At 52.9% G+C, this 65922-nt stretch overlaps 8 protein-coding genes across 12 annotated transcripts; 3 read left to right on the forward strand and 5 right to left on the reverse strand.

The window, feature by feature from the left end:
* Positions 1-5202: 5202 nt before the first annotated feature.
* On the forward strand, positions 5203-7679 carry TMEM91 (transmembrane protein 91). Its single transcript, XM_056796232.1, has 4 exons — positions 5203-5570; positions 6002-6221; positions 7025-7174; positions 7263-7679. Exons 1-4 carry the CDS (start codon positions 5218-5220, stop codon positions 7419-7421), a joined length of 882 nt encoding a protein of 293 aa, XP_056652210.1. The 5' UTR covers positions 5203-5217; the 3' UTR covers positions 7422-7679.
* Positions 7680-8376: 697 nt separating this feature from the next.
* EXOSC5 (exosome component 5) lies at positions 8377-17289 on the reverse strand. The gene is made up of 6 exons (XM_001372141.4): positions 17136-17289; positions 13671-13784; positions 10213-10334; positions 9354-9494; positions 9077-9166; positions 8377-8577 (listed from the first exon to the last, which is right to left on the reverse strand). The coding sequence occupies exons 1-6, from the start codon at positions 17287-17289 to the stop codon at positions 8485-8487; spliced, it is 714 nt and encodes a 237-aa protein (XP_001372178.1). The 3' UTR covers positions 8377-8484.
* A 568-nt stretch (positions 17290-17857) lies between these two features.
* On the forward strand, positions 17858-27927 carry BCKDHA (branched chain keto acid dehydrogenase E1 subunit alpha). 2 transcript variants are annotated; one of them, XM_001372181.4, is made up of 9 exons: positions 17858-17992; positions 22295-22474; positions 22560-22646; positions 23320-23428; positions 24956-25117; positions 25317-25523; positions 26127-26268; positions 26415-26586; positions 27443-27927. In XM_001372181.4, the coding sequence occupies exons 1-9, from the start codon at positions 17903-17905 to the stop codon at positions 27611-27613; spliced, it is 1320 nt and encodes a 439-aa protein (XP_001372218.1). In that variant the 5' UTR covers positions 17858-17902; the 3' UTR covers positions 27614-27927. The 2 variants fall into 2 exon arrangements, with proteins under 2 accessions (XP_001372218.1, XP_056652209.1); XM_056796231.1 differs by lacking the exon at positions 17858-17992 and adding an exon at positions 18264-18282.
* A 259-nt stretch (positions 27928-28186) lies between these two features.
* B3GNT8 (UDP-GlcNAc:betaGal beta-1,3-N-acetylglucosaminyltransferase 8) lies at positions 28187-29976 on the reverse strand. Its single transcript, XM_001372208.4, has one exon. The coding sequence runs from the start codon at positions 29542-29544 to the stop codon at positions 28351-28353; it is 1194 nt and encodes a 397-aa protein (XP_001372245.1). The 5' UTR covers positions 29545-29976; the 3' UTR covers positions 28187-28350.
* Positions 29977-30269: 293 nt separating this feature from the next.
* On the reverse strand, positions 30270-34548 carry DMAC2 (distal membrane arm assembly component 2). Of its 2 annotated transcripts, none has more exons than XM_056796234.1 (6): positions 34416-34548; positions 32544-32770; positions 31849-31929; positions 31421-31557; positions 31169-31331; positions 30270-31058 (listed from the first exon to the last, which is right to left on the reverse strand). In XM_056796234.1, exons 1-6 carry the CDS (start codon positions 34428-34430, stop codon positions 30890-30892), a joined length of 792 nt encoding a protein of 263 aa, XP_056652212.1. In that variant the 5' UTR covers positions 34431-34548; the 3' UTR covers positions 30270-30889. The 2 variants fall into 2 exon arrangements, with proteins under 2 accessions (XP_056652212.1, XP_056652211.1); XM_056796233.1 differs by lacking the exon at positions 34416-34548 and adding an exon at positions 34204-34343.
* Positions 34549-34716: 168 nt separating this feature from the next.
* On the forward strand, positions 34717-36738 carry ERICH4 (glutamate rich 4). Its single transcript, XM_007491949.3, has 2 exons — positions 34717-34869; positions 36297-36738. The coding sequence occupies exons 1-2, from the start codon at positions 34717-34719 to the stop codon at positions 36462-36464; spliced, it is 321 nt and encodes a 106-aa protein (XP_007492011.1). The 3' UTR covers positions 36465-36738.
* PRSS16 (serine protease 16) lies at positions 36551-42855 on the reverse strand. Of its 2 annotated transcripts, XM_001372277.4 has the most exons (12): positions 42610-42853; positions 42364-42512; positions 41303-41402; positions 41016-41145; positions 40507-40630; positions 40263-40340; positions 40114-40161; positions 39187-39465; positions 38960-39101; positions 38315-38494; positions 38076-38221; positions 36551-37682 (listed from the first exon to the last, which is right to left on the reverse strand). In XM_001372277.4, the coding sequence occupies exons 1-12, from the start codon at positions 42671-42673 to the stop codon at positions 37611-37613; spliced, it is 1512 nt and encodes a 503-aa protein (XP_001372314.3). In that variant the 5' UTR covers positions 42674-42853; the 3' UTR covers positions 36551-37610. The 2 variants fall into 2 exon arrangements, with proteins under 2 accessions (XP_001372314.3, XP_056652208.1); XM_056796230.1 differs by having other exon boundaries at positions 38076-38494; positions 42610-42855.
* A 4554-nt stretch (positions 42856-47409) lies between these two features.
* Positions 47410-55318, reverse strand: CRX (cone-rod homeobox). Of its 2 annotated transcripts, none has more exons than XM_001372308.3 (3): positions 55207-55318; positions 48387-48538; positions 47410-48142 (listed from the first exon to the last, which is right to left on the reverse strand). In XM_001372308.3, the coding sequence occupies exons 1-3, from the start codon at positions 55316-55318 to the stop codon at positions 47459-47461; spliced, it is 948 nt and encodes a 315-aa protein (XP_001372345.1). In that variant the 3' UTR covers positions 47410-47458. The 2 variants fall into 2 exon arrangements, with proteins under 2 accessions (XP_001372345.1, XP_007492012.1); XM_007491950.2 differs by having other exon boundaries at positions 48387-48550; positions 55225-55315.
* Between the last annotated feature and the right edge of the window lie 10604 nt (positions 55319-65922).

Genomic DNA, 65922 nt, shown 5'->3' on the forward strand with positions numbered 1-65922 from the left:
CCTGCCTCAGACCCAGAAGTCCAATCTAGTCAATGTAGCCATCCTCCTGCCTCAGACCCAGAAATCCAATCCATCTTAGAATTTAAGTGCCTACTATGAACCACTTGGAATACTAAATGCTTGTTGACTTATCCAGTGTCAACACTGGAGTTACAAAGACAGAAATAAAGCAATCCCTGACCTCAAGACAGAGAGCCCACATTTGGCTGGGAACACACTAGAGATACCAGAGAAAACAATAAATAAACAGGAAAATCAGTTAGTGTGCATTCACTACAAGTGTCTGCTGTGTGGTAGGCATTATGCAAGGCACTGGCATCCAGAAGACAAAAATGAAATATGGGAAAGCAGGCTCATAGATGTCTAACTGGTCACTTCCTTCAAGAATGTTACATTCTGCTGGGAGAGGACACAAATAAGATGGATGGATAAATATATATGGATAGATGTAGGATAAATCTAGCTATAGATACAGGGAGTGGTGATATAGATAGACAGATGGATGGATGGTTGGACAGATAGAAAGACAGACATGACAAATCTGTCTGAAGCAGCTTGTTTCAGTCTATAGTTGTTATCTTCCCCCTACAATGCTGGGAGGTCTTCTAATGTCACACCATGAAAGGACATTTTGAAAGATCTCAATGCTTTACTTAGATACCAAGAGGCCCCAGAGTCCAGCAAAGAAAGAAGAAAATGGTACCTGTCAAAGAAAAAATTAACAATGGGGAAGACAGTTAAAAAGACATAGAGTAAGTCATTCAAAAAGATGTCAGTGGGGCAGCCCAGTGGCTCAAGAGCCAAGCCTGGAGATAGGCGGTCCTGGGTTCAAATTTGACCTCAGATACTTCCCAGCTGTGTAACCCTGGCCAAGTGACCTGAACCCTATTGCCTACCCCTTACCACTCTTCTGCCTTAGAATCAATACTCAGTATTGCTTCTAAGATGGAAGACCAGGGGTTTAAGAGAGAGACAGAAAAAGAGACAGAGACAGAGAGGTCAGGTTGCCATGCTGCTGAGAAGATAATTCCTCCACTTTGCCACCCATGTGGGGCTGAACTGTCCCTCAGGTGATTTTCTTCTCCCTTTCTCTCCCACAAAGACCCGTTGCCCTGACCTGAAGAGAGCGGGGTATGGAGATTTCAGACCTGCTGCTCTAGAATTCTCATTCCGCCCCTTTCCCTTTTCAATTTAGACACACAAAATCCTTTATCTCTAGGGGAATGGGATCATTTCTTGAAGTTTATGCCGCTGTGATGCAGAGATTAAGATCCTATGTAAATAGGGACTCGGGGCATTTCATGACGTGGGCATCACTATGGAAACTTCCTAGCCTTTGTCTAGACAGCCGCCCAGAGAATGACGCTGAAAGGGGACCAAGCCAGGCTCTTTTGTCCATGTATGTGCCCAATGACTGAAAAGAATCCAGGGAAATCGAGGAGGGGGGGACAGCCGGGGCTTGAGCCTGCTCAGTTAGCAGTGGGTGAATTTCCACTGCTCCTTGCAGCCCACGCATGCACAATGACGCCAGCTCTTAGCTCAGGACTTCCAGCGCCACCTGGTGGCTCGCTCCGATAGAACACCTTGAGAAACAGAGCTGCCTCTCTGTTGGGGCACTAGGTGGCGCGGTGCTGGACCTGCAGTCAGGGAATACCTGTGATCAAAAAGGACCTCAGATACTGACTAGCTGTGGGACCCTGGGCAATTCACTTCAGTCTGTTTGCCTCAGTTTCCTCCTCTGTAAAATAAGCTGAAGAGGGAAGCAGCGAACTGCTCCGGCATCTCCGCCAAGAAAACCCCAGAGCGCTATCCACGGTGCTCCCTGGATCCCCCCCAATTCTTCTCATCTTCTCTAGATGCTCACATTCTCTCCTCCTCCTTGTGTCTTCCCTTCCACCAAACTCCTAGGAAAAGGAGCCTATTTCTGCCACTTCCAACTGAATAGTCCATCTGACCCTTCAGGACCCCATTTGGGATCTTCTTGGCAGAGATCCTGGACTGGTTGGCCATTTCCTTCTCCAGCTCATTTGACAGTTGAGGAAACTGAGGCAGATGGAGAAGAGAGACTACCCAGAATCACACAGCTAGTAAAAGCCTGAGGCTAGATTTGAACTCAGGTCTTCCTGACCGCTGCTCTGTCCACTTTTGCCACCTTGATGCCCTAGTCAAATCAAACTCAATGTGTCCAAAGCAGAATTCATTGCTTGCACTATTGTCCCTTCCATCATGTCTCCATTTTGCCTCTCCTCTCCACCCCTATCTCATTCCCTGCTAAATCCTTTCCACCCTGCCTCCTCCATGCCTTTCCAAGCCATCCTGAGGCGAGCCAGCTTCCACTTCTTCTCTAGCTTGTACTATTGCACCATTGTTTACCCATCCTTCATAGAGCTCACTCTGTTCAAGAATCTTCTGGAGCTCCTTGTGGTCCCTCCACTGGGGTACACTGGAGCCAGCTGGAAGAGGTTCTCAAAAACCGATGGTGACATTTTCAGGGTGAATGTTGCTGTCTCAGAAAACTGCCTGGGCTTTAAATCTGGGACTGGTGTGTTGTCCAGATGGAGGACTTGTGGAGGGAGGAAATGCTGATAATGCTGTGTGCTTCTGCCAGAAAGTTGGGTGGTAAATATTTACCAGAGGGCAGCTAGATAGCACAGTCCCTAAAGCTCTGGACCTGGATTCAAGAAGTCCTGGGTTCAAATCTGACATCAGACACTTTCTAACTGTGTGACCCTGTGCAAGTCACTGAACTCCCATTGCCCAGCCCTTAGCATTCTTCTGCCTTAGAAAGGATGCTTAGTACTGATTTTTAAGACAGAACATAAGGATGTTTTTAAAAGATTTCTTGAAGAAGGTGGGACTTGGCCAAGGTGAGGGAAGCCAGGAGATGGAGATGAGGAAGGAGAGCATTCTGGGCATGGATTACAGTCAGAGAAAAAGTCCAGAATTCAGGTATAAGGTGTTAAGGCCTGCACCAAGAAGGTGGCAAGTTAGAGGAGAGGCCAGAGGCATACATGATAGAGGCTGCAGGAAAATGGAATTGAATTTGGGGGAGGGGAGAGAGAGAGAGATGGAGGGAGGGAAAGAGGGAGAGGGGGAGAAAGGAGGGGGAGAGAAAAAGAGAGAGAGATGGAAGGAGGGAGGGAGGGAGAAAGAGAGAGAGAGAGAGGGGGGGGGAGGGAGGAAAAGAGAGAGAGAGAGGGAGGAAGAGAGAGAAAGAGAGGGAGAGAGAAAGAGAGAGAGAGAGAGAGAGAGAGGGAGGGAGGAAAAGAGAGAGACAGAGAGAGAGGGAGGGAGAGAAAGAGGGACAGAGAGACAGAGAGACAGAGAGAGGGAGGAAAAGAGACAGAGAGAGACAGAGAGAGGATGATAATACCCAGGTTATAAGCCTTGGTCCCTCGGAGGATGTGCCCTTGTGACAGGGATAGAAAACTTGGGAAGAATGGAGACTCAGGAGGGAGAGACCAGAGACTGCCTGTGCCAGGCAAGTCAAAGCCCCACCTCGTCGGCCATCTCCCCTCAGGTCCTGGTAGATGTGGCCCAAGACCCTGATCCAAGAGCCTTTGGAATAGCCAGGCTTCTGGCCCAGTGGCTGCTGCCATCACCCTGGGAAGCAGCCCTGTGGAGATGCTGCCTGGCCATTGTCCCTGCAGGGGCTGCAGCCAGGGCTAGTGAAGACCCAGAGGGAAAATCGCCCTCTGTCTTAGAATCAATATTAAGTATCACTTCCAAGGCAGAAGAGCAGTAAGGGCTGGGCAGTGGGGGTTAAGTGACTGGCCCAGGGAAGTGTCTGAGGCTAGATTTGAACCCAGGACCTCCCATCTCTAGGCCTGGCTCTCCATCCACTGAGCCACCCGCAGCCTTACTTTTCTGTTTGAATCCCGGGAGACCAGCACAGGGCTTGGCACGCTGCTAAGGGCTTCATAAACGCTGATTTGCTCCGTCCCAAAGCCAGCATTTGCAGAGGTGGCCCTGGCAGCCTTGGGTCACCTCCTGGAGGGCACTGGTGGGGCCTCTCCCTGCCTGCGGCCAGCTCTCCTCCCTTAAAGCCTGCCCTGCCCCCAAGCAGTCCAGGCACATCTCCAGCGTCTCCCTCCTAGCAGGCACTGAATTCCTGGAAGGAATAAAGGAAGCGACAGCCTGCCTCTGCCTCGGAAGGTGCCCAGAGCTTCCAGGCTTCCTTCCCCAGGCCAGCAGCGGGCCAGCCCTCCTGCCCCCGGGGGCCGGCCCAGGCTCTCCCCAGAGACAGAGCAGGAGTGTGAGAGCCGCTGGGGATCTGCCGGGGTGGGCGGACGTGTGGGGAGAGACACTGAGCACCCTTCCCTGTGCGGAGAAAACCTCCTGGAGCCTCTGGGAAACACCAACAAGTGTTTGGGGAAGGACAGGGCGCCTTGTGTGGCCTGTTACAGGGTCTTCTCTCGGGGCGGCCCTTGGCAGAGCGGCTGGAGGACGGAGCCAGGCTCAAAGACTTGGGTTCAAATCCCGATTCTGTGGGCCCCAGACTGTCTGCTGGAGATGGGGGTCTGGGGAGGAAGCTCCCACAGTGGGAGTTCCCTCCTTCAATCCCAGGTCTCTGAAGCTCTCCCGGGTGCTCTGGCTGGACTGTGCCTGCAAGCCCCAGGCACCGGCCCTTCTGTCTGAGACTTGGGGAAGTGTGGCTCCAAGGCAGAAGAGTCTGAGGGCTGGGCTGTGGGGGGAAGTGACTGGCCCAGGGTCACCCCGCTGGGAAGTGGCCGAGGCCACACTGGAACCAGGACCTCGGGCTCCAGGCCTGGCTCTCTATCCATGGGTGCTCAGGGGGACCCAGAAAGCACCGGGAGGCCACCTCCGGAGCTCTGGCCACTGGCACCCCAGGGGCCGGGACCCCTCCCCACCGCCGCCCATCTCCCGCCGGTGACCTCGCAGCGGCTTCCCCGGGGAGAGCTCGGGGTCCGAGGCAAGGCCTAGGGGTGACCTTGGGAGCCTGCTCCCTGAAGGGGGCGGGGAGCACTGGAGGGACTCCAGCATCCTCCGGGACGGGGATGGTCTGAGGTAACCCGGGGCCTCGGGACAGAACCAAGGTCGACGCATGCCCCCGGCAACCATCCCCGCCCGCCCCCCCCCCCCCCGGACCCCTCCGGGCTGGGGGCCGGTGGGACGGGAGGGCGGCCTGGAAGGGCAGATCCGGGGGTCCGGAGAGGGGCCTGGAGGCCAGGGAAGGCGGGGGGCGTCCTGGAGGAAATGGGGGTGCGCAATGGGGAGGGGTGTGCCCGGGAGCCGGGGGAGGTGGGGCATACGCCGGGCCGGCCTCCCCTCCCTCCCCTCCCCACATCTGCCTTCTCCAGGTCCAGGGGAGGGAGCGGGGGAGTGGAGGGAGGAGGGGGAGTGCGGTCCTGGGCGCCTGGGGCTCGGGGCGGGGGCGGCGGGAGCAGCTGCGCAGAGCGAGGAGGCGCCCGAGCCCGAGCGGAACGCGCGATCGCTCCGCGCAGCTCCGCAGGACCAGCCTCGCTCGACCCGGTCCCTCCCAGCCTCTCACCCGCAGCCCCGGGCACCCTGACCCCGCAGCCTCAGGCCACCGGCCCCGGAGGGCCCCGGTGAGTGGGGGGAGGGGGCTGCGGAAGATCGGCTCCGCCGCGGGCGGGGGGAGCCTTCTGCCCCGGGGGACCGGCAGCCCCCAGCTTCCAAGGTCTGGGGGACGGGGATGCGGGATGAACGGAGAATGTCAGCGAAGGGCGGGCTGCCCGGGCACGGGCATGGGCACGGGCGGCCCCTGGGGCACGTCCTCTGCGGGCTGGGGAGGGAGGGGGGATCTCTCCTGGAACGCTAGAACCCAGTGGGGGGGGGGGGCTGGACCCGCTCCCTTTCCGAGCCGCGATGGCTCCATCTGTAAGGTGGGGGGAGGGGCGCTAGCCAGCTTCTCGGAGCATCCTCCGAGTCCCGCAGGACGTCGGCTGGTCCAGGGTCTGGGCTCCGGGGGCCGGACGTGCCTGCTCCTAACTGCCGTCTTCTTGCTCCCCTCCTCCAGCGGGTCTAGCCAGACCATGGACAATCCCCAGGAACTGCACCAGCCCTTACTCGGGCCACCACCCAAGGGGTCCCCCGTCAAGGAGTCCCCCGGCTCCCGGCCCCCGAGCAAAACTCCCGGGAAAAAGCAGAAGCGAGCCAAGAGCGAGAAGGCCATAGAGATGCTGCCTCTGCCCACCATCAGCCTGGGCCTGTTTGATACAAAGAGCCCTGAGCTGGAGGTAGGAGCTGGGGTCAGCAGAGGGCACCCAGGGGTGCCATTCCTCCAGGCAGGCTGACCTCGAGGGAGCAGCCCATCCTGTTTCCCCTGCTCTCTGCCCCGTGAAGCCTCAGTGCCCAGGCTTCCAGCTAGTGAGCTCCCCGTCCCGGGAGGGCTCCTCGGCCACTTGTTGGGGACGTAGAGGGCACTCTGGCCAGACCCTCCGCTTCTCCTTTGTGTGCCATGACCGTCATGCCCAGGCCTCGCGAGCCCATCTCCTCCCTGGCTGCGGCTCTTTCTGGTCCCCATCCATCCGTGTCTGCTCCCTGCCCATCTCTCCCCCCGCCCGTGCCCGTGTGCCCATCTCTGCTCTGCAGTCTCCTGGCTTTGTCCCTGCTTCCGCCTCTTTTTGGCTCCCTCCTCCCCGTCTCTCCGCTTGTCTCCAGCTGTTCCTTCAGGCCTTGGCTGCGCGCTCTCTCCCGGCCTGGGAATCTGTCCGCATCTCTGCCGCCTGGCCCGATGCCCTCTTCTCTTCTCGCCCCTTTTCTCTCTCCCTGGTGAGGAGGCCAGTGCTGGGGGGAGGGGGGCAGCTGGCCCCTTCAGGCTCCTCAGCCCAGAACTCTTCTCTGGTGCCCCCCACATGGCCGCCATTAGAGCAGGAGCTCCAGGAGGCCCTCTGCAGCCTCTGGGCTCAGCCCCCAGCAGGTGGCCAATAAGTGCTTCATGCCTTTCTCCCCGTCTGTCCCACCGGCCTGGGTCCTCTGACCAGGGCTGGGGGCCACTCGGGGGTCCCCACGGCCCCGGCCCTGTCTCCTTCCTCCACAGGACTATTGGGCCAATGAAAGTGAGCTGGAAGCAATGGGGCTCGGCCACTTCACCCCCCTGCTCTCCCGGGATTACGTGGGCCTCGCCGTCTTCTCTATCCTCTGCTGCTTCTGGCCTTTGGGCATCGCAGCCTTCTCTCTTGCCCAGAAGGTCAGCAAGGGCCGGGGCACAGGGGGAGGGAAGCAGGGAGGAGGGTCCTGGGCCCGGGGCTCACAGCTCTCCCCTCTTGTCCCCTCAGACTAACAAGGCCTGGGCGGCCGGCGACGTCCAGGCAGCCGGGGAGTCTGCACGCCGGGCTTTCCTGCTGTCTGTCCTCGCCATTGGTCTGGGGGTCTGCATCTACACAGCAGCCCTGGTCACCCTGGCCACCTACCTGACCTCTGGGGAGACCCTCTAGAGGCTCGGACTGGCTCGTTCCCCCTTGGGCCCGCCGGGGTCTTGAGTCGTGACAGCAGCCAAGACCACAAGGAGTAACCCCTCCCTGCCTCCCTTCTGCCCCCACCTCCCTTTCCCTCCCCCTTCTCTGCCCCCCACTCCCTTTCCCCTGCCCCCTTCTCTGCCCCCCAGTTCTACCTCCCCGTCTCCCCACCCCCTCTCCATCCCACCCCCCAGAGCCCAGGAAGAAACACGGGATTAAACCTGGGATTCATGTGAAGTCAAAGTGTTGTGTGTGTGTGTTGGGGGCCTGGGAAGGGCCTGGTAGGGACCACCTTCGGCCCCCTGATTTTCGCCTCTCCAGGAAGCTGGGCAGGGCCCAGGCTCTCACCCCCATTCCTCCGGATCCACCCTGCAGCCCTCTGCCTGCCACCTCCCACCTCCACCCCCTTGTTGCCCCTCGTGCCCAGAGACGCTGAAGGCTCTATGCTGGCACCATTCTGGTTCCCATCAAGCATGTGCCGGGCACCAGGAACAAAAGACAAAAGCGGTGCAGTCCCTGCCCTCGGGAATCCACCTTCCTCCTCCAGGCCCTTGGCCTGGTGCCCGGCAGTGACCTCAGTTCTCCTTCTAGGAAAGGGCAGGTTCCCTGAGCACAAGAACTGTTCCTTCTGTTCTGTCTTTAGTGTCTGGATTTGAGACGGCACCACAGGGTGCAAAGCCCTGGGTTCCAATCTAGCCTGACACTAGGTGACCCTGGGTGAGTCACTTTACCAGTTCCCTTCCATGGAAGGGAGGAACTGGAGGCAAAAACCCTAAGTACCTCTCGGGGTGATGGGGAGCCCTCAGCCACCCCAGGAGGGGGTGCCCTCAGGTCTGGGCAAGGCCTGCCCTGAGGTAGGTGCAGGGGTGGTGGGGTGAGAGGAAGGGGCTGTGCCCTCCCCCCAAGAGCGGCACAGACCAGGCTCAGGCACTCGTGAGGTAAACAAGGATGTGCTATTTACATTTTCGGAGATCACAGTGTGGGGCTCAGGGGGCCCTCAGAGGCCCCTTCCTCTGGGGGGGAGGGGGGGGCTGGCTCCTATTCAGCTCTTGGAATAGCGTCGCTGCAAAGAGTCTCTGTAGAACCGAAAGATGTGAAGAGAGGCATGCTGGGCCGCGGCAAGGCACTGCTGGAACTGGGGGAGGGACACAAGGTCAGCGGCTCCTGGGGCTCCTCCCGTCCCGTCCCGTTCCGTTCCCCCCCCCTCCGGGGCCCTCAGAGAAGCTGCCAGGGGAAGGGGCCCGCCAAGAGGAGGGCTGTCCAGGGACTGGAGGCCCGAGGCTGCCAAACCAGGAACCCCCTGAGCTCAGGGTTGAGTCGAGAAGCCATGGAGGCAGAATTCAAACCCAGCAGAGCCTGCTGCTTCTCTCCTGGGCCCCACTCGCTCTGTGGAGGCCTGGCTCCCTCCCCAAATCCCTGCCCAACTCGGGGGCTGTTGGGCCAGCTCTGGAGCGGCGAGAGATCCCTGGAAGGGACCTGGCTCTGGGGAGAACTGTGGAGCCCCGAGGCCCGAGCCTCCAGGACCTGGGCTCAAAGCAAAGCCATAAGGAGGCTCGCTGGCCAGGCCCGAATGACGGAAAGCCCGGGGCCAGAGAGTGGGGGCAAAGGGAGGGCACGGAGGCCGGGAGCCTTACCTCAGCCACAGAGTAGAGTCCCTTGGTGGTGGACATGAGCAGCTTCTGTTCAGTGCTGTCCAGGGCGAAGGTAAGGATGGCCCGAGCCTCCTGGAAGAGGGAAGGGCCTGTCTGTCCATCCGCCCCTCCCCCACAGTCAGCACCCCCCCCCTCCTGTCTGCCCCACGGCTGCTGTACAGCCTCAGGGCCGGCCAGCCCCAGAGATGGCAAGCTGAGGTGCCAAGGAGTGCTGGGAGGCTGGGCCTCTGGCGGGCGCTTCCCCTTGGGCCCTGCTCACCTTCTCCTGCTTGGCGGTGGGGTCTAGGACGAGGCCACCATCCAGGTCCAGGGCACAGGTGACGCCGCAGAACAGTGCCCGCAGGGGCACCCCGGCATCCACCAGGGCCAGGCAGGCTGCATTTAGGCAGCAGGCCAGCAGCTGGGCAAAGGTCCGGGTCAAGGAGGCAGGCTATGGAGGAAGAGAGGCCCAGGCCCAACGCCCACCCGAGGCTTTCTGCCCAGGCTGCGAATCCTAGACCAGTGGTTGGGGAAAGCCTTTAGGGTCTGCTAGGCGCTCCTTGAGCACTTCAGAGGTCGGGAAAACTGGGGCCTTAGGAAGAGACTGGGCTAAGGCCATTCATCAATTCAGCTCGAGTTGGGCAGGCTGTGGGCCCCGGGCTTTAGGGGTGAAAAGGGCCTGAGGGGCCATCACCTCCTGAAAGGAGGCCCCACAACCATCATCTGACTGGGGACCCCAACCCCCATTGGCCTCCTCTACTCGGAGGCAGCTCCCACACTTGGGCTGACTCTTCTCCGTCTGGGGCCGCCCTGAATGAGCTGAATCCCTCTAGACGGGACGCAGCTCCCGTCCTCTCTTCTCCAGGCTCAACATTCCCTCAAGCCCTCCTCAGACGGCCTGGACTCTGGGCCTGCCTTGAGGGACCTCCGGACTAGCCTCCCCTGGACGTCGGGATCAGAACGGAACATCCCCGCCTTACTCCTGGAATCTGTGGCTCTTGGGGTGACGGTCAAGAGTGGCCCTATTAGCTTTGGGAATCCCTCCACCCCACTGACCACTGGAGCCCCAAACCAGGGGCCAATCAGGAGGGGAAGGGGAGGAGGACAGAGAACAGGGAGGTCGTCGGGGCCAAGGATACCGAGCCAGCATCACTGACGATCTGCAGGACGACGGTGATGGAGGTCCGGGGGTGCAGGGTCCCCAGCACCACAGCCTCGCACGTGGTCCGGATCAGCCGCTCCCTGCTCTTCTCTGCTACGCCTGGAGGGAGGAAGAAATGACGGCGGCCGTGACACGACCTCTGGCTCACCCCCTCGTTCTACAGCAGACTGTAGAGGCTGAGGGCCCAAAGAGGAAGCTCTGGGCCTGCCCAGCACCCCACAGCCAGGAAAGCCCCGAGTCATGTGGTCTTCTTTCTACTGCGTCCCATGGGGCCTGGGGCCAGATCCACTGGAGCCCAGAGAGCTCCCAAGCTGGCCTCACCTACCACCTACAAATCCCTGGCAGGGTCCAGGGGGCAGGAGTGGGACCAAAAACTCCCCCCACTTAGATAAAGTAGTTGGGGGATACCCAGGGCTCTTCTGGAAGGGCCCCAAGCTCTGGGAAAAGAGGAACCAGGGCAGCATCAGTGGGGAGGGTGGCAGGAGAAGCAAAAGATATAAACACACACATGTGCACACCCACGGAAAGAGATGGCGCGCCCAGCAGATGCCCTTGACAACCAGTTTCCTGAGAAGATGGAGCTCGTCTGCCATGAGTTTCTCTTCTTCATCAGACTTCTGTCTTCACACGGCCTCCTTCCAGCCTCCTGGGAAGGCTCTCTCCTCTGTCTCCCATCTACCTGTCCACTGGCTCCTGCGCCACTGCCTGAGGTCACCCTCCCACCTGAGCTTAAAAAGAGCCTTGCTCTGACCTAGGCAGCCTCCAAGTGGCCTGCTCACTCCTTCTCCCAACTGCTAAGCCTGCCCTTTCCACTCACTGCACCCCCTTACACAGCCAGCACTCATCCTCTCCACTCTGGGTCCCCGGGCTCAATCAATGCTCACGTCTAAGCAGACAACTTCCGAACCTGTCCATCCGCCCCTAACATTCCCTTGAGTCTGACTTCTTCTCCACCCCACCTGAGGTTTTCTTGCTAAAAAGACTGGAGTGGTTTGCCATTTCCTTCTCCAGTGGAGTAAAGAAAATGAAGGTTATATGACTTGCCCAGGGTCACACAGCTTCCAAGTCCCCGAGGCTGGATTGGAACTCAGGCTTCCTGACTCCAGGCCCAGGGCTCTGGGATACTATGGAGTCACCCAACAGGCCCTTTTTGTCTTTTTGTTTAATCAACCAATCAGTTGTGTCTGACTGTGACTCTATTTGGGATCTTCTTGGCAGTGATCTTGGAGTGGTTGGCTATTTCCTTCTCCAATTCATTTTATAGATGAGGAAATTGAGGCAACCAGGGTTAAGTGACTTTCCCAGGGTCATACAGCTAGGAACTGTCTGAGGTTCAATTTGAAATCAGGTCTTTCTGTCTTCATATCTATCCACTGCACCCAAAGCTCCTTATCTGTCTGAATAATGACACCAACTTATATAATGCTTTTAAGGTCAGAAAAACCTGTTCTCCAGTTGCAAGTATTACCCCATTTTACAGATGATGAAACTGAGTTTTGGAGGGACTGAATGATTTGCCTGAAGTCTTACTACTAGTAAATGCCAAAGCTAGGATGGATCCCCAAGGAAGGGTCCTCTAGTACTCTGCCCCACCCTACCCAATCAGCTTCTGAAACAAGGCACGGATTTGACTAGGTCATCCCTCTCCTTAAAAGCCTTAGTATGGCTACTATGGAAATATGTTCTGCATGAAGGCATGAGGATACTCAATATCACACTGTTTGCCTTCTCGGGGAACAGGGAGGGAGGATACAATTTGGAACTCGACATCTTTAGTTTGGGGTAAGATTTTATTTTTTTCTCAAATACAGATGGAAGTGATTTTTTAAGTTTTCTCACATTTGGGGGACTCAACGTTTTAAAAAATGAATGTTAAACATTTTTGACATGTAATTGGGAAATGTTTAATACATTAATAGGGAACCACTGAAGGCCTTTTATAGACATAATGTTATATGTAATATTTTTATCATATATAAAATTTTCATATCTATGTGTTTTTAAATGTTTAATATTTTATTTTCCCAATTACATATGATTACAATTTTCAACACACATTTTCCAAAATTCTAAGATCCAGATTCAACCCCACCATCACCACCACCATTCCCTGAGAAGACAAATAATTTGATCTCAGTTATCCATGGGAAGTCATGCAAAAGGCAAGCAATTTGATCTGGGTTAAACATGTATTACCATGTAAAACATACTTTCATATTGGCGGTGTGTGTGTATCTGTAAGTCTTCGTTTCATACTGTGTATGTATTAAAATCTTTCAAGGTTCCCTACTGTTTAAAAGAAAAATGATCCTGATCCTAGCATAAGGCCCACAGGCTTCAATTCCCATCTACTTCTCCACACTCTTTTTTTTCCTTTTTATTATCTTTTGATAATTATTCTCACTTCCAGAACAGGTACAGCCCCCCTCCCCCTCTCCCTCCCAGCCAGGAAACCATCGCCTAGAAATTCTTCTAAAAAGGAAAAAATGCTGTCCAGGAAATGCAGCCAATATTGCAACCCAACCTGACAGCATCTCCAGTGCTCCCCACCTGTGCTGATGGCTAACCAAAGGGAACTTCCTTTGCCTTCTTCCTTCCCCTCACTGGCTTTCCACCTTTTGTTCTGGAAACAGTAATCAAATAAACACTCCCAGTGCTGGAAAGGATGTCAATGAATTGTCCTAAGATTCCAGTCCTTGGAGCCCTGAGCCTGGAGCCAGGAAGGACGGAGTTTCATTCTCACCTCAGACACTTACTGGCTGGGTGATGTCAAGTCACTACATTCTGCCAGCCTCAGTTTCCTCATCTGCAAAATGAGGATAAGAAGAGCGCCTTTCTCCCAGAGTTGTGGTGAGGCCCAAATGAGACATTTATAAAGGGTTTTAGGAACCTTAGGAGGTTGGAGAAATGTTCACTATTATTACCAACTTTGTGACTTCCTACATCAAAACACACTTCCCTGGCCCAACATCCCCAGATGTGAGGAAACATACACGCGGCTTACTGAATAAAAGCCTTTTCTTTCTTTTTTTCATTCATTCATCTTTACAAACACAGGAAGGTAGGTTTTTTGTATCCTTCTCCAGGCCATTGTAATCCTGCAATGTTTCTGGAGCATTAATTTCTCCTTATGATTTAATATCTTTCTATTCTTTCCCAGCACCCTGTTGTCTGCCCTGAGATGCACATGTCACTTGAGAAACAATCACATTCCAGTGGATGCGTCCAGCATCCCCCAATCAACAGCCATGGACTTTGTGCCCCGTTCTTGGCTGCCCCACAAAGGAACCTCCCAGCAGCCTTGAATGATACAATACCAGCCATTTCCTGAACCCATCAGGCAGCTTCCCCCAGCCCATGACAGAAAGAGAAGGATGAAGAGAGATTCAAAGGATCAGTGGGCCCTGGCTTCATCCCCTCCCGCTCCCTGCTTACCAGGTAGCCCTATCTTGGGCTTCAGAATCACCTCCAGTGTGGCCTTGTTGAAGATCTCCTTGCTGACTTTGACTTCTGCTGGTCCATAGACCCCCACAAGGACTGATGTGTCACCTACAGAGATGGGGGCAGAGGAAGAAGCATGTCACTGCTGACCAGCATCTGCTATCCCCAGAGAAACAGGGACCCTTCAGGCCTAGCCTCAAGTCTTAACTCCACATCTGAACCACTACCAGATTCCACTTCTAAAAAAAGTTCAGATTAATAACTAAGGCTGCTAGGTGGCACCATAGTGCACAGAATGCTGGGCCTGGAGTCAGGAAGACTTGAGTTCAAATGGAGCCTCAGACACCTACTAGCTGTGTGACCTTGAGCAAGTCACTTCACCCTGTTTACTTCATTTTCCTTATCGTTAAAATGAGCTGGAGAAGGAAATGGCAAACCACTCCAGTATTGCTGCCAAGAAAACCCCAAAGAAGGGGGCAGCTGGATAGCTCAGTGGACTGAGAACCAGGCTAGAGATGGGAGGTCCTAGGTTCAAATCTGGCCTCAGATACTTCCTAGCTGTGTGACCCTGGGCAAGTCACTTGACCCCCCATTGCCTAGCCCTTACCACTCTTCTGCCTTGGAGCCAAAGACAGAAGGTAAGGGTTTAAAAAAGAAAGAAAGAAAAAAAAAGAAAAACCCAAAGAGGATCATGAAGAGTTGGACATGACTGAAACAAATAAACAAAAAAAGAACCAACATTTCTATACCACTTTTCAAAAAATGTGAAGCCTTTACATAATTCTCCTCATTTAATCCTTAATACAACCCTCTTTGTATAAGTACTGTTATTATCTCCATTTAATGGATGAAGAAATTAAGGTCAAAAGAAGTTAAGTCACCCAGTTAGTATCTAAGACAGAATCTGAACTCAGAACTATTTATCCCAAGATCCACTGCTCCCTCCCTAAAAATTATTTTGAGCTAGGAAAAAATACAGAGTTCATTTGGAAGAACAAAAGAGCAAGAATATCAAAGGATTTAATAAATTATTACTAAGTTTTTATTAATTAAATTAAATGATTAAAACAAGGTTTAGCAATACTTAAACTGTAATTTTATAAAGTGGTACAATCTAATATGGGCTAGGAAACTGAGAGGCAGATCAGTGGAAAAGAACAGACATACAACAAACAGTAGTAAAAGACTGATTATAGGGGACATCTAGGTGACTCAGTAGATACAGAGTCAGGTTTAAGAGATAGGTTCAAATCTGACCTCAGACACTTCCCAGCTGTGTGACCCTGGGCAAGTCACTTAACCCCCAATGCTTAGCCCTTACCACTCTTCTGCCTTGGAAACTATACACAGTATTGATTCTAAGACTAAAGGTAACCGTTTGTGGCCTTATATTTGACAAAAGTATAGATTCAAGGTTTTGGGATAAGGAACTATTTAGTAAAAATTGCTGGGTCAACTGGACTGTAGTTGGGCAGAAACTAGGTACCAATATCTTATACCATTCGCTAAGATATGATTAAAATAGATATATGGCCTAGACATAAAGGGAGATATAAGTAAATGAGAACAGAGAATGTATTATCTATAACATTTATTGATAGGTGAGAATTTATGAATAAACAAGGGACAGAAGGCACTGTGGAATATAAAATGGATAATTTTTATTATACTGAATTAAAAAAGATTTTGTACAAATAAATCTAATATAGCTAAGATTAGAAAGAAAGCAGAAAATGAAGGGAAAAACCTTATAGACAGTTTCTTTCTTCTTTTTTTTTCCTTAAAACCCTTACCTTCCAAGGCAGAAGAGTGGTAAGGGCAATGGGGGTCAAGTGACTTGCCCAGGGTCACACAGCTGGGAAGTGTCTGAGGTCAAATTTGAACCTAGGACCTCCCATCTCTAGGTCTGGTTCTCAATCCACTGAGCTACCCAGCTGCTCCCTAGACAGTTTCTTTGATAAAGATCTCACATCTAAAATATTTATAATAAGAATAATTCCCCCAATTGATGAAGAATCAAAAGATATGAATAGTTTTTGGATAAAGAAAGGCATATAAAAAAATGCTCTAATTCACTACTGATTAGAGAAATTCAAATCAAAATGACTCCAAGATATATCATACCTATCAGATTAGTTAAAATGATGAAAGGGCAAAAATGACAAATATTGGAGAGAATGTAGAAAAATAGGGACACTAATAGACTTATTGATTTGTGAACTAATAGAACCATTTTGAAGAGCAATCTGGAATTATGCCCAGAGAATTATAACACTGTGTATACCTTTTTGACAACTATTAGGTTTGTTTCCAAACGTGATCAGGGAAAAAGGAAAAGAACTTATATGTTCTAAAATATTCATAGTAGTTCTCTTTGTGGTGGCAAAGAACTGGAAATTGAGGAGATACCCATCAATTGGGTGGTTTATTATTGTTATGAAATACTACTGGAAGGTAAGACATGATGAGCAGATTAATTTTTTTTAACTTGAAAAGACCAACACGAAACAATGAAGAAATTAGTAGAACCAAGAGAACATTCTATACAAAGAATTGCTTGTGAATGTCCCCTTCCAGAGAAGAAAGACAAATACTAACATGAAAAACATAGTTTATATTTAATTTTTTTTAAGGTGATATCTTCTATAGTATGGGTAGTATAAGGAGATAGGGAGATACCCAGGCATGTAACCAACAAACAAATTTTTTTAAAAAGAGAGAAAAGAAATCCATGGCTCCCTATTCCTCCATGGTTTCTTCACCTAAACCCACTGGGGAAGCCCTCCTGGAGAGGGGATGAAAGCTGGAGGAGGGCAGAAGGAAGGTGGAGACAGGAGCTGCCTTAGGCCTTTTGGGAGTCTTGTAACTCGCCAGATAAATCAGTCCAGATTTTTGCAGTTCGGTATTTGCCTGCGGAAGGGGTTATTTGCCAGGAGCACAGTGATCTGCTTCTCCGTGGAAATCTCTAGAGGTAGGGCTGGAGTTTTACCCGGAAGGGGATTCTTATGCACTAAGAGAAGAGTCACCGAAAAGGCAAGTTCGAGTGAGGGAAGAGTCTTCAGAAGGGGAGCTCCCACCTGTTTTTGCATTTTTACCCAGAAGAGGGTATTCACCAGCACTGGGCTGCATACCAGTATTAAGGGGTGATTTTTATTTTGCCACAAGCCAAAACCAGGCCTTATATAGAAGCATTTTATTCCCAGAGTCCTAATCCTCTTAAAGTAAGTCTCCCACGCAGGATACAAATTTACCCACCAGTCAAATATGGCATATTTGACTAAGGGCATATTTGTCCCTCCTCGGTGCAGAAGGTGCATTTACCTCCAGAAGCAGAGTGGGGGTAGCCAACCACAGGAGGGTCGATTTATTGGGCTGGCCCTAGCCCTCAGAACGGGGACCGGTATTTACTCGGAAGCGGGTATTTACTCGGAAGCAAAGATTGATTGGGTGGTACCTCACCTTGCAGGAAGGAGGCGGAGCCATCGGGCCGGGACAGCAAGTTCTGTTCGCAGGCGAAATGCCGGAGGCTGCAGCCGGAGCCCCGTGGACTTAGATCCGCATCGGTCCCCGACCCGGCCCCAGTGCTTGTCCCGAGTTCCATCTCCATCTCCATCCACGTGAAGTCTCGGTCAGAACTACTTCCGGGCGTGTACAGGGCGCATGCCTGAATGTTTTGGTGCGCACGCGCAAGTCTTTTATTTGTTTGGACACGTGGTTTTGGTGGTCTTCAACCTACTCCAACTCCAGTGAACGAAAGCAGACCAGCCTGAGCAGCGAGAGAGCGCGCATGCACTATGATCGGGGTGCGAGGGCGCCAAGTTTGTCACTCTCCCTCAGCCCCGCCCCCCGCCCTCAGCCAGAGTAAACCATTTGGTCACCGAAGGGAGAAGGCGGGATCAGAATGGCCCAAGATCCAATCCCAGCCCTGTCGAGGTTAGGGGGCGGGGCTATTCAGAGGACTCACCCCCCACCCCCTCTCCTGGGGTTGTCCCAGCCTCTGCCTGAAGACGCTGCGGCTTCGGAGGCCTCGGAGCCATAGATAAGGGCAGAGGGGGAGTGGCGGGGCGGGGGTTGTCTTCCCCGGAGGCCCTCCCCGACGGCTCGAGAGGCTGTACTGTCCCACGTAGGGTTGTGGGCGTGTACTGCTTTTCAGGCGGTGGACTCGCCGCCCCGGAGAGAATCCAGACGGCAGCCGCCGAGCGAGACAGTTAACGGCTTCAGTCAAGATGGCGGTGGCGGTAGCGGTAGCGCGAGCCTTTATCCTGCGAGAGGGGCTGTCCTTGGCCCGGCGCGGGGCACGCGGATTGGCGGGATCCGTGAGTGTGCCCGCCCCTAGGACCGCGAGACCCCAAGCCTCGGGTTCCCCGGGGGCAGGGGGTGAGAGGAAGCAAGGGAGGTTCTGAGACCCCCTAGGGTTAGGGCACAAAAGAAAGAAGACCCCCGGTTAGAGAGGGAAAGAACTGAGACCTGCTGGGGTGAAAATGCAAGAGAAGGGGGACTTTGAAAAGGAAGGGGGCAGGGAACGAGCCAGGACTCCTGCTTCCTTCCGGGTGCAACAGAGGGGAGACCCCCAAGGAAGTAGGAAGCTGAGACCCCGCTCCCTGTGGTGAGAGTGCAAGAAAGGGGAGATTCCGCTTTAGAGAAGGAGCTGAGACCCCTGGGGTGAAGGAGTGAGGGGAGAGTAGGAGGGGGACACCTTTCAGAGCCCCTGGCTCATTGGGATCCTCCCACATTTTCACTTGGGTGACCTTGGACGAGATATTTGTTCTCTCTGGGTCTCAGTGTCTCCCTGTTGTTGCTAAGCTCCTTCTTGGGTGGGCCGAAGAGGCTGGCTACTTTGGGGGGAGAGAGGGGGGAGCCCTGGTTTGGGAACCAGCGAATCAAGGCCCCCACTTTTCAGCCCGCTTTCCTGGGGCAGCCTTTGATGGTCTCCTGGACTGGCCAAAGTGGCTGGCTTAACTGCCTTTAATATCCCCAGCCCCTTGGCCTATTAAAACAGTGGTCCTGGGCCTCCACCTGCTACTGCCCCTTGGCATGCTGGGATTTGTTATTTGTCCTGAGACCTGAAAACAGCCACTTCCCTGCCTTCTGCCCATTGGCTGGGCAAGGGGGTGGGAGGGAGGCTGGGCCCTGGTTGGCCAAGGAAAGGTCATTTATAGGTGGCTTCAGTCCTCTTTCTCAACCCTCTCGTGCCCAGGAAGTTTTCTGGTCCTTCCAGTTCTTTGGTGATTAGGATCTTATGGATGATTCTTGGCTCCTTCCCTGGAAAGGAGCAGTTAAGCCTGGTGGCCCTTCCCTTTCCTGCTCCCTGAAGTCATGCAAGGAACTGACTGAGGACTGAGTTCCAGTCCTGCTGCCTGCCCTTGCTGTTTGAGTTGTCTCAAGTGCCTCTGGCTGTTAAGCAGAGATAATCCCTCCCCTGGCAGTTTTTGAGATAGAAAGTTAAATAGAAATGGAGCTGCACCCCTAGTCCTTGGGAAGTGTCTTTATGCTGAGTGGGTGCAGGCACCTCAGGGGGTAGTGGAATGGGGCCTGACTATCTCCACTGAGCTTGGGCAGCCTCTGGAAGTTAGATGCTGGCATCCTTATGGCCTTGTGCCCTGGTCTTCCAAGGACACTGAAGCCCTCAATCACCTGGGACTTAGAAATCTCAAACAGTGACTGTCACAAAATGCAGCCCTTATGCTAGAAGAAAGAATCCATCTGTGGAACTATCATTTTTAGAACCCTTCTTATGGAAGGACTTTCCTCCTTAAGATCCTTTATCCTTGAGCCATTTGTTTCTCTGACAGGGATACTGAGGCCCTCTGCAAAATGTTCTACCCTAGTGTCGTCTGTTAAGTCTCTGAATTACCCCCTTCCCTTTCAAGGGTTGCTGCACAACTTGCGTTTTTAAGGTCCACAAATCAGTAAAGTAAACTTTTTAAACTTAAGACAATTCTTTGTCACCCTTAAAGCAATGTAAGAATGCAAACGACTAGGATTAATCCTCTCCTCAGCCTTTGGGATAGGCATTGGAGAGAACTGGGGGGACCTCAGACCTCAGCTGGGGAAGGGACTGGGCTAGGCAAATTTAGGGAGGTGAGTCACACTCACTGAAACTAGGGAGAAAAGACACCTCCATTATACCTCAAGAAACCTCCCCTTGATGGCCAATTCTTATCTGATATCTCTCTGTCTATGTCTCCTTTCCTCCCTCTCCTTCCCCTTCCTTTCTCTGTTTCTCTCTCACATACATTTTTTTGAGCAGAACTATTATCCATGGGAAACGGGTGGCTGTGGCAAGGAGGTAATTTGGGGACTTTCCTAGGCTGGTGGACCCTGTGAGTCAAACTGCCTGGCTAGCACGAACCCTACCCTAAATCACCCTGACTTTGGCCAAGTCCCTTTATCTTACTGGGCCCCCATCTGGGCAAGAAGAGAGGAGATGAGTGGTATAATCCATTTTGGCCCTCCTATGAAATCCTATTTGTTCCCCATACACCCCTGGGCATGGCCCCCAACCTCAATGTCTTTAAAGATAATCATCAGCACCACCAGCATCAGGGCCACTTGGCTGTTCTCAGGTCACCCAATATCTGTACTTTTTCCAAAGTTTTCCATTGGCCTGACCAGTTGTTTAGTGCTAATTATTTCTCCTGGAGGTGGCTGAGACCTTTCTTCTCATCTTCTGAATACCTTTTGTTACCACCAGAATATCAAGTCTTTGATCTCCACTTGATTATAGGCAAGTCACTTAGATCTCGGAGCCTGTTTTCTCGTCTTTAAAATGGGGTTAATAAAACTTTTAGCACTCTTTTTTCACAAAACGTTGTAAAGATGAGTTTGGACAATATATCTAGTGCTTTACAGACTTTAAAGCTGTTCTGTGGATATGCCAAGAACCATCCCCTAGCCTTGGAAATATATAAGGATGTACTGACTGGTAGGTGGAAATGTTCTCTGCAGAACACCTGTTTGAGGCAAAGAAAGGCCAGACCATGCTCTCTGGTCCCAAGTTGGCATTGTTGCTCATAGCAGAACACAGCCACCATCCCAAATAGCTGGGCTGAGTTTGATGCAGGCAAGGGCCTGAGAAAGATCTTGGGCTATGTGTTAAGAGGCACAGGGAAGGGCACTCGGCAACCATAAGATGTCTGGTGTGTGCAGAGCTGGCTGGCCAAAGGATGGATGCTGGGGCTGACAAAGAATAGGGTTGGTTGGCAGCCTGCTGCCTATAGTTATGGCTCCTATGGACTCATTGAAGTGGGGTGGGCTTGCTCTCCCCCCTTCCCATTTTGAAAATTATTAAGTACTTACCATGTGCCAGGCACCACTCTAAGCACTGTATATACAAATATGAAGGGGGGAAAGTCTCAAAGAGCTTACAATCTAATGGGAGATTAAGGGTGCAAAGGGACCCTGGCATTGGGGGCATGACAGAGAAGGCCAGAGGAGAGCAGCCCAGTGGACAATGAAATAAGCAGTTAAGTGCCTGCTTTATATTTGGCACTGGCCAAAGCACTTTGCAAATTTCCCATTTGGCTCTCCCTATGCCAGCTCTGGTAAAGAAGTACTCTCCCTTTTTACAGTTAAGGAAACTGAGACAGAAAGCATTCAAGTGATTTGCCTAGGATCACACAGCTAGTAAATGTCTGAGGCTGGATTTTAATTCAGGCTTTCCTGACTTTGAGTTCAGGGTTCTAGCCACTGAGTCACTCTTAAGGACCTTATGGGACTCCATCCCTTTAACTTCATATTTAAGGAAACGGATCTGTAGAAAGTTTTGAGGATTGAGCAAAGTCACACTACTAATAAATGAGGCAGCTGGTGATAGTGGTTAACATACCTGGACTTGGAGTCAGGAAGGTCTTGAGTTTAAATTCTGCCTTGGACATTTACTAGCTTTGTAACCCTGGGCAAGTCATTTGGCTTCTGCCTGCCTCAGTTCCTTTACTCATTAAATAGGGACTATAACAGCTTCTCCCTCCCTCCCAAGGTTGTTAAACTACAGGAGTTTGCCCTTACTTGGCAGAGCCAGAACTGAAGTGGGCTTCTCTCTAAATCTAGTTCTTCCTACCAGGTCTCAGCCATGTACAAACACGCATGTTGTGTAAAGTGATCTGTAAATGCAGACAGCTTTCTAATGCTTGTCTCTTCTTGTAGTGGGTTGTGTGAGCCCAGACTCCCAAAGAAGCTTCTTGAGGGCAGGCTTCTTCCCAGTGTTGCCACACCTGGGGCTCAGTCAAGGATCACAAAACTGGTTCTGCCACAGATACACTTTGGCACTGCCAGGGCTGACAGTGAATTCCCTAGGACGGCATTCCAAATATGTCTGGGCAATAAACTCCGGTGGGTTTCACACCTTTTAGGACTAAGATGGGATTCAGGCTACATGGACTATGCCTGCAGCCTGGGGGGTGAGCCCTGGTAGGGACCTCAGAGAGGGATAGCCACCTTATTGTGGAGAAAGATGCCCCTTCTGCAGCATCCATGACGGCTCACTCAACTTCCCCTCAAAATCTCCCAGGAAGGAGAGCTTACAACTGCAGAAGACAGGGTAATTTTTCCTGATTTTTGAGGGAGATGTTAGTAGAGGCCCCCACCCCCTGACAAATTTGTCCTCCCCTCTGCCTCAGGCCCGACGGTGGCAGCATGAAGAGTTCTCATCCCTGGATGAAAAACCCCAGTTCCCTGGTGCCTCTGCCGAGTTTGTGGATAAGCTAGACTTCATCAAACCCAATGTCATTTCTGGCATCCCCATCTACCGGGTAATGGATCGTCAGGGTCAGATCATCAATGCCAGTGAGGACCCCCAGGTGAGACCTTTGGGGTCTTGTCTCATGGCCCCTTAGCCTTCACTGGAGTTGTCTGGCTCACTCCTTCCCCTCTTTCTGCCCTCAGCTATCTCAGGAGCAGGTGCTGAAGCTGTACAGGAGTATGACCCTTCTCAACACCATGGACCGAATCCTCTATGAGTCCCAGAGGCAGGTGGGTCTGGTCCAGGCCTGGGAAGACAGAGGGAAGAAGCTTGGGAGGCTGCCCAGCTAAAGTAATCTAGTCCTGCCTCACCCCCCCAGAACCATTGCAGGGCAAAGGAGCCATGGGAACCCTAAGAGGCCAGGAGCAAGGGGGAAAAATTCTAGGAGGGAAGACTGACTGATTCCTGTAGCCTCAAGATGCAGATGTTCAGAGGAAGCAGACAGCTGTGAGACTGCTTTAGCTCCTGTTACCGGGCTTAGGAAAAGAGGAGATGAAGAAAGAAAGAAAGAAAAAGAAAGAGAGAGAGAGAGAGAGAGAGAAAGGAAGGAAGGAAGGAAGGAAGGTAGGTAGGTAGGTAGGTGTTATTTTTATCAGTGATTAGGCTTCTCAGCACTGAGTGTGCCAAGAACCAGGGGGCTTCATGGGCTACTGTTGTGGAGGCTGAGGGATGAATGTGCCCTGTGAGCTGCCCCCTACAGGACTGAGTGCCCAGAGAATGGAAGCTCCTTGCGGACAGGCTCTGAGTCATTTTGTTGCAGCCCAGAATTTTAGAGGGTCCAGAAGGGAGGACCAGAGGGACTAAGAGCAGGATCTTGAGGGCTCTCTGCCAATCCCTGAAGGTAGCAATAGCTGAGCCTGCTACTTGGGGGCCCTCACCTCTTTCTTCTCCACCTCAATGCAGGGCCGGATCTCCTTCTATATGACCAACTATGGAGAGGAGGGCACCCACGTGGGCAGTGCAGCTGCCTTGGATGACACAGACTTGGTGTTTGGACAGTACCGGGAGGCAGGTATGTATGTCTTCTGCCCACGTGACCTGGGGCCTGAAGGGGCATCGAGGGGGAAGTCAGAAGAAGGAAGTCTACAAGTCCATCATGATCCTTCCTCTGCTCGAGGAGCTGCCCATCTAGCCAGAACCAGCAGGGCAGATAGCCACAGGAAGTGGGTGTGGACCATAGCAGGAGGGATTTAGGGGAGGATTACGTGAGCCAGGGAACTTCTAGAGTGAAACACTTCCCCTGACTGAAGTGCAGCCCCGACTGGTCACCATCCTTCTAGTCTGAGAGGGATGCCTGGGTGAGGGGAGAAAGTATCCATGCAGCTCCCTCCAACTCTGAGGTCTTCGGACCCTAGCAGCTCTGCTTGCCTTTCTGTGTCACAGACTTCTTGGCAAGAGTCTGATGTGACCCAGCTTCCTCGGTCACTGGGGCCATCTCTCTCCCCCACTGCACTCAGGAAAGCAAACTCACTCTGAGCTTGCCTCTGATCAGCCTTAAGTAGTAAAGAAAGTCCAATGATCCGCCCCCTTCTAGGGCCTGAGCCCTTCTCCATCTGGCTCCTGTTGCTTGAATCCTCAAGGGAATAGCCCTCCTGGTATGGTATGGCTGCTGCCATGGCTGGAGCCAGGAGTCATGGAGGAGAGCCAACATTGGGTCCGAGTGTTAGCTTTGACCCCAACCGCTGGGTGACCTTGAACAAATCCCTTCTCTGGGCCTCTCCCCACCTGTAAATGGGGTTGGTCTCTCCCCCCTCCTGGGCTCGGTTTATCTCAGTTCTACAAACATTAAACCAGGCCTTGTACTAGGCCCTGGGAATGCCGAGTTGATGCTGAAAAGGTGCCCTCTCTTAAGCCTTCTTTCCACTGCCCTGACGAATGACCCAGGGGCAGGGCAGGGCTTCCCTTGTTGTAAGCTGGCACCTTCTTTGCCTAGAGCGTTGGGTCAGAGCCAGACCTTCCTGGGTTCAAGGTTGGCTCTCTATTCACTCTGCCAGACTAAAGAACAAGAGGAAGGATGGACGTCACATCACTAAGGATTCCCAAGACTGATGAAGAGGGCGCCATTCTAGGCGTGGGGATGGCCCAGCAAGTCCAGGACTCCCATCTGGACAGCCAGTATTCTAATGTCAGGCTCAGTGTTCAAGGAGCCTTGCCAGTGTTAGTAGGCCAGCAGCACAGAGGGCTTTCTGTCCATCTCTCCTGGGCAGTGCCGTACAAGTAGTCCGGTACACCCAAGGCCAGGCAGAGCCGTGCTGCAATGAAGTCCCTAAACCACCTTCCACCAAGAGGAAGCAGAAAGGATCTATTAGGCATCGGCACAGGCCATTGAGCACCAAGCGTGTGCGTGTGGTTCCATAGCCAGCATGCTGGAAATGTAGCAGGGGGAGGACTGATTGGAGGCTAGAGGGAGGGCTGTGTGGACCCCAGTCTGTCCAGAGGGAGGGAGTCTAGAAAAAGACCACTTGAGAGGAATAGTATTGGCCCCAAACCCGCCTCGCCTCCCGGACGTGGTCAGATGTGTGCCCTCTTTCTCTGCCAGGGGTGTTGATGTACCGAGGCTACCCCCTGGACCTGTTCATGTCTCAGTGTTACGGCAACTCCAGCGACCCGGGCAAGGGGCGCCAGATGCCCGTCCACTATGGCTGCAAGGAGAGAAATTTTGTTACCATCTCCTCCCCCCTGGCCACACAGATCCCTCAGGGTGAGTGCCACCGCGCTGGCGGGTGGGGGCTGCGGGCAGCCACGTGTGCCTTCATTGCTAGCAAGCATGGTGGACTGTACCCAGAGAAAGAGGAGTGTGTCCCAGGGCAGACACCCTGGGTCCCCGGGACCTCCCAGCTTGTTGGCCAGCGACTGTCCCAGGTCACCCACCCTCACCCTCTGCATCTTCTCTCCCACAGCGGTTGGAGCGGCCTATGCAGCTAAGAGGGCCAATGCCAACCAGGCCGTGATCTGCTACTTCGGAGAAGGAGCTGCCAGTGAAGGTGATGCCCACGCCGGCTTCAACTTTGCTGCCACCTTAGAATGCCCCATCATCTTCTTCTGTCGCAACAACGGCTACGCCATCTCCACTCCCACCTCAGAGCAGTATCGGGGTGATGGCATCGGTATGGCATGGCTTGGGGCTCCCTCCTTCCTCTCCATTTCTCCCTGTCCTGAATTGCTTCTCCCACAGTGGGACGTGGCAGAGAAGTGCAGAGTGCCAGTTAGGCCAAGTTTTAGCCTGTCTTGGCCCGAGGAGGCTGAGGCGAGCTTCAGATGCCCCTTATGCTCTGACAGTCGTCTCCTCCCTTGTAGATTCCTGGGGCAGTGGGAGGGCTCAGTGGAAAGAGCACCAGGCCTGGAGTCAGGGGAATCTGGGGTCCAATGTGGCCTCAGACACTTCCCAGCGGGGTGACCCTGGACAAGTCACTTCACCCCATTTACCCAGTCCTTGTTGTTCTTCTATCTTAGAACTGATACTAGGACAGAAAGTAAAGGTTTTCAAATAAAGGTGTGTCACAGGGCCGACCTTTTCCTTCACACAGGGCTGATATTTGCTGGTGCCTTGCCCCGGCTGCCTCGTGGCCTTTAAGCCCTCTTCTCTGCTTTGGCCTTTAGTGCTAGACAGGCAGCCAGAAGTGGGGTATCCCCAGGGCTCTTGGTGGTTCCCATGTGGACATAGTAGGAAGAAGGTTCTCCCCTGGAGCTGACCAGGCCCTTCTCCACAGCGGCCCGAGGCCCTGGCTACGGCATCATGTCCATCCGGGTAGACGGCAATGACGTCTTTGCAGTGTACAATGCCACCAGGGAGGCCCGGCGGCGGGCAGTGGCCGAGAACCAGCCCTTCCTCATTGAGGCCATGACCTACAGGTGCGGCTCAGGGCCCTCTGTCGCTGGGCGTCTCCCAGATACCCTGCCCAGGCGTCTTCTGGATGCCCCCTTATCCCAGCCAGGGCTGCCCCTCCACCACCCTGTCCTCTCCAGCCTCACTCCCCCCAGCTCTGTCCCTCCTACAGGATCGGGCACCACAGCACCAGTGACGACAGCTCTGCGTACCGCTCTGTGGACGAAGTGAATTATTGGGACAAGCAAGACCACCCCATCTCCCGGCTGCGCCACTACATGCTGAGCCGAGGGTGGTGGGATGAAGAGCAGGAGAAGGCCTGGAGGAAGCAGTCCAGAAAGAAGGTGGGACTCCAGGGACCCCAAGAGGGCCTGCTGCAGCCAGGAGAGCCAGGGAGTGGGGAGGTCCCAGTGGGCAGAATCACAGCTTCTTAGGAAGAGGGGGCCCATTTGCACCCCCAGAGAGCACCGGCCTGGGTTCTGAAAGCTTCGTGTGCCTTCTCTTTGGCCTTCCAGCAGCCCTGGCCTCTGGTCCTGCCTAGCTCTAACCTCCCATTTTGTGACGGGATGGAGGCGGTGTGAAGTGGGGGTAACCCTGGGGAGCCACCCAGCTCAGATCCTGCCCCCAACTCTCACTAGTGGTGTGGGGTCTCCTCCTGTGGCAGGGAGGTTAGACGGGGCAGAGGGGCCGGACCAACGTGCACACCTTCCCCTCTTCCGCGGTTCCTACGGAGGTCAAACTGATGTGGATTCAATGGAGAAAAATCCAGGCCCAGCAGGGGCAAGTTGGCCCATCACTGACTGGCCTGGTGCCTTAGCTGTTAAGCCCTTAAAGGCCAGATCCCCTCCCACACACAGTGTACCCATGAAGCTCCGGGGAGAGTTCCCGTCTCAGGCAGAGCCACCTCTAAAATAAGGGTTTGGCCCCCAAACCGTGACCCTGGGAGGTGGCCTCTATGGGATCAGACAGGTCTACCCTGAGCCCCTGTGGCCCTTTCTGGAGGGCTCCGTCCTGGACGCTGCCTTGCCTGGCGACCCCTGTGTACACTCTGCTTTGGCCTGTCTGGGCCCTGGTGGCTTCCTGGTGTCCCCTTAGAGTGCCAGTGGGACTGGAATGTCCCTCTCACCTAGGGCTGAACTGGTACCCACTGGGTGCTTCGTGCATGGTGAATTGCCTTCTCTTCTCCCTCCTGGGGAGCAGGTGATGGAGGCCTTCGAGGAGGCCGAGCGAAAGCTGAAGCCCCGCCCCAGCCTCCTCTTCTCTGATGTGTACCAAGAGATGCCGCCCCAGCTCCGAAAGCAGCAGGAATCCTTGGCCCGCCACCTGCAGACCTATGGCGAGCACTACCCACTAGACCACTTTGAGAAGTGAAGGAGGAAGCGGGGAAAGGGCCACCCCTCCTGCTCTGAACAAGCTTGAAGAGGCCCATGGGCCCCAAACTGTGGGGGGCTGCCTGTCTGAACTCCCTGAGACAGGCCACCCCTCCCCCACGGCCAGGCTAGGAGCCTGACCTCGAGCACAACTTAGGAGCCCTCAGTGCTGACCCCCAGCACTTCCTGTCTGGGACGGTCCTTCACCTGCTGCCAAGAAGCACTGGGGCTCCTCTGGGGCTGCCCCGGCTGAGAAGGCTCCCCCGTGGTGTGCTTGGATCCCTGGGAGTGGAATAAAGATTTCTTTGCATTTGGCCCATGCTGCCGGCCCTTTATCTGGGGGGGAGGGGGGGGGGGAGCAGTGCCTCTGGAAGATGGCTTCAAGCTGCGTCAAGGGGAGTGTCCTGGCCAAGGAAGGGGCAGGATTGTGGCTGTCCCTGGAGGCGCCTAAGGGCCCTCTTCTCCCACTCCTGGCCCTGGTCCCTGGTTTGGCCATGCCTTTCTAAGGGGGGGGGGGCCGGGGGTCTGACTGCACCCCACTCTTGGGAGAAACAAATGACTCAGGAGGCCTAGATCAAGGGATGGGAATATTTTAAATAGAAGCTGCATACAGCCGGGGAGCAGATGAGGCCAGCCTGGGCCAGAAACCTTCCCTTCCTCCCCAGTAGTCCAGGCTGCCCATGGAGGGAGAGCCCAAGGGTGAACCTGCAGATTGGGGTCCCTGGGCCTGGCCTGGCCTCAGCAATGGGCGTGGGGAGGTTGCATGAGCTTCCAAAGCCGAATGGTCTCCTGGGGGTCCCGAGGCTGGACCAGCACCAGGCTCTGCTGGGCGCAGGGGTTATCCTGCTTGCCTCTGGTGGGCCAATTGGTAAGGAAGCCCGGGTGGTTTTGGGGCGCCAGGCCCAGGGCTTGGAAGCAGAGGCCCGTGTAGACGTCGTCGATAGGGAAGGGGACCACCCGCCGGGCGGCCTGGAGCAGCCAGGGGACCAGCCGCCCGGCAAACACGTAGCCACCCCCGCTGGCGTAGGCCGGGTACGGCCCATCGTAGAAGGTTTCAGGCACATAGTAGGGCCCTTTGGGCGTCCGGATGGGTAGGGCCTGGTCGAAGACGTGGCCCAGGTAGAGGGTGCGGCCAGTGGCCGGCGGCAGCCCTCGAAGCACCCCAAGCAGAGCCCGGAGGTTGACAAAGCTGTCGTCCTGGGCCCGGAGGACGAAGGTCACCTGCGGACAGTGGCGGGCCAGCCAGCGCAAGAGCAGCACGTCCAGGAGGCTGCGGTTGAAGGGCACGTCCAGGAAATCCCACAACAGCAGGTCCCGGTACCGCCGGCTCTCCCACTCCACCAGGGGCCCCAGGTCGGGGCCCAGCTCTCCCTGAGGAGAGCCCAAGAGGAAGAGGAGGCGGACCCCATCCTCCGGCGCCCCCCAAGTCTCCCGAATAGCCTGGCGCTCCCCGAAGCGGCCAGCGGACGACTTCACGGCCAGCAGCAGGTAGGGGGCATCGGCGTCTGGGCAGCCAGGGACCGCGGAGCCCGACTCCCACCGGGGGTAATCTCGGCAGGCAGCCGAGAGGAGGAAGCGCCGGTGAGCCTCGGGGTAGGAGGAGAAGTCTGGGATCTCGGCCGCCGCAGCCTCCCCCCAGGTCCGGCAATCCCCTGCCGCAGAGCCGGCCCCCGTGGGCAGGGCCTGCAGCTGCCTCTGTTGGCGATTCCAGAAGGCGGTGGCTAGGGGTCCGGTCTGTCTCAGGCGGGCAGAAAGGTTGGCAGGAAGGGAGGGCTCCGGCGGGAGGGCGCTGGGCTGGCTCAGGGTCTCCGGCCCCCGGCCCTCCCCGCGCCTCTTGGGCCGGAGCGGGTCCGAGCTCCACTCGATGTAAACCTTGAGAGCCAGCAGGGTGAGGCCGGCCAGGACACAGAGCAGACACTTGGAGCAGCGCATGGCAGGGGGAGCTCGGCCCGGGCCTACCGCTCAGCCCTCACCTCCATGACCCGGGCCCTTCTCCAGGCCGGGGGACCTCCTCCCTCCTCCCAGAGCCTGGCGTCCTGGGCCCCCAACACTCACGGTGGGTGGGGTGGGCCGGCCCGGCCCGGCCGCCTGCTCCGCCCGGGTCAGGCTCCTCCGCGGCCGCCTCCCTCCCAGCCCGAGTCTGTGTGGAGGGGAGGGGAGCGGGGAGCCCCCAGGGGCCAGGGAGCGGCAGGGGCGGGGCTGGGAGGAGACAGAGAGAGATACTGACGACGGGGCGTGCCGGGGCCGGGCCAGGGGCCGGGAGGAGGCTGGGAACCCGGCCCCCAGACACGGGGGGCCCCCGAGGGGCCCGGAAAGGGCCCAAAGGGCCAGCCTCGGCCAGGGGCGCACGCGGGGAGGGAGGAGGGACGGACGTGAGGGCGCGAGGATGCTGAGAGAGGCCGAGGGGGTGAGAAGCTCCTTCCTCCAGGGCTGAGCCCGGGCAGGTCTTCGCGCCCCACCCCTCACCTCCCCGGCGGGACCTAACGAATTTCCGGCCCTCTTGGGAAATAGAGGCTGTTTGCCTCTCGGGGAGTCCCCAGGCTCCTCTTAGTCAACAAACACTCCCTCCCCGCGGGGGGGGGGGGAGGCGCAGAGGAAGGAGTTCCCCTCCCCCATCCATTCCCCCCAAGCGTCCCCCCCATCCGTTCACTTCAGACTTGGTTCATTTCTCTTTTATTTAACGTACTCGGAAGCCAGGCGTCCCGCCTCGGCAGGGAAGGTCAGTGCTGCCCCTGCAGGTGGGGGTCCGGGAGCCGGCCCGAGCCTCGAGGGGCTCCTCCCGGCAGGCTCTGGGGTAGCCCGGCCAATGTTAACTTCGGAACTTCACTTTGCACATCTGTAAAATGGAGCCTCGCCGGGAGGGGGCCGGGCTGGAGCTCGCCATTATTGCCATTGTTATTGTTATTGTTCCTGGGAGGTCTGCGCCCCTCCCCCCTCCGGGAGCCTCCAGACCGGTTTCCAACCACGTTTATCCTCTGGGCCAGAAGGGAGGGGGAGGGGCCGTGGGGAGCCTCGGAGCCGGCTCTAAAGAAGCCCGGGAGGGGAGGGCTCCTCTTCCCTCAGACACCACATCTAGAGGGAGGGAGGGGCCAGCAGCATCTCCTGGTTCCCATCCCCCCCCCCTGGACTGAGTGGAGGTGGGGGAGGCAGGTGGGCAGAGGAGAGAAGAGCAAGGGATGGGGCCGTGGGAAGGGGAGCAGGGGAAGAAGGCCATGTTTCCCCCAGAATCCTCCCTGCCCCATCTGCCTGTGGGCAGGCGTCAGAGCAGAGGGGCCCCCTACCCTGCGGCCTTCTCCTCCTCCTCCTCCTCAGAGAGGGGCTCCAGCCCATCGGCATAGTCTGCCCCGACCACCTCACAGTCCGGCAGCATCTCTTCCACCAGAATTTGGGTGAGGCCCTTATTGGACACGGCTGGGAGGTCCGAGATGTCCAGTCGCTGCAGGTTCCTGGAGTACCAGTTTGGGGTGGTAGATGAGGCAGGATTGGGGTGGGGGACCCAACACCGCTGCATGCCCCTGTGAGCCTTGGAAGGGGAGGAGGGGAGGAGGGGCCTTACCCCAGGTGGTGGAGGCACGCCAGGCCTCTCTCCGTGACCCGGGGACAGCCGGCCAGCGAGAGCTCCTGCAGGCAGCTGCTTAGGGAGTGCAGGCGGCTCAGGCACCAGTCGTCCACGTAGGGGCAGCCACACAGCCTCAGGGACCTCAGCGCCGGCAGGAACACTGGCCAGGGGGCGAGACGGGTGACTTGGGACCTCCAGCCTCAGACCAGAGGAAGCCTGGCCCTGCACCTGCCCCGCCTGCCCCCTCACCCAGGTTTTCCAGGCCGTAGTAGTTGATGACACAGCCGCTAGCATCCACCTCCTCCAGGAGCAGCATTTTGAGCTGAGGAGAGTTCCGAAGGAATTGGCGCATGTCCTGGGCGCCGATCCACTCCTGACCCTGGAACCTGGGGAGCCAAGGCAGGGAAGTTAGTGGGGGTCTCTGGCCCCCCACCCTGTCATCTACCTTCCTGAATCCTTCCGTTCCTGAGCCAGATGATGTTTGTAAAGCCTGGCATGTAGCGGGTCCCGTGTAAACGTTCAGCCCCTCCCTCCCTTCACAGCCAAGTGTCCCCAGCCCCTCTGGGGACCCTCAAATCCAAATCCCCCAGTTATCCAGTGGAACCCTTCCAGACTCCTAAAACTGCTCAAATTCTCCAGATCTCCTACAGGGTCCCCAAAGCCTCGGGCTTCCTTACCTGACCGCCCCACCCTGGGTCAGGACAAAGTAGGCGGCTGCTACATTGGGGCCGAAGTGTTTCGCTGTGTAGCTGAAGGTCCTGAGTTAGAGGGGAGGAAAGGAGAGGCCGGATAACAGAGAAGAGACTCCCTCCCACACCTGGTCAGGACATCAGCATATCTGGTTCTGAACCAGGCTCTGAGACTCTGGCCTCAGTTTACCTCTCCCCCTACATAAAGAAACATCTGTACTTGGGTCAAATGTGGCAGGAATCATGGCTGCGTGAAGATGCTGTCATGCCAGAGAGAAGACTGCCCATCCTCCAATCTAACTCTTGATTCCAGAGGTGCTAGACAAAAGGTGGGTCCTAGGAGACAGTATAGCCTGGGGATGGGGTCCTCCTCGAGGCCAGGCCTGCTCGGGAGACATGTGGGCCACTCTTGGAAGTATGAGGACAATTGTAAAAAAGGAAACTTGTTAGGCTTCCCTGAATCTGCTGCCTGCAGCTCCAGTTCCAAGACTTTAGGACTGACTCAGTGAGATCCTGGTTCAGTGCTTTCTCCTGGGCCTCAGTTGCCCTCTCTGTACAATAAGGGGATTGACTCTGAGGCCTCCAAAGGTTTTCCTAGCACTGATGTTCTAGGATCATCTCACTTTTTTACATTTGGCCCTGCTGGCCTCGGTGTCCCTCAAAGACCTTCCCTCAGCACTCACTTGTTTTTCCTATATAGGTTCCAGCTCCAGAAACTGAAAATCCATTCTCGAAGTTGCTGCACATCATAGAATCGGGAAGTCATGCTGCCCAGCAGCCCCTTCTTGGAGTCAGGGTCACCCTGACTCAGGTCATATTTAGGGTTAGGGCCTTGGCCCAGGCTACTCTGGCTGCTCAGGGTCCTGGAAGGCCCTCTTCTCCATGAGGCAGGGCAGCAAGCTCGGAGAAGCTAGAAGGAGAGATACAGAGACAGAGGAAAAGAGAGAAAGAGGGAAAGAAGGAGATAGAAATAGGGAGGAAGAGAGAAAGAGCAGAGAGAGAGGAAGGGAAAGATAAAGAAGGTGGAGGGAAGGATGGAAGGAGAGAGTGGGGAAGGAGGAGAGAAAAGCAAAGAGAAATAGGAAGGAGAGAAGAGAAAGGGAAAGGGGAGAGAGGGAGAAAAGAGCAGAGACAAGAGAGAGAGGGAAGAAGAGATGGAGAGGAGAGGGAAAGGGGAAAGAGGCAAAGAGAAATAGGGAGGGAGAGAGAAGGGCAGAGAGGGAGGGAAGGATAAAGGAGGGGGTGGGGAAGGATAGAAGGAAGGAGAAAGAGGGGAAGGAGAAGAGGAAAGCAAAGAGATAGGAAAGAGAAAAGAGAGGGAAAGGGGGAGAGAGGGAGACAAAGAGAAATAAGGAGAGGGAGAAAAGAGCAGAGAGGAGAGAGTAAGGGAAGACAAGATGGAAAGGAGAGGGGAAAGGGGAAAGAGGCAAAGAGAAATAAGGAGGAGGGAAGAGAGGAAGGCAAGAAGAGAGAAAGAAGATCGAAGAGAAGAAGGGAAGGGGAGAGGAAAGAGAGCAAGGGAGAAAGAAGAGAGGAAGGAGGAGAAAGGGGGTGAGAAAGCAGTCTTGTGATGGACAGGCTGGGGCTGGGGCCTTACAGGTTCTCCACCCCCTGAATTCTCTCCTAAGGGCCCAGATTCTTTCTCCAAATTTTCTTGTACACTTCAATTCCCAAATTCTCCACACCCCAATTAATTCTAAATCTCCCCCTACCCCTCGAAGCGAACCTTCAAATCATCCCACCCAATTGTTTTGGACCGGGACCAAACATTCTAGGCTCATCCCCGTTCCCAGTAAGGCTCCGCCCCCGAGTCTATCCGGCTCACATCCTAGGTGCACCTGCTTCGGTCACCAAGCCCTCTAAGCAGCCCTTCCCCAGCAGCCTCCGCCCCCAGGGCGTCCCTTTCCTCACAGCCTCCCCTCCTTTGCTTGCCCCGCCCTTGTTTCTCCTCCCCTGAAGGTCCTGCCTCCGGCTTGGCCCACCCCACTTCCCCTAAGCCCCACCTCCTCGGTGGAGAAACTTCATTCCAAAAGCCTTCATTGGTTCTTCCTCTCTCCTCGTTCCCCCATTGGCTTGTTAATCCACGCGCCCCTTCATTTCCCATTGATTTTTGTAGCTAGCAGTTTCCTATTCTTATTGGCTGTCCCACGATCTGGCTATTGGCCTGCCCCCGAGTCCGACCTTCCCGTGTCCCCTATTGGCCCGACGTTCAAGCCCTCCGGAAACTTATTAACTCTCCGAGATCCAGTGCCCCACCCTAGGCATTTGCGAGGCGAGTTTAGGAAGAACTCAGTCCTAGACGCCACCCTTCGTCGGTGACCCTGGACCAGTCTAGGAACCTACCGCTCTGGGCGCCGCCATGTTGGTTCTTTCCTCTGACTAGAGGCCTCTCCCTCGCGACTGCCTAGTCATTGGCTCGTCCTTCTTGAGGTCCCGCCCTCCGATGACATTTATTGGATTTTCCCTCCCATGTCAACTCTTTCGGCCATACCCGGGCTTCTCTCTTGAGGCCCCGCCTCTAGGTGGGAACTAGTCACACCCACCTTATTACCCACCTTTAGGTCGTTCATTGGTTCCTTCCTTTTTGAGGCCGGCCCCTTTTTAAAGGCGCCATAGCCTTCCAATTGAGCATCTTTTTGGACCCCTGAGCTCCCCTATCACCCTCCTTCCTCTAAGTTGTTCCCCAAGTCTGCTCTCCATCCCTCCTGCTGCAAGGTCAGGACGTCCGCGGCCCTGACGGCTGAGGCTCCCACAGCAGGGCCCCCTCGCAGCAGAAGGGATTGTGGGTAGACGGCTGGACCTGGGTACGTAGGACTTTGGCCCTTCGAGGCCAAGTGACCCAGACTGCGCAGTGAAATGGAGGCCTTGGGGCAGCTAACCATGGCCGGGCTGGCCCCGCTGGAGTTGGGGCCTCCGCCTCGTGCCCTGCGGGACCCTGTTGGGCCTTGCAGCTGGCCAGAGACCGGAGCCGAATCCCTGCCCAGCATTGACTGGGTGTGGGACCAGCTGGTGAGAGACAGAGTCGAAAGGGACAGAGAGATGGGGAAAGAGAGTCAGACAGAGATAGGGAGAGATGAAGAGAAACAGAAAGATGGGGAGAGACACAAATACAGTGAGAGAGAGGAGAGAGACAAATATAGAGACAGAGAGATGGGAAATCTATTCAGAGAGAGAAAGAGGGGGACAGAGAAAAAGAGAGATGAAGAGGGAAAAAAACAATTGAAAAGAGAGAGACAGAAATAGAGCCGAGAAAGATACAGAGGGAATAGACCAGGGGAAGGAGAGAGAAAGGAAGGGGCTGGGAAAGATACTCAAAAAAACAAGAGATAGAGGGAGCAGCTAGCTCCATTAGTGGATGAACACCAGGCCTAGAATCTGGAGAACCTGATTCAAACAGGGCCGCAGATACTTACTAGTTTAATCACTTAACTCCGATTTGCCTAGCCTTTGCCCCTCTTCAAGTTGTTACTAAGACAAAAAGTAAGGGGGGTTGTTTTTGTTTTTTGTTTAGAGAGACACAGAAAAAAAGAGACACTAAAATAGAGATGGAAGCCGGGGAAGATAGAGAGAAATGGAGAAAGAGACATAGAGAGAAGCATTAAAACAGAGAGAAACAGAGGCACACACAGACTCTAAAACAGAGACAGACAGATAGGCTGAAATGGAGACACCAAAGCACAGAGACAATGAGGAAGAGATAGACAGTCATAGAATGAAATATCAAGACAGACCTGGGTACAGACCCAAAAATACAGAGCTAGAGAATCACAGGGATAGACAGAGACACAAAGATGGACAAAGAAGGGTTTAGATAGAAAGAGACCCACTGAGTTGGTGGGAGAGGAGTGGGGGTTAGACCAGCAGAGGGAGACTCTCCAAGGATAGAGGAGCAATTGGAGCAAATCCATTGATCCATATGTGATGGGGACACAGCAAAGAGGAAGTGGAGAGACAGGAGAGAGACAAAGATAGCCAGAATAGAGATGAAGAAAGAAAAAGACAGAAACAGAATAGAGGTGGTGAGATGGAGAGAGAGGAATGGAGGTATCTTGCCCCTGCAGTGGGAATGGACTCTTAACGCTACCTCTCCCCTGTCTTTCTGCCTCATATTGCCTTGAGAAATTGGACTAAGAAGAGAGAATTAGGAACAGAGGGAGGCATAGAAGGGCAAAAGAGATACACAGAGATGGGAAAGAAGAAGAAAGCCAGAACCAGTAAGAGCCAGGCCGTGCTGGGTGAGGATCGGGAGATGTGGCCACTGGGGAAAGGTTCAACAGTTCCTATGGTAGAGGTGGCCATGGTGGGGAATGGTGTACCTGCCAGAGTAAACAACTGCCAAGGGTAAGGGGTAGAGGTGGCAGGGAAAAAGCAGCAAGCTCCTCATCTGAGGTCTGAGTCTGCTGGTTCCCCTCACAAACATTCTTCCTCTCCAACAGTGGAGCCTGCGGAGAATGGATATACTACTGTTTAACCAGCTGTGCACTCTGAGCCTAGAGATCCAGGCGCTTCAGGAAGAGACAGAGATCGACCAGGATGGAGAAGGAGGGAACCTGGGAGCCTCCCCACCAAACTGGCTTATCCCTGACTTTGAAATCACTCTCTGAGAACCTGAGGAGCCACTTTAAGGACCTCCGTATGCCCCACTCAGAGCCTGCACAACCTCCATGAGATTCAAGAAGATTAGCACACATTTTCGGACAAAAGCAAGTATTTATAGTCGATGGCTATTGAGCTCTTGCCCTGGATGAGACCGATGCAGTGTTTGCGAACGAATCAAATTACAGATGAGAGAATATCACAATTAATTATAATAATGGCATGTAAATTTTCTGGCAAAAAATAGATGTTTTGTTGGTTTTGATGTTTGCAGATGAGAAATGGCATGGATGCTTGCTGATTATATATAGATATTAAGTGAGAGTCAAGGAAGCAACGAAGTGGCTCAGTGGATTGAGAGCCAGGCCTAGAGACAATACATTCTGGGTTCAAAGCTGGCCTCAGATACTGACTAGCTATGTTATCATGGGCAAGATACCCACCATTGCCAAGTCCTTACAGCTCTTCTGCCTTAGAGCCAATCCCCAATATTGACTGTAAGATGGAAGGTAAGGGTTTTTTAAAAATTAAAAATAAATGAGAGTTAAGTTTTCAAAGGTTCAGATCCTAGAATATGAAGCTTACAAAGACTTTAGACATCATGTAGTCTGACCCCCTCCGTTTACAGATGAGGAAACAGACCTGAGCGATAAAGAACCTTGGCTGAGGTTACCCTGGGAAGTGAGAGGAGAGGGAGGAATATGGGAGATGACCAGGTCCTCTGACCCCATCCCCCATGCCGTGCTCTGCCCATTAGGCCATCCTGCTGTTCAGTCTGGAGATTCCAGAAATGAGTGATCACTGTTTGCCCATGAGCTCTGACAGCAAAGCAGATGTTTCAGGTAAAAGAAGGCTGATTATCTCAATGATGTGAATGTCGGCAAAGATGGCGCTGACCTGGATAAGATGTACTTGTTTCAAGGGAGCAGATGTTGACAAAAATTCTGAATTCTTTGTGGCCAGGATCCCAGGTTTTGCTGAAAAGATGCCAGATTTTCATTGATCCATGTGTTTGCAAGTGAAATACCTAGAAGCATCAAATGGTTGCTGCAAGGAAGAGTTGAAGAAAGTTCCCTTGTGATCTACCAATTCAGAGAAAAGAGAAATCCGTTCAGGCTTGGGAAAGGGTAAGGTAATGGGGTGTCCAGAGGCTCTCATTGATCACCAGGACTGCCTAGATTGACTTTTGCCTCCTGGAGCCAGATCTTGAGCTGCTGGACAATCCTCTGTTGGAGAGGAAGGAGAGAGTCAGAATTGAGTCCTCTCCCCAGACCACCTCACCTCTCTTCCCACCATCATATTTTGATTTAGAAGTAAGAAAGGCTGAGAGTCCGTGGGGCATAACTTTTTTTTTTTTTAAACCCTTACCTTCCGTCTTGGAATCAATACTGTGTATTGGCTCCAAGGCAAAAGAGTGGTAAGGGCTAGGCAATGGGGGTCAAGTGACTTGCCCAGGATCACCCAGCTGGGAAGTGTCTGAGGTCAAATTTGAACCTAGGACCTCCCTTCTCTAGGGCTGGCTCTCAATCCACTGAACTACCCAGCAGCCCCCATGGGGCATAACTTTTTTAAAAGGCCTTGAAAATAAGTCTACCCACCCGAAAACAAGGCCTGCTAACCTGTCGCCCTAGGTATAGGCTGGGAGGATCTGAAGGCTGGGGTGGGGCCATGTCCGAGCAGTGGGATGTGCCCCTCATGAGCATGGCTGGCTCTGAGGGGCCAAGGGCCTGGAGCACACTCAGCACATGCCAAGGATCAATATCTCCTGGGAAGAAGAAGAGGAAAGGAAATACTGAGAGGGGACAAGTAAAACTGACTTGAGAGTGAGGGCCTCTGGGTACCCCAACCCACCCCTTACCATTGACAAAGAACACACGGGTAGCCCCTGGGCTCCAGCCACCATAGTAGGTGTTGGTCCAGTTCACAGCTTGGGCCACAGAGGTGGGCGAGAGCCCAAACACCTGAGCACACAACTGAAGCTGGTCGGACAGCGTCTTGCGCCTGGAGAAGGGGCAGCTGGGATCCTTACAAGTGATATCTGAAGAGAAGAAGAAGGAGATTATGGGGAGGGAATTCCACGGCCACTCGGCAAATGTCCGTGGGTAGTAGGTTAGAGTTAGAGGTGTACTCGGGCACTCGTAACACTTGTTATGCTGGCGTTCCTAGTTACGTGCACACTGAGTTTTGTCAGGAGGACCGTGGCCTCCAGAGGTGGTGGGCTCCCTTTCCCAGGAGGTCTTCAAGCACAGCCTGGAGGACCACTTGTGGGAGATGCCTTTCTTGTATGGGTTGCTCTATGCGGTGACCAAAGTCCTGTCCAACTGGGAGACGTGATTCTGTGACGAGGCCCTCTGCCCTATTTGTAGGGTGTTGTCTATGGTTCCCAAACATGGGTACGGGTGGCATGAGAGCCCTGGGTACACGGAGGAGGCTATTTGATAGGCACGGTGGGCAGAAGGTCAGGCCCCAGACAAAGATGGATGGATGAGATATCATCACTTACAGTATCCAAACTCTGTACACGTTTGATAGAACCACTGCCTGTAGCCCAGGCTCGCAGCTTGTGGGTTGGTATCCTTCAGTTCAGCCAGGGCAGCTGCCTTGGAGCTGGGTAGGCACGGGAGGCCCAGAGTCTGGAGCACAAGCTATAAGAAAGGATCGCCGAGTCCCAGGGAGGAAGCTGGGTCCTCAGATCCTCAGGGTCCCTGGACGGCAAAGCCAGACCCTCACCTGGATGGCGTCCTGGAGTCCTGAAAGGGGCCCTCTGCTCTGGTTGGCCAAGACAAGGTGGCAGAGACCTCTCACGTCCAGGGGAGCTCCAGCCTGCTGGTCGTACTGCACCACTCCCTCCACCAGCCCCTCCAGCTGCTCCAGGAGCTCAGCCTGATCCTCAGGGGCCTCCAGAGACCCACACGCCCTTACCTCTGCTTGCACCACAGCCCGAGTCTCACCGCCCTCAGACAGGCGATCATCTAGCTCGGAGAAGGCCTGGGCCATGGCCCTCTGGCACTACCAAGATGGATGGTAGTCAGGGGTCCTCCCTCCCGTCGGTCTTCCTTTCCCCTCCAGTCGCCTCTAGCTATGGCGGCCTAGTTGTCTCTGGGCTCCCCTTTCCTGTCTCCCATTAGCAGAAACCAGACACCAGAGTCATCCTCTAGACTCCCCGCATCTAGACCTGGGAGGGAGAGACCCCCAAGGCTCTCTGGTTCCCCCCAATCCCCCCCTTATCCCCCGTGCTGCAGAGGAAGACATTTAGCCCAAGAAGGGAGAGGCTTTGGTCAAGGACCCCCAGGCTATAGATGGCGGCAGAGCCAGTATTAGAAACCAGCGAACCTCTTCCCTTTCTGGATGGGGACACGGAGGCCCCAGAAGGTCTTTCAGGCGCCCACTAGAACCTGGACTTCCCCAGGCCTTACAGGGACAGAGGGTCCACCTTCCATCCTAGGCGTTCCCTAGTCCAGGCCTCCCTCCCGGGGCCATCCCTCCTCGGGGGAATGCCTCCCCTCCAGGCAGGGCCTGGCGCCCGTCTGGCTGTCCGTTCCTTCCCAGTGGGGACCAGTGGGCCAGCGAGTCCTGGATCTGGCCCTAAATGAAACAATCCCTACTCAAGGAATCTACATTCTAAAGGGCCCACACTTGAGTCCCCCTGGAGAGTACCTTGGGGGAGCCCCCCACTTGTGGGTCTGCCAGGCTTCTGGACACTACCTGGGGGAGAAAGCAGGGCAGCGGGCTCCAAATCCGGCCTCCATACCCTTCCCCAAAGCCGGGTCCCTCCCTCCTTGTGCCCACTGCCCAGACTGATTTACCCAATTGTAACCGGAAAAGTCCAGCTGGGCTTGCACAGGAGCTGAAGAGGCCACGGCTGCCCAGATGAGGTGGGGGTACTAGAGGAGGCGGCGGAGAACGGCCCATGAGTCCCAGGGAGGATGCCCTCCCCCTGGGCCTAGGCCTGTGTCCTAGAGAGAGCCTTGCTTGGATCCTGGCGGATGTCTCCTTGGCCCACCCTCCCCTCCCCCTGCTCCCAGGGTCTAGGGAGGGAAGCTCTTGAACCTTCAGCCGGGCCCAGGCCGCCAGGGAGCCAGCATAGGACCCTCCGAAAGCAATCCAGGGACTGGAGGCCGAGATGTTGTAGATTCCAGAGAGACGGAGGCGGGCAGAGGCCACGTCCGCCAGGCTGAGGACCGAGGACAGACGGACAAGGCAGAGACAGAGCATGAGACAAACCTCTCATCCCGAGGCACCGGAAGACCCACGTCTGTCCCGACCCCCTAACTCCAGCCTCCTCCTCTGTGGAATGAGGAGGGGGAGCCCCGCGGCAGGGAAGGCCGCCTCACACACGCACAGAAAGACACAGAGACTGAGAAGGGGGAAGGCGGGGGGGGGGGGGGGGGGGGCTTCCGGGGCTGCCCAGGCCTCCCCCCGCCAGAAGACATCCAGGTGACTGAGGAACAGGGCCAAATGCCCCAGGAGGACACCCCGACCGGGCCCTGCCGCGCTAGGGTGGATGGACAGAGAGACGCCTCATCCTCCCCTCTTCTCCCTGGACAACACCCACTCACGCGTGGCGGCTGGACAGGAAGCGGAGCTGAGCCCCATCAAGTCCCCTTGGGGGGATGCTCTGTCCATAAAATCGGTGCTCCAGGGATATCACCAGGGCCCCCCAGCTGGCGGCCAGGGTCCCAGGGTGACCTGAGGGAAGGAGAGACAGCCGTGCCCGGTTAGGGACCACCCAGCCTCAGCTTGGATACCCCGGGCGATGGGGAGCTCATTGCCTCCCAAGGCTTCAGAGTATGCCTCCAAGCCTGGTGGCCTCCTCTTAGGGCTCCCATCTGCAGCCCTTTTATACCTTTCCACACGGAGCTTGGCCCAAGGCTGCCTTCACCCCCAATGTGCAGGAAAACGGGAGCACGTGGGGGCCGCCAGTGTCCGACATTCACCCAGTACCTCTGAGGGGGGAGATGGAAGCAGTCACGTTTGGCACCCACAGACAGACAGAACAGCCACCCCCACTCCTCTGGCCCTCACTGGCCCTGTGAGGAAGAACGCTCCAGACTTACCTCCCCGTTATAGAGCAGGAAATGGGTAGAGAGAGAAAGTAACTTATCCCCTTCCCACCAGCTTTCTTGGGACTATGGGTCCATCACTCCCATTAAAACTCTGTGGCTCAGTGGTTCGAGTTCTGGGTTCAAATTTGACCTCAGATACTTCCTAGTTGGACAAATCACTTAACCCTCTTTGCCTGGCCCTTAAAGAACTTACTGTGGGGGGCAGCTCAGTGGATGGAGAGTCAGGCCCAGAGACAGAAGGTCCTGGGTTCAAATCTCGTCTCCGACATTTCCCACTGTGTGACTCTGGACAAGTCACTTGACCCCCATGGCCTAGCCCTCACTGCTCTTCTGCCTTGAAACCAATACACAGTATGGATTCTAAGACAGACACCCTAGGGTTTTTCTAAAAGAGAAGCCCAAACCCCAACCATCCCACTTCCCTATTTGTCCTGGCCTTCAGTGCTTCCACGCCCCCAGGGTGATGGTGGGGTGTGAGAGCCAGGGCATCCCCTGTCGCCAGGAGGCTGGCAATCCCTGGGAACTAGAGCGCAAATACCCATCCTGGGGCAGGAAAATGAGCGATTTAATCCCTGGTTTGTTCCCTGGAGAGCAGATTCTCAGAGAAGAAGAGAAGCCGGACCAGGAAGAAGGCTGGAAAGCACTGGGGGAGGCTCTGGGCTTCGGAGGCTCGTTGGGGGGATCTGGGGCCCAGGATAGGTGGGAGAGGATGTGGGAGCTGAGCTGCCTCGCGGGGGGTGGAATTTGAACCCCGGAAGGGTACGCGCTGAGAGGCCCGGGCCAGGGGTGCTCTGAGAGATCAGGTCCTCGTGGAGGCCGGCCGGGCAGGGCCGAGGCTGACCTGGCGGAAGGAGCGCCCGTCGGAGCTGTTAAAAGGATCCAGCGGCTGCCAGAGCCAGCCCTCCGTCACCGAACTCGGCTCCCCCGGGCTCCGGCCCAGCCCAGCCTGCGCTTCTCGGACGTGGTCCCGCAGCCGGCTCAAGAGGGAGCCTGGAAGAGAAGGAGAAGGGCACGCCGGGCCTCCCCGGGAGATCCCCAGGCCTCTGGCGTCCGGGGTCCCGGGCTTGGGGGGACGGAGGAGACACACCTGCCGAGACGTCCCGGAGGGATGCCAGGAGAAGGGGAGCCAGCAGGAGAGCGGCAGGAGCCATTCCCAGACGCCTCGCAGAGGGGAACAGCCTGGCGCCGGGGAAGCCCTTATAACGGCCCCCTTTGGCTTCTGGCCAGTCCGAGGCTCGCTGGGACAAGCGTCTGTAGGAACCCCCCAAGCTCACCGGAAAGCGATGCTCAGGCAGCTACCGACTCGGCTTCCTCTTCTCGGGTTACTTCCCTAAAGGCCGCCTGGCTTTGGCGTCTCGTTCCCCCCCCACCCCCCTTCTCTCTCCATCCCAGGACCATAGAACCGTGGAGGGAGAAGCTCTCTAGTCCTGTCTCCCCCATTTTACAATAGGGGAAACTGAGGCTCGGGAAGGGGCCATGATTTGTTCATCAGCTAAAGAGCGGCAGCCAGGACTCCAAGCCAGCAAATGGGGCAGAAGGTGGTGACGGAGCCTCCAAGGAAGCCACGGCCGCCCGGGCCGAGAGATGGCCCGTGGAGATAGGCATCACGAGGAGCAGGACCAGATTGGAGTGCGTGGAGAAGTGGGGCAGCCCTAGGGTGTTGTTCAGGCACTTCACTCGAGAGTTTTCCTCGCCCAGGCACTGGAGTGGTTCGCCACTGCCTTCTTCCACTCATTTGACACATGAGGACACTGAGGTGACCAGGGTGGAGTGACTTGCCCAGGGCCACACAGCCAGGATCTGACACCAACTATTAATTCAGGCCTTCCCGATGCCGAGCCTGGCACTGCCCACTGTCCCACCAACGTGATGGATTCTATTTGAGTGGGGAGCGCCGGGAGGGGGCCGATTTGGACCCCAGAACTTCAGAAAACAGAAATGTTATTCAAATAAAATGTTAATTAAAAAAGGACACGGCAGCTGGTTGGAGAGTGATTGGACGGAGAAGACCTGAAGCTTGCAGGCTGGGGAATTAAAAGGCTTTTGAAATAATCCAGGGGAAGAGAGCGGGCCTGAACCCCCTTCCGTCCTTCGGCCCTCCTTCCTGCCTTTCCTATTTCTGTCCTCCACATTCCTAAGAGGGATCCCTCCATCTTTTCCTTCTCCCGCCCCAACCGTTCCCTCTTTTCCTCCCTCAGCCTCCTCCTCTCTCCCTCAGTTTCCCTTCCCCGTGGCCCTGTTCTGGGGTAAACCAAGGCTTCCCAGGCGAAGATGAGCCCAGGTCGGGGGTGCCTCGGACGTGGAAAGCACTTCAGGGCCTTCTGGGAGGGAGTCAGGGAGAGCGAGGTCTTGAATTCAGGGCGTTCTCCAATCCGCCCGTAACCCAGAAACCTGGGGAGCCTGGCCAGCCTTCCCCCCTGCTCTCCCTCCTCCATCTGTCCCAGGGATTAGGTGGATTAAGGTCTCAATTAATCTGCCCCCTCCCTCTCCGGGTGGGGGGAGGGCTGTCGTCCTCTGCAGCGAGACTGGCATTCAGGGACTCCAGCGTCGGCCATTCTGCACCCAGCTCGGAGCGGGCCGGGCCAGAGCTCAGAATCCACCTCCTGGACTTTCCTTAAGGACCTTCAACTGGCTGCACCTCACTGCCCATCTGTACAAGGAGGGGGTGACGGTCCTTTTGGGTGACCCCAAACCCAGCGGGGTGGACACTCGGGAAAGGCCGGGAGACCACACTAAGGGCCAGCATTCAGCCTGTTTGATTTGTCCAGCACAGGGCTACTAGGGGCCAGGCCCCCTTTGGGAAACCGAGGCAGCTCGGAGCATCTGGAACCCGCCGCCCCTCATCCCCGAGCACGAGGGTACTTCTACCTTGCTGGGGTGGTTCCTTTGCCCAGTAGGCGTCGTCCCCAAGGCAGTTCTTGTTTGAATAGGACGGGACTCGGTGTCCCCATTTCCCATCAGGCTCAGCCACCCTTCCCTCCCCCAAATCCCCTCTAAGTCAGTCACCAACCTGCTGAGAAGGCCCCAGGGACTGGCCAGGCTAAGAGGATTGGAGCTGGTGTTTGCAAAATTAGATCAGGGAGGGCGGGAGGGCGGGAGGCAGGGAGGGAACGCTGGTCTGTGGCCCAGGGAGACCTGACTATATCCGGGAGGGTACCCAGAAAGAGGTCGGAGACAGAAACACAGAAACAAGGTGGCAAAGGGGGAAACCGGTGGGTGGAGAAGAACAGGAGTTGGAAAGAGACCAAGTTGGGGAAACTGAGGCAGGATGCTGGAGACCAGAAAGAACAGGGACAGAGGTGGTAAAGGGGATCCCCCACTCCCAGTCCTTGTCACTTTCCCATCATTCCAAGAAACCAGATTCTTTGGGGGCTTTTAAATTTTTATTGAAATGGAACAAGTTAGGGGAGGAAGAGTTCTCTCACTACATGTTGACTCTCAAGAAGATCATCTAGGAGGTGAGGCTGCAGGAGGGTGAGGCTCTGGGAGGGAACAGGTGAGGACCCACTCTCAGGTCAGGACTCCAAAGGCTTCTTGGATGGTCCAGAAAATGCCCTGAGAACACAAGGGTCCAATGAGAAGGGCTAACTTGGAAAGAGGGGATGTCGTTGATTTTCACAAGGAACTGGAAATATACAGCTGCCCAAGGATGAGGACACGTCCAAGGGAACCCCAGCTGGAAGGGTCCTTTGAGGTCTGCGACAGTCCATTCTGCATGAGTAAACTGAGGCTGAGTGCATCAGAAGTGGATTTTGAACCTCGGTCCTGACCTTTGACTTCCAGTGTCTTTCAGGACCACCTCCAACAAGTCCTTCCTGCCGGCCACACTGGCCTCTTTGATGTACCTTAAAGAGAAAATATTCCCAAGCTCTCCCTTGCCTCTCCCCCATCCCCTTGAGGACTCCACTAAAATCCTGCTTTCTACAAGCTCTTCCCGATCCCCCCACTAATTCTAGTGGTCCATTCCCTATGCATCCTTTCTAAGGTTGGTGCCTATAATTGCCTGCACATTGAGAACAGTCATTTCAGTTCTCTCCAGCTTAGGAGGATTCATTGGGGGTTTTCTTGGCAAAGACACTAGAGTGGCTTGTCATTTCCTTCTCCAGCTCATTTTCCAGATGAAGAAACTGAGGCAAACAGGGTAAATGACCTGTCCAAAGAAGTGTCTTGAGGCTGGATTTGAACTCAGGAAGAGGAATCCTGACTCCAGATCCAGCACTCTTATCCACTATGTCACCTAGCAGGTTACTCAATATTTCCTTCTCTAGCTCATTTTCCAGATGAAGAAACTGAGGCAAACAGGGTGAAGTGACCTGTCCAAAGAAGTGTCTTGAGGTTGGATTTGAACTCAGAAAGAGGAATCCTGACTCCAGATCCAGCACTCTATCCACTATGTCACCTAACTGCCTTGACACATAGTAGGTGGTCAATATTTCCTTCTCTAGCTCATTTTCCAGATGAAGAAACTGAGGCAAACAGGGTAAAGTGACCTGTCCAAAGAAGTGTCTTGAGGTTGGATTTGAACTCAGGAAGAGGAATCCTGACTCCAGATCCAGCACTCTATAGTAGGTGCTCAATAAACGCTTACCTTCAGGGATCATTCTAGCCCAAGGGATCCCAAGAGAAGGGACTTGTCTAATCACATAATGGCTAATGGCAGAGCCAAGATTAACAGTGATGTCTCAGAAACATCCAACCAGCCTGGCGACCTTCCCACTAAACCCTCTTTTCCCCATTTCCCTCCCTTCAACCCCAAACCCCATGCCAATGGAAGTAGACTCTCAGATCGTCCAAAGACTGAAGTGTGAACTCACAGTCAACAATACCCCAAAGGGATTCCCAATAACAAGGATGTGGGGTGAAGTTAGATGGTCCCTCACAGGTTCTGCAGGGACCCCCCACTACTCCAGGCTCATCCAGCATTCCAAAGGCCTTAACACCACGCCCAACTTCTTTAAAAACAAGAACCGGATTAAAGAAAAAAACAGCCAAATAGCTCAGCTCCTGGAGCTGGACATCTGGACCATTTCCAGACAGGTGACATGTGTGGGGAGGGCCTGCTGGACTGAACAGGCTTGAAATGCCCCAAGTTCTTGGCCTACGCACAGTTCCAGGGTGGGGGGCCTATAAGCCAGGTTGGGTTAGGTGAGGTTTTCAGAATAGGGCTGCCTAAAGATGGGCCTTCGAAGCTCTGAGCTGTAGTCTGAAGTTTTTGTGGGCTTTTTTTCAGGTTGCCAAGATTTCTTTGAAGGATGCTTTAAGGTAAACTTAAAAAAACTTTCTGGGGTGGTTTTTGGACCAAGCATCATTTCACATGAGTGGAAGGGACGTTGGTTGCCAGGAAGTCATCCCCCTCTTATTTTACAGGTGAAGAAACTGGAGCTGAGAGAGCAACTGACTTGGCCACCCAAAGGTCCCAAATGCTGAAAATGGGGTTTGATTCTTCTTTTCTGCTGCACTGAGGAGAAGTGATGGGCCCAATGTTCTAGGAAAATCAAGTCCTTCCCTACTTGAGAGGTGGGGAGCAGGAGTGCCGGTCATCGTGGCTATCTAAGTCCTCTCTCTTGGGGTGGACCCCATGATTTTCAAATTCTCATTCTTCTGAATCATAGCACGATATAGGCTGTCCAAGGTTCAAAATGGCGATCCTTTGCATCCAGCTAAAACCAGGCCTTTCCTTTGGAAGCTGCTTGCTAGCAGACACCTTGAGAATCATCTAGTGTCACCCTCCCATACACCCTGATTTTATAGATAGGGAAACTGAGACCCAGAAAGGAGAAGAGAATGGTTTAAGGTGATCAAGGTGATAAATGGGCAATCAGGATTTGAACCCAGATCCTGAAACCAAATCAAGTGTTTCTCCAACACCCCACCTATCCCCTGGCTCAGAAAGAAGGATTCTTTTAAGGTTCGGACCCAGCCGTCCTCTCCATCCTCTATAACACCTGGAATTTCCAGGAGCCCTGATCTTTGTAATCCAGGCAATCAGCTGTTGTGTTGAAGTTGAGTTTCCAGGCGCTGCTGGGGTCTTTGTAATCCAGGCAGTCCACAGGGCTGAAGCCCAGGCCCCCAGCCCCAAAACTTTGACCAGACAGGGAGGCTGGCGACTGGCCCAAGTGGGGTCCCAAACCAGGAGCAGGGAGCGGGCTGAGGGAGGAGCCGGGTCCTCCCAGCTGGGACCCCATGGGTGAGAGGTAGGGACTGCAGTCTAGACCCCCGAAGAAGGAACTAGAACTTCCATAGGGTGAAGAGGAGGCACTGAAGGCTGCTGGGGCTGGGGCATAGGTCAGAGCATAGGAAGAGGAGGCAGCCACAGGAGCCCCCGGAGCACGCTGGGTGCAGACTGCTGAACTTCCCGAAGCGCCCATTGCTGCCAGCGGGTCGGACAGTGGGGAGAGCCCAGGGCTCCAGATGGATACAGATGCTGAAGGAGGAGTAGCCGAGGGAGCCGGGGCTGGGCTGTAGGGACCGGGTGGTTCTGGCCCAGGCTCTGCTCCGCCTCGGGGTGGGGAGACACACTTCTTCTTGGCTGGTCGGGCCTTAGACGTGCCCCCGCCCACCGGCTGCTGCTGCTGCTGCTGCTGTTGGCGACACTTTGCACGCCGGTTCTTAAACCAAACCTGGAACAAGGGAACAGTGAGGATAGGACTTAGAAATGGAAGACCAAGGCAGACTTGGGTTCAAATGCCCACCCCCAACACGGACACTTAATTCTAGCCCAGCCATCTGGCGGGGATAATGCCAGCTGTGGGCAGGTGCCCATGGGGCCGTTATGAGAATATTTCCAATGAGGGGCATTTGAGGGGAGGTAGAGGGGCCAGGGACCGGAGGGGGACTAACGGGGAGGGCTCCTAAGTCTAGGACCTGGACTCGAGATTCTGGTAGGTTGATCTTGCCAGCTACATCTTCTCGCATGAAGATATCAGGGTATCTGGTCTTAGCAAAAAGGCCTTCCAGGATGTCAAGCTGAGCCCGAGTAAATGTGGTCCTCTCTCGGCGCTGCTTCCGAGGCGTGCCTGGGTAAGGGGAGATGGACAGTCCCAGTCAAAGACCTCAGGTTAGCTCACCATGAGAAGCCCTCTGAGAAAATCCGGGTTGGAGGGCCACCAGGTCAAAGCTGTCCTAGTCTTCTCTTCCTTTCCTTCTCCCCATGCCTTCCATCTCTCCCTTTCCTCACCTTTCCTTCCTTCTTCCCCTTTCCCCAATCATCAAAGGACACCGTACCACTTTCCTGCTCGAACCCGTCCATCCATCCATCCATCCATCCATCCTTCCATCCATCCATCCATCCATCCATCCATCCGAGCTGATACCCAGCTGTGGGCCTCCTCCAAGGAGGAGGGAGCCACCCACCTCAACGCAGCCCATCTACCTTTTGACAACTCGAACCGTGAAGTCTGAATGAGTCTCTTGGTAACTTCCCCCCTGCCCCATGCTTCTGGCTTTCAAACAAAACTAATAATGACCCTTCCAATACTTGGAAGACTTTGATCATCAACAAGAAGGGAGAAGATTTTTCTCCAGGCTAATTAGGACCACCACTTCCTATAAGTCATTTAGCCTAACTTTCTCATTTTGTCAATGAGAAAACTGAGATTCAGAGAGGTGAAGCAACTTCTCCAAGATCACACAGGTATTGAATAGAAAAGTCAGCTTTTGAACTCAGGTCTTCTGGTTTCAAATTCAGCACTCTTCACATTGTTCCCTATTGCTAGCCGTCTTCATTCTCTCCTCCTCTCCCCCAGAAGTCATGGAATATGGGAGAAAAGAAAAGAAAAAGATGAGAAGTCTGAAGAATTGGTTTCTGGTTTCCTGGCCTTGATGTACTCACGGGCAAGTCTCTATTCTGCATTGGGGCTCAGCTTCCTCATCTATAAACTGGGGATAACACTAGGTTCTCAAAGAAGGCTTTACCTACCAATGAAGGAGGCTCTGGGATACGTCTGGACGCTTAGGAGCCAGAAAACTCACAGTTACACAGTCCCTTGTCCTCCCTTTCTTTGTAAAATGGGGACTACAAGAATCTTGAGGTAGAAGGGAGGCAAACAGTCAATTAGTCCGACCCTTAATTCACTCAATCCTTAATTAAATCACTCTTCAACATAATTAAATCCTCAGTGATTTCATTACCTCCCTTTGGAGAGCTCTTTGTCACTTAACTTTTCCAGATGTTAAATCAAGTCAAACTCCACAGATGCTCTCACCTTCTGTCTTCTGAGATCCAGGTGTAATTCTTTACTCCAGGGCAGTTCTAAGCCTTCCCTTCACCAGACTAAACCCTCCAGTTTGTTGCCTGGGCACAATCTACAGGACCATCATTTACCATATTGGTCTGGAAGTTCTCCTACTTATCAATGCCCTTCTTAAAATATGCATACCTGGATATAATCCTCCAGGTGTGGTCAGGATATCAGCATAGCCAGTCAACAAACCTCTAAGTGTCTCCTAGTCTCAGTCATTGTCCTAGATGCCCCAAAAGCTGCCAGTCCCTGCCCTCAGGGAACTATCATTCCCAGGGAGGCACTGAATTTGGTAGAGATAAATAACAAACAGAATTTGGTAGAGATAAATAAATACAAAATGAATACATAGAGGGGTGTCACTAGGAGATGGGGGAAATCAGGAAGCTTTGAAGGGTAAAGGTAGTACAATGGTGGATAGCATGGAGGGCTTGAAGTCAGTAAGACCTGAGTTCAAATCTGACCTTAGACACTAGCTGTATGACACTAGGCAAGTCACTTAATGCTGTTGGTCTCAATTTCATCAACTGTCAAATGAACTGGGGAAGAAAGTGGTAAACTACTCTAGTATTGGTGACCTCAAAAGGGGTCACCAGCAGTTGAACACAACTGAAAACTACTAAAACTTCAAAGGGGTGGTGGTTCCAAGGGGGAAAAGGAATAGAGGAATTCATCGTCCCATAATGACGGCTATGTGCCAGAAACCTTACCATTATCATTGAATTTGATCTGGATAATAACCCTAGGAGGGAATGGTTATTGTCTCCATTTTCCAACTGAGGAAATTGAGGTGGACAGAGTTTAAGATCTTCCTAATGAGGGAGTGATTGAACAAACTGTGGTACATGTTAGTGATAGAATACTATTGTGCTCAAAGGAATAATGAACTGGAGGGATTCCATGTGAACTGGAAGAACCTCCAGGAATTGATGCAGTGAAAGGAGCAGAACCAGGAGAACAATGCACACAGAGACAGATACACTGTGGCACAATTGAATGTAATGGACGTCTCTACTAGCAGCAATGCAACGATCCAGGACAATTCTGAGAGACTTAGAGAAAGAAGCTATCCACATCCACAGAAAGAACTGTGGGAGCGGAAATCCAGAGGAAAACATGATCTATTTGTTTATATGGGTATATGTTTTGGGGTTGGGGTTTTAAAGAATTACTCTTTTACAGAAATGAATAATATGGAAATGGGTTTGAGTGATTGTATATGTATGTATATCCCAGTAGTTTTTCAACTCCAGGAGAGGGGAGGGATGAGATGAAAAAAAACATGAATCATGGAAAATTTCTAAAAATAAAAAATTTAAAAGGAAAAAAAGGACATCTTCCCGAGTTCAGATCTGGCCTCAGACACCTCTAGCTGTGTGACCTGGGGTAAGTCATTTCACTTTGTTTGCCTCAATTCCCTCATCTTTAAAATGAGCTGGAGAAGAAAATGACAACCCTGCTATCTTTGCCAAGAAAACTCCAATACCTTCCTTACTCCAGGCTGTAAAAATGTAATCAGCAACTAAATCTCTCCTCATAGGCTGTTCATTCCCTCAAAAATGAGTGTGTCCATTCTGTTCCAGGCAGTTTCATACTATGGACAGAAAACCAAGCCTTTCCCTACCCTCCTATGGAATCTAATACTGGCCTAAGAGATCAAGTTGGCTCCTGGATAGTTCCAAGGCACAGGATACTTTAAAAAACCTCTTACTTTTCTCTTTTAGAATTGCTAACCAGGGGGCAGCTGGGTGGCTCAGTGGATTGAGAGCCAGGCCTAGAGACGGGAGATTCTAGGTTCAAATCTGGCCTCAGACACTTCCCAGCTGTGTGACCCTGGGCAAGTCACTTGACCGCCATTGCCTAGCCCTTACCACTCTTCTGCCTATTGGCTCCAAGACAGAAGGTAAGGGTTTAAAAAAAAAATTTGATAACCACATATTGGTTCCAACCAAGTCAGAAGAGAGGTAAGGACTAGGCAACTGGAGTTAAGTGACTTGCCCAGTATCACACAGTTAAGAAGGATCTGAGGCTAGATTTGAACCCAGGACATCCTGACTCCAGATCCTTTGAGCCATCTTGCTGTCCCCTCAGGATTAATAATTATTAATCATTAAGCATTTATTAATTAATTAACTAATTAATATTTCTCAGGAGACTCTTAGTAGAGCTTCCAGCCCACACTAATCCCCAGGTTCTTTTGGGGGTAAACTTTGGCCAAGTCTCCCTCTCCTTGACTTTAGGAAGGTGGTTTTCCAGTGCCTTCAACAGTCACTGGAAGATGTTCTTGGGCTAGACCTCTGGCGTCCCAGATTTGGCCACCTTTATCTACCATTCCAAGGCAAACCTGCCCAAGTCTTCCATAACAATCACTCTTTCCTTAAGCCTCCATGGCTGAAGTCAGGGCTTCCAGATCTAATCAATCACTCAATAAACTCAACACTCCACATCCTCCTCTTTGCCAGATCTGATGGCTTCTGCCTAGTCTTCCACCTTCTTGGGCTTTCTGCAGCCTTTCTGAGAGCTGATCACCCTCTTCCTTCCAGATATTCACATAAGCCCTTCCCCATCTTCCTAAGTTCCTATTAAGGTCCAGGAGACTGTCATCTTCCCAGTCAAAACCCAAGAGTAGGGAGCAGCTGGGTGGCTCAGTGGATGGAGAGCCAGGCCTAGAGATGGGAGATCCTGGGTTCAAATGTGACCTCAGAAGCTTCCCAGCTGTGTGACCCTGGGCAAGTCACTTGCCCCCCATTGCCTAGCCCTTACCACTCTCCTGCCTAGGAGCCAATACACCGTATTGATTCCATGACAAAAGATGAGGGTTTAAAAATAAATAAATAAAACCAAGAGTAACCCTAGACATCGCCTTGCGGAGAAGGGAGCCTGTGGTCCAAGCTAGCTCCCAGTAGCAACATGGCCACGACAGTGGAACTATGAGGAAAACTGAGCCTCCTTGTGCCCACAGGCAAAGAGATCAAATCCTTGAAAGGAATTCAGACTATTGCCTGGAGCGAAATACTTTCTGGCTACACAAATAGAAGCTAGAAAAGTCCTGATGGAGGAAAGAAGATGGCAGAGGATGGGATGGGCGCATCCCATTTCCCCCATCAATTTGGGGGGGGGGGATTTGGTTTTATCTGAGTATTCTCTTACAACAACGACCAACTTGGAAGGGTTTTGTATGATAATACAATGTATAAGCCGGATCAATTTGCTGCCGGTCTACGGATGGGGGGAGGAGAGGGAGAAGGGGAAAGATGTGGATCTTATAACTTCAGAAACGGGTGGTGGAAGATTGTTATTACATGTAATTGGGAAAAGAAAATCCATACTGTGTATTGGTTCCAAGGCAGGAGTGGTGAGGGCTGGGCAATGGGGGTTAAGTGACTGGCCCAGGGTCACTCAGCTAGGGAAGTGTTTCTGAGTCCAAATTTGAACCCAGGACCTCCCCTCTCTGGGTCTACAGCTCCACCCACTGAACCACCCAGCTGCCCCAGTGAATCACTTTCACACCAGCAGCTTCTTTTCCCATCCTACACCCCAGGGATAGTGATCCCCTGGCATCCTGTAGTTCATGGAATCACATCTATCTAGCCAAGTCTTGGTAACATCCTGTCTACATTCCCTTCTCTCTTCTGCAAGGAAGCAGGTCCTCCTCACCTGCCACCTGGACTGCCTGTTTGGGTTGGCATCTCCCTGTCCCAAAACTCTCCCGGATTCGGTTCCGGTTCCGGTTCGGAGTCCGGAGTCCACTCCGCTGCCCTAAAATTCAAGTCTGACCCAGCCCTTCCACCCTGTTTGGTACTCAAAGCTCTGAGATTCAGCCACACTGAGGCTCTCCATCTTTAGGTGCCGGGCTAGCCCTCACCTCTTCCGGGGCCCATCATGTTGCCACCTTCTCTTCCAAGAGGGCTTTCCCAGGTTCCCCTAATGCCCTGGCCTTCCCTTAGTGGATCATCTCAAGTTTTCCCTGCCTACATCCTCTCTATACATGGCAGCCTGCATTGTTTCCTCCCCCACTGGACTGAGCACCATGGAATCAGACCGGCTCTTCTTGGCTTCCCCAGGCTGGTTCTTCCCAGCGTTTAGTGACCCCATCTGGGGTTTTCTGGACAAAAATACTCGAGTGGTTGGTTTGCCCTTTCCTTTTCTGGCTATTCTTCTAGATGAGGTTAACAGGGTTAAGTGACTTGTCCAGGATCACACCGCTAGTACGTGTCTTAGGCCAGATTTGAATTAGGAAGCTGGGGCTGCCCGACTCCAGGACCAGCACTCTTTACCCCATAGCACCACACAGCTTCCCTTGTTTAGCACGTAGTAGGTGCTTACCAAACGCCAGGCAAGACCAAGCCCTGTAAAAGGGTGCCTTGTAAGATCCCACCAAAGGCATTCATCCGTGATATAAGTTCATCACTTTGGGTCTGCCTGGCTTTTCCCTCGGCTCTACCTGATTTTGCCATCTTTTCCACAAAAAAAAAAAAGAAAGAAAAGCTGTGAAAGGGTTTGCTCCGGTGTAGACAGGCAACCTAGCGGGTGTAGACAGGCAACCTAGCGGGTGTAGACAGGCAGTCTAGCGGGTGTAGACAGGCAACCTAGCGGGTGTAGACAGGCAGTCTAGCGGGTGTAGACAGGCAACCTAGCGGGTGTAGACAGGCAACCTAGCGGGTGTAGACAGGCAACCTAGCGGGTGTAGACAGGCAACCTAGCGGGTGTAGACAGACAACCTAGAGATGGCATTCTCCAGAGCTCCCAGCTTGGACTAGCTGCCTCGCTAGGCTTATCGTGCTAATTGCGTTAGACCTAGAAATGTGAATGAACTTAAGACTTCCCTCCTGGCCAGTTTCTCCCCTCTCTGCGCCTTCCATTCTTGGGGGGTCTCTTAGAATCAATTGACAAAATGGATAGAGGACGGCTCTGAAGCGTAGGAAGGACCCGATCAAACCCCGGAGGAGCTTCTGGTTTCTCTATCTTGCAAAAGGAGAATAATAGCCGCAAGCCATCGGGGACTGGAAGGAAGTCACTATTTTTTTTTAACTCTTTAGGTCTGGAAATCCATACTGTGTATTGGTTCCAAGGCAGAGGAGAGGTGAGGGCTGGGCAATGGGGGTTAAGTGACTTGCCCAGGGTCACCCAGCTGGGAAGTGGCTGAGGCCAGATTTGAACCCAGGACCTCCCCTCTCTGTGGCTACGGCTCCATCCACTGAACTGCCCAGCTGCCCCAGGGAGTCACTTTCACACCAGCAGCTTCTTTCCCCATCCTACTCCCCAGGGACAGTGTGAGAATCAGCCTCAGTATCTGGGCTCTCCAGGTCGCCCCCACTTTTCTCCTGGCTCTCCTCTTTCCTGCAGGAGGACCTACCCTGGACGCCTCCTTTTCTGCCTTCCCTCCTTCCTCCTCTCGGGTCAAGCCCTTCCACCTCTCTTTTTCCGGCGCAAACCCCACTCACCTGAGTAGCCGGCCGAGCCCGTGCCGTGTAGAATCTCCAAGGCAGGTGCGGCCAGGGCCAGCGCATTGACCGAGTAATGGGCCGGAGGCGACTTGAGGTAGGACGACATCATGCTCCCGGGGGCAGGGACCCAGGGGTCCAGGCTGAAGGGATGGCCGGGCCGCTGGAGCCCTCCCGCCTCGAGCAATGGGAGAAGAAAGTTAGAGGAGGAGGACGGAGCGGCGGGAGCGGCGGGGCTGCCGGGGAGGGACCCAGAAAGCCAAGTGCCCCGGGAGATGGAGGCAGAGGAATGAGGAGATGGGGAGGAGCGGGACACCCTGTGCAGGGAGAAGACAGCAGCCAGAGGGAGGGAGAGAGGCAGCTCTGTGCTAGCTGGGTGGTGAAGATTTTGAATACAATCACTGTGCTCAGGGGCCCCACCTCCCACCTCCCTGCCTTTGTCCCTTCCCTGCCCTCAGGCCTAAGGACCAGATAAGGACGGAAGCTGTGGCCCCGGGCCATCTTCACCCCTTTTCTTTCCCTGCAAAGCCCCTCTTGCCTAGGTCTGGGCTCCTTCGACACCCACTACCTTTCGGTACCCAGCGGCTGGACAAAGTGGCCTCTTCTACTGACCTTGGGTCCTGTCTTTGGGGGCAGCTGGGTGGCTCCGTGGATGGAGAGCCAGGCCTAGGGTTCAAATGTGGCCTCAGACACGTCCCAGCTGCGTGACCCTGGGCAAGTCACTTCACCCCATTGTCTGCCCCTTACCATCTTCTGTCTAGGCTGGGGACACAGTTTGGATTCTAGGTTTTTAAAAATAAATAAGGGTCCGCGTTGAATCTAGAACCCCCAACGGGCAGCCTAGTAAGATCCGAGGAACCCCGAGTTTCAGTTTGGAGACCCCAAAGCTTGTGCTTGTTCCCCGTTCCTGGGAGAATCCACCCTGAAGGGAACAAGCACAAGCTTTGGGGTCTCCAACCCACAAGCTAGTCCTGAAACTCGGGGTTCCTCGGATCTTACTAGGCTGCCCTTTGGGGGTTCTGGGTGCCACGTAACGGGCTCTCGGGTGGGCTCTTCCCTTCTCTTGCTCTCTCCCCCTCCTGGCTCTCCTCTGCCTCCCTCCTCCTCCTCTGTCTCCTGCCCTTCCTCTCCCTTCACCCTCCTCTCTGGGACTCCCCTTGTAGGCTCACCCCCAGCTGCTTACCTGTTCGCTGGCCCTCCCTGGGTTCAAGGGCCCCTGAGGCAGGGACCAGGGACCAGCTGGGGCGGTCAGATGGGGCTCTGACTGCGGAAAGCGGCGGCCACCCAGGCCCGGGGGATTTTAAGCCTGGTCTGAGTGATGTCACCCCAGCCTGGCCTGGATCCTGGGCCCTAATCCCGGGGAAGGCCGCCTCTCCCTCTCCCTGGCACCAGGAGGTGACATTGGGAAGGGGGGGTGGAGAAACCAGCCGGTCCCTAATCCCTTCCCCTCCCCCTCCATCGACCTGGCAAACAGGGCTGATGGGGGAAGGGAGAGCCCTGAAGGATGGGGCCTTGCGCCTGACCAGGGTCCCCTCCCTGCTTTCTCCTCCTCTCAAGGGAGCCACTTAAGTAGGTACTTAATAAATCAGGCACTTACCTTCACTTCTCTGTCACCTCTGGTGTCTAGGGGATGTCTCTGGCTCTGGGCCTTCCCTGCAAACAGCCACTGCTCCTCTAGTCCTGCCTCCATAGCATAGATATGCCTGGAGGTCTACACTCTCCGCCCTAGAAGCTCCAAGGGTTCCCCTCCGACTCTAGTGCACACAGTGAACTCCTCCAATCAGATCGCATGAAGCCGCCCACAAATCTTCCCAGAATGATTAATAGCAGAGAGGCATCAGAGAAGCCTACATCTAGAGCCCGAGTTCAAATCCAGCACTTCCTAGCTGTGTGACCCTGGGCAAGTCACTTGATCCCAGATGACTCCAGTTTCCACATTTGTCAAATGAGCCAGAGAAGGAAATGGCAAACTATTCCAGAATCTTTGGCAAAGAAAAAGTCAAACGGGGTCGTGAAGACTGGATAAAAACGACCGAGTTAACGCCGGCCAAATGCTTTACACAAGCTCATACACTGGCATCACCATTCTCTGAAATTTACAAATGGGGAAACTGAGGCTGAGAAAGGGTTAAATTATTGGGCCGAGGCTAACTCAAGAGCTCAGCACTCCTCGGTGCCCACATGGCAAGGTTATGCACCCTCTCAACGGCGTGAGTCATGCTCATCACTCCTCTTCCCTTCCTCTTTGGTCCACTCAAAGTGGCCCACTTGGAGCCGCCATGGCTGGCTCCTTCAGCTCTCCCAAGCTCCTGGCTGTCAGACTGCAGGCGGTGGGTCCTTACCTCGGGCTCTGAGACTGCCTCTAGCTCCAGCCCCTCCTCTGCCTCTTCTTTAAGAGGCCCTTCCCGTCCCCTCCCCTTCCAGTGACTCCACCTCGCCGCCTGCCTTTACTTTCCCAGGCCCCTCTCTGTGGCCTATCTCAGAGGCCTCCTGGAGGACCTCGAGGAGCCTTTCTGGGTCTAGCTGCCCGGCCCTGCACGTCCATTCCTGGGACTGCCTGAGAGCGTCTGGCTTCCTCAGAGGCCCCCATTTTGACAGGAACCAAACGTGGGAGAAGTCATTGGCCCCAAGTCCCACCAGGGATGGGAGGAAAGCGAGCGGAGACTGGAGCACCAACAGCCATCTGGGGATTAGGAGCAGCAGCACCCGCTCTGGGGGGAACTGGGACCTCATTAGCTCAGACTGGGGGAGGGTGAGACTAGATGAGGACAGAGCATGCCCAGCCGAAGAGGGAAGGGTGGCTTCTTAATTGGAAAATCCTTTCTTGGAATAGAAGGGAGATTAAGGGCCCAGAATGGAAGTAGGAGGTAGAAAGAAGCCAGCTCCCCCCCCCCCAGCCCCCATCATCGTCCTGGGGCCCTTTCAGGGGGCTTTGGAACATCACTCCCACTCTTAGTGCTTTGGGATCACCTGGGCAACTTGAGGGCAAGGGTTGTCTTTTGCCTCATTTCCGGACCCTCTTAGCATTCTGTCCAGCGCCTGTGCATTTGGTTGTAGCCATGCCCAGCTCTTCATGACCCCACTTGGGGTTCTCTTGGCCATTTCCACCCTCAGCTCCTTTTAAATGAGGAAACTGAGGCAAACCAGTCGTGTCCGACTCTTCATGACCCCACTTGGGGTTCTCTTGGCCATTTCCACCCTCAGCTCCTTTTAAATGAGGAAACTGAGGCAAACCAGTCGTGTCCGACTCTTCATGACCCCACTTGGGGTTCTCTTGGCCATTTCCACCCTCAGCTCCTTTTAAATGAGGAAACTGAGGCAAACCAGTCGTGTCCAACTCTTCATGACCCCACTTGGGGTTCTCTTGGCCATTTCCACCCTCAGCTCCTTTTAAATGAGGAAACTGAGGCAAACCAGTCTTGTCCGACTCTTCATGACCCCACTTGGGGTTCTCTTGGCCATTTCCACCCTCAGCTCCTTTTAAATGAGGAAACTGAGGCAAACCAGTCGTGTCCGACTCTTCATGACCCCACTTGGGGTTCTCTTGGCCATTTCCACCCTCAGCTCATTTTAAATGAGGAAACTGAGGCAAACCAGTCTTGTCTGACTCTTCATGACCCCACTTGGGGTTCTCTTGGCCATTTCCACCCTCAGCTCCTTTTAAATGAGGAAACTGAGGCAAACCAGTTGTGTCCGACTCTTCATGACCCCACTTGGGGTTCTCTTGGCCATTTCCACCCTCAGCTCATTTTAAATGAGGAAACTGAGGCAAACCAGTTGTGTCCGACTCTTCATGACCCCACTTGGGGTTCTCTTGGCCATTTCCACCCTCAGCTCCTTTTAAATGAGGAAACTGAGGCAAACCAGTCTTGTCTGACTTCATGACCCCACTTGGGGTTCTCTTGGCCATTTCCACCCTCAGATCATTTTAAATGAGGAAACTGAGGCAAACCAGTTGTGTCCGACTCTTCATGACCCCACTTGGGGTTTTCTTGGCCATTTCCACCCTCAGCTCATTTTATTTTTTTTCCATTTGAATTAGCTTATTTAGTCAATTTAGAACATTATTCCTTGGTTACAATAATCACATTATTTCCCTCCCTCCCCTCCACCCGCCCTTCCCACAGCCCAAGTTCAATTTCATTGGGTATTATTTGTGTCCTTGATCAGAACCTATTTCAATGATGTTGTTTGCACCAGGATGTTCATTTAGAGTCGACATCCCCAGCCATTTCCCCTCAACCCATGTCTTCAAGCAATTGTTTTTCTTCTGTGTTTCTACTCCCACAGTTCTTCCTCTGGATGTGGATAGTGTTCCTTCCAAGTTGTTCAGGATCACTGCATTACCACTAATGGAGAAGTTCATCACATTCAATTGTGCCACAGTGTATCAGTCTCTGTGTACAATGTTCTCCTGGTTCTGCTCCTATCACTCTGCATCAATTCCCCTCAGTTCATTTTAAATGAGGAAACTGAGGCAAACCAGTCGTGTCCGACTCTTCATGACCCCATTTGGGGTTTTCTTGGCAGGGATACTGGAGTAGTTGGCCATTTCTGTCTCCAACTTATTTTACAGATGAGGAAACTGAGGCAAACCAGTCATGTCCGACTCTTCTCGACCCCACTTGGGGTTTTCTTGGCCATTTCTACCCTCAGTTCATTTTAAGTGAGGAAACTGAGGCAAACTAGTCATGTCCAACTCTTCATAACCCTACTTGGGGTTTTCTTGGCCATTTCTACCCTCAGTTCATTTTAAATGAGGAAACTGAGGCAAACCAGTCATGTCTGACTCTTCATGACCCCTTTTGGGGTTTTCTTGGCAGGGATACTGGAGTGGTTGGCCATTTCCATTTCCAATACATCTTACAGATGAGGAAACTGAGGCAAACCAGTCTTGTCCAACTCTTCATGACCCCATTTGGGGCAGAGATACTGGATCAGTTGGTCATTTCCATCTCCAGCTTATTATTAAACTGAGGCAAGTGGGTTAAGTGATTTTCCCAGGGTCACAAGCTAGTAAATGTCTGAGACCAGATTTGAACTTGGGGTCTTCCTGACTCTAGACCTGGGGCTCTGAACACCATAGCGCCACCTAGCTGCCCATAGTAGATGCTAAATAAATGATTGAGACTTGAGAATGGAGGGTGGAAGAGCATAAGAACATCAAATAATTTGTCTAAAATTGGGAAAGACACTGGAAGCTCCTTCCAGGCTTCTCATGTGTTACTTGCTGTCCTCCATTTGCTCGGTTTCTTGTTCTCTAAAGAAGTGACTCCAGGGGCAGCTGAGTGGCTCAGTGGATGGAGAGCCAGGCCTAGAGATGGGAGGTCCTGGGTTCAAATTTGACCTCAGACACTTCCTAGCTGTGTGACCCTGGACAAGTCACTTCACTCCCATTGCTTAGCCCTTACAGCTCTTCTGCCTTAGAACCAATACACAGTATTAATTCTAAGACTGAAGGCGAGGGTTTAAAAACAAATAAATGAATGAATAAATAAATAAATAAAATAAAGAGGCGGAGACTCCATCTCTGGGCTTGGCACAGGCTGACCCCGCCCCACCCCACCCCTGCCCAGAGTGACCTTCCATAAACTCAGTTTAATTCAGAGGCAAAAAGCCTTCCCTCACCCACTGGGAGCTCACAGTTTGATGAGGGAAACAACACACAAACATATATACAGAGCAAGTTATAGACAGGAAAAACAGGAAATACTGAAGGGAGGGAAGTTGCTAGAATTCAGAGGGATTGGGAAGACTTCGAGTGGAAGGTGGGATTTGTGGGTGAGACTAGAAGGAAGAGGGAGAGCAGCCCTCTAGGAATAATGAGAGATAGCCAGAGAGAATTCCTGGAGCTGAGAGATTGCTGGGCTTATTGGTGGGACAGCCCAGAAGCCAGAGCGTGTCAGAAGGGGGTGAGAAGACTAGAATCCTAGAATGCTAGAACTTCCTTCCAATTCTGGCCCAAAGTTCCTCTTCACTCCTCTTCCTCGCCCTCCCGGGGCAACTGCTTTGTTTAACATTGTATTTAGGTATTTAAGTGTACTTGGGACTCCTTACCCAATGAATGGAAATTCCTGGAGGGCGAGAACTGTTTCTTTCTTTCTTTTCCTCTTTCTATTCCCAACCCCAGTACAGCCTAGAATTGAAATTCTAAGTGGTAAATGGAGTTCAATGTACTCTAGACCCTCTCACTCCCTACATCCTGCCTTCTTTTGCAGATGCTGCCACTCCAGTTCTGAGTCTAGGCTCACCCTCCAAGGCTGCATTTGAACTCGCATCCCTATGCTTTCCCTAGCACTTCTATGCCTCTTGGGAGGACTAGGGGTAGTAAAAGGCGCTGTAAGACTAAATATGGAGTTTGGGCTCAAGATTAGCCCACTTTGGCGATTTGAGATCACCTTTTATGGTTGATTTTTTTTTTTAAACCCTTACCTTCCGTCTTGGAGTCAACACTGTGTATTGGTTCCTAGGCAGAAGAGTGGTAAGGGCTAGGCAATGGGGGTCAAGTGACTTGCCCAGGGTCACACAGCTGGGAAGTGCCTGAGGCCGGATTTGAACCTAGGACCTCCCGTCTCTAGGCCTGGTTCTCAATCCACTGAGCTACCCAGCTGCCCCCAATGGTTGATTTTTTTGAGGTTGATCAAAGTGTTGGAAGCAGGCTTGAAGGCCAGTCCTTTGTTCCCAGCTTCCCCCTTCAGCCCTGAAAGAGCAGCCAGAGCAAGATGGAAGGAAAAAAGGAATTTCTATTATACGTGTCAGAGCTGGAGAACCGGAAAGGGCCCCTAGATCTGCTCATTATATAAAAAGGGAGTCTCAAGTGCCCAGAAGAGGGACTTGCCCAAGGTCTCCGCATCACTCTAGGTCAGAGGAATCACAGAGTTGGAGAGTTGGAAGAGACCTCAGTAGCCATCTGATCCAGGCCAAAAACAAAGAATCCCCACTAGGACAAGTAAGTCAGGCTTTCAGGGATGCCTCAGAGTCATGCCTTCTCCCATCTTTAGTTTCCTTGAATGTTTCCTCTTCCCCCTCTAGAATGTAAGCTCCTGGAGGGCAGGAACTGTTTTTGTTTTTATCTGTATCTCCAGCTCTCAGCCCAATGTTTGTTGACTTATTCTCTGCCTGGGAACCCACCCCTCTCTGGGCAGCCTTCCCACTTGAGTACAATTCTCCTTATTAGGAAGTATTCCCTAACTTGCTACCTGAAGTGGTCTCCTCAACTTTTCCTGGTTCTGCCATTTGGGGGCTTTTGTTGTTGAGTCACTTCAGTCTTGTCTGACTTTGGGGTTTTCTTGACAGAGATACCAGCCTGGTTTGCCATTTCCTTCTCCAGCTTATTTGACAGCTGAGAAAACTGAGGGAAACAGAGTAAAGTGACTTGCCCAGGGTCACACAGCTAAAGAGTATCCAAGGCTGAATCAGAACAGAACATATCTAGTAATCCCTCTACTACCCAGACTTTAATATTTTAAACACCACTATAGGTCTCCCCTGGTCTTCTTTTCTCTAGGCTAAAAAAGCCTAGGTTCCTTCATCTGCTCTTCTCCAGGTTGTCAATGTCCTTAAACCATAGTGCCTAGAACTGATCACTGGGACAGGTCTGACACAGGCAGAGGGGACAGTGGTACCAGCTACTGGAGCCGTGCCTCACTTCATACAGCCCATGATTGCAGATTTTCATCTCTTTAGATTCAGTCTATTGTTCTAGCATGGAAAGAGATCTTTGAAACCTTACTGTGACTAAACTGTCCCAGCTTTATGGCATGTGCACATTTTTATTTATTTTTTATTTTAATATCAAATTTCCACATAAGTTTTCCAAAATTATAGGATTCATGTTGGCTCCCTCCCCTCTTCGCTCCCCCCTTCTAGAGCTGACAAAACAATTCAGTCTGGTTTATACATGTATCATCACGCAAAACATACTTCCACATGATTCATTTTTGTCATAGAGTCATCTTATAAAACCCCAACTCCAAATCCTATACCCAAATAAACAACTGGAAAATTGCATGCTTTCATCTGCATTCAGACTCCTACAGTCCTTTCTCTGGAGGAGGAGAGCATTCTTTGGCATTAAGTTCTTCAGAATTGTCTTAGATCATCGCATTGCTGTGAGTAGCAAAGTCTGTCACAGTTGATCATTCCACAATATTGCTGTTACTGTGTACCATGTTCTCCTGGTTCTGCTTATTTCACTCTGCATCAGTTCATGGAGCTCTTCCCAGCTCTTTCTGAAATCATCCTGTTTATCATTCCTTATAGCACAACAGTATTCCATCACCATCACAGACCACCATTTGTCAGCCATTCCCCAATAGAGGGACATTCCTTCAGTTTCCATTTTTTTGCCACCACAAAAAAGCACGGCAATAAATATTTTTGTACAAACAGGTCCTTTTCCATTTTTTTTAATCTCTTTGGGATACAGACTTAGTAGTGGTATTATTGGATCAAAAGGTGGGACGTGCAAATTTTGGCGAGCTTGCCATATCTCTGCCTTTAATTTATGGACAAATGCATCAAAAAAATCCATATTGAAGCACATATCCAGGAGGCACTCCTGTGAATTCCTATTGCCATGCTGAAATTGAACCATTAATAACTACTCTTGGAGTTCATTCATTCAATCAGTTCTCAATCCACCTCATTATAGTATTACCATCTAATGGAGATCTTTCAATCTTCTCTCCAGTAGAGCATGAAAAATATAGTCAGGGCTACTAGGAGGCCCAGTAGATAGTCGGGCCTAGAGACAGGAAGACCTGGCTTCAAATCTAGGTTCAGACACTATGTGACAGCTGTGTGACCCTAGACAAGTCACTTACCTCCAATTGCCTAGCCTTTGCTATTCTTTCATCTTAAAGTTGTTACCAAGACAGAAAATAAGGGTTTGCAAAAATAAAAACAAAGACATTATCAAAAGCTAAATAAATTATATTTATGTATATTATATTAGAGATATAGATATTATAAATATAGTTTACCCAGTTTTTATATAGGTATATATGTAAAATTTTTCTGTTGTATATTTATATATAACATTTTCTTTTTATTATGATTTATATAATATGTATATTTATATATAATTTCTAAAACTTTGATGCTTTTTATAATGTCTATTTTATAATTTGGTTTATATGTTAAAAATACACTGTCCACATGTAAAATATATATACATAAGATACACACACACACACATACATATATACATATAATCTGTTTGCTAACGAAAACTTTAATGATGCATTCTAGAATTTTTTCAGTAATTAGTCACCCCCCCCCCAGCCTTTTGCAGATATTCTCTTCCCATTTCTGGGAAATGGGGACAAAATATGCCCTTCTCAGATCTTGTAGCCCTTCCCCAATTTCCAGCATTTTTAAGATATTTGAGAAAGTGGCCCAACAATCAATACAGCTTCCAGTTGTTTTTACCTCAGATAAAATTATCTGGCTCCAATGACTTAATTTCATCAAGGCTGCTGGCTATCACCTCACTTATCTGTGCTATCACTTCCCTGTTAGTCTATTCTGTTTTGTACTCTTCTGTGCAAAGGTCATTCTTCTTGACAGAGAAACCAAAGGAAAACAAAAATGGAGTAGCCACTCTCCTATCTCTCTACTGTCTCATTCAGCCCAAGGAAAGTTCCTTTCCCTTCCTGGAGCCTCCTTTTTCTCCCAATATCCAATTTGTTAGGCTGACCTCTTCTGAACAGCTTCCTTCTAAAGTTTCTGAACTCCTGACATTATTTCCACTGGACCCCGTCACACTTCTATTAAATGCAACTGGACAAAGAAGGCATGCACCTTTGCTCCCTGGTTACATTCTAAATTTATATCTACTCTTCATGACCCCATTTGGGTTTTTTTGGAAAAGATACTAGAGTGGTTTGCCATTTCTTTCTCCAGCTCAGTTTACAGATGAGGAAACTGAGGCAAACCAGTCATTTCAACTCTCTGTTGACCCCATTTGGGGTTGTCTGAGCAAAGGTATTGAAGTGGCTTGCCATTTCCTTCTCCACCTGACATATGGAGAAACTGAGGGAAACAGTTAAGTGACTGGCCCAGGGTCACACAGCTAGTAAATGTCTGAGGCCAAATTTGAACTCAGAAAGATGTTTTCCTGACACCAGACCTTTTGGGGAATTTTCTTGGCAAAGATACTGAAGTAAATCCAGCCTTCATTTCTATTAAAAATTCTACAATTATAGGAATAAAGGGACTTTTCCTTAACATAGTAAATAGTATTTTTTCAAGTCAAAGACCAAACATTATATGTAATGTAGAAAAATGAGCAATATCTTCAATAAAATCAGGGTTAAAGCAATGATGTTATTCATCAACACTACTATTTCACATAGCGTTGAAATGTGAGCCAGTGCAATAAGACAAAGAAATAGAGAGGGGGAAGCTGGGTGACTCAGTGGATTGAGAGCCAGGCCTAGAGATGGGAGGTCCTGGGTTCAAATCTGACCTTAAATACTTCCTAGCTGGGTGACCCTGGACAAGTCACTTAACCCCCATTGCCTAGCCCTTACTGATCATCTGCCTTGGCACAAATACACAGTATTGATTCTAAGGTAGAAGGTAAGAAGAAAGAAAGAAAGAAAGAAAGAAAGAAAGAAAGAAAGAAAGAAAGAAAGAAAGAAAGAAAGAAAGAAAGAAAGAAAGAAAGAAAGAAAGAAAGAAAGAAAGAAAGAAAGAAAGAAAGAAAGAAAG

Source organism: Monodelphis domestica, chromosome 4 (assembly GCF_027887165.1).
Source record: "Monodelphis domestica isolate mMonDom1 chromosome 4, mMonDom1.pri, whole genome shotgun sequence".
In the NCBI taxonomy this organism is placed as follows: Eukaryota; Metazoa; Chordata; class Mammalia; order Didelphimorphia; family Didelphidae; genus Monodelphis; species Monodelphis domestica.

Bases quoted from the DNA above. Each gene is read 5' to 3' on its own strand.
- TMEM91 (XM_056796232.1), top strand. From the start codon at position 5,218: ATGGGGGTGCGCAATGGGGAGGGGTGTGCCCGGGAGCCGGGGGAGGTG. The intron at 6,222-7,024 runs GTAGGAGCTGGG...CTTCCTCCACAG, and splicing joins CAAAGAGCCCTGAGCTGGAG to GACTATTGGGCCAATGAAAG. The intron at 7,175-7,262 runs GTCAGCAAGGGC...TTGTCCCCTCAG, and splicing joins CCTTCTCTCTTGCCCAGAAG to ACTAACAAGGCCTGGGCGGC.
- EXOSC5 (XM_001372141.4), bottom strand. From the start codon at position 17,289: ATGGAGATGGAGATGGAACTCGGGACAAGCACTGGGGCCGGGTCGGGG. The intron at 10,335-13,670 runs GTAAGCAGGGAG...TCCTCCCTCCAG, and splicing joins GCCCAAGATAGGGCTACCTG to GCGTAGCAGAGAAGAGCAGG. The intron at 9,167-9,353 runs GTGAGCAGGGCC...TCCCTCTTCCAG, and splicing joins CCACCGCCAAGCAGGAGAAG to GAGGCTCGGGCCATCCTTAC.
- BCKDHA (XM_001372181.4), top strand. From the start codon at position 17,903: ATGGCGGTGGCGGTAGCGGTAGCGCGAGCCTTTATCCTGCGAGAGGGG. The intron at 22,475-22,559 runs GTGAGACCTTTG...TTCTGCCCTCAG, and splicing joins ATGCCAGTGAGGACCCCCAG to CTATCTCAGGAGCAGGTGCT. The intron at 25,524-26,126 runs GTATGGCATGGC...CCTTCTCCACAG, and splicing joins GTATCGGGGTGATGGCATCG to CGGCCCGAGGCCCTGGCTAC.
- B3GNT8 (XM_001372208.4), bottom strand. From the start codon at position 29,544: ATGCGCTGCTCCAAGTGTCTGCTCTGTGTCCTGGCCGGCCTCACCCTG.
- DMAC2 (XM_056796233.1), bottom strand. The intron at 31,930-32,543 runs GTGAGTGCTGAG...CCTCTAACTCAG, and splicing joins AACCTATATAGGAAAAACAA to GACCTTCAGCTACACAGCGA. The intron at 31,332-31,420 runs GTGAGGGGGCAG...CCCCCTGGCCAG, and splicing joins CTACGGCCTGGAAAACCTGG to TGTTCCTGCCGGCGCTGAGG.
- ERICH4 (XM_007491949.3), top strand. From the start codon at position 34,717: ATGGAGGCCTTGGGGCAGCTAACCATGGCCGGGCTGGCCCCGCTGGAG. The intron at 34,870-36,296 runs GTGAGAGACAGA...CCTCTCCAACAG, and splicing joins ACTGGGTGTGGGACCAGCTG to TGGAGCCTGCGGAGAATGGA.
- PRSS16 (XM_056796230.1), bottom strand. From the start codon at position 42,673: ATGGCTCCTGCCGCTCTCCTGCTGGCTCCCCTTCTCCTGGCATCCCTC. The intron at 41,403-42,363 runs GTCAGCCTCGGC...CTCCCCCCTCAG, and splicing joins ACGGGCGCTCCTTCCGCCAG to AGGTACTGGGTGAATGTCGG. The intron at 39,102-39,186 runs GTGAGGGTCTGG...CCTTTCTTATAG, and splicing joins GACTCCAGGACGCCATCCAG to CTTGTGCTCCAGACTCTGGG.
- CRX (XM_001372308.3), bottom strand. From the start codon at position 55,318: ATGATGTCGTCCTACCTCAAGTCGCCTCCGGCCCATTACTCGGTCAAT. The intron at 48,539-55,206 runs GTGAGTGGGGTT...CCCCTTACCCAG, and splicing joins GGGCTCGGCCGGCTACTCAG to GCACGCCTCGGAAGCAGCGC. The intron at 48,143-48,386 runs GTCCTAGACTTA...CCCTTGTTCCAG, and splicing joins TACCAGAATCTCGAGTCCAG to GTTTGGTTTAAGAACCGGCG.